The following is a 71,332-nucleotide window of genomic DNA, read 5'->3' on the forward strand; positions in this document are numbered from 1 at the left end:
GGGTGATGCAAGAGTGTCTGTATCAAAGTTAATGTGCATTGAAAAGTTGCCGAAACATTTCACTCAAAAACACAAATGTCAACTTGCTGGTAGCACAAAACAAAAAGCTGGGGGATAATGAAGACCAATACGATTATATACAATAGTTGCTAAGATGTTTCAGTCTGGACCAAAGCTGACTGAAACATGAGACTCACAGACTAAAATGCCAGGCCTAAAATAAACAGAAGAATATCATACATCATCTACACTTGCTCATCTTGCAGGGATTGGCAGCCTCCCACATATTATTATTATTATAGTCATGAACAAGAAAACCTAACTAATGAAACAAGGCTACAGTTCATTACAGTGAGTTCTGAGTTCCCTGTATTCTCATATATACCAATGTTTCTCGTATACACCCATATTCCAATTAGTATAACCATATACATATACTATTTTAAGTGAGTTTTTTTTCTGTTTCTGTTTATCAATTATTTGCCTCTTTTGGAAGTATGTTGCTCTACTTGTCTTTCATTTGATAAGATTTAGGTTTCTCCCTTTTTTCCCTTCAAAATGATTTTTGTTCGGTCTTCTCCCCTGTGAAATTTTGGGCTGTAAAAATAAAATTGATGACTTGAAGGCCACTCTTAATTAATTAATAAATTAATGATGAATCATTGTACAGACAGAATGTTTTACTCACCCACAGAAAATTATCTTTGTTAAAATTGTGCTCTGGTATCTGACTGCAAGTTTTCTGTGGACTCACTCTGGCGTATTGACAGGTTTGGGTCAGCAGACCTTTGTGTTAACAAACAGCAGCCACGTCTCACCGGAGACTTAACCGTGTAACCCTCCGGTCCTCAGTTCTTCCAGTCTTGTATTGCTTTAAAGCCTTTATCAATCATATGTCCACATCTAAGACACCTGAAGGTCAGAAAAGACCAGGACAAACATCAGGGGTGACAGAGGAGATAGACCTCTGCTATAACACATAATCGTGTTCATAATCAACATATTCAGCACTTTGCAGTCCAGAATAAAGGATCAAAGCATGTCTTCCTGTAGCCCTGAGCCTTAATTAAACACAGTAAAGGATGCTACACAAGAACACGATATCATATATCACCAGGAAAGAGAGTCAGAGACAGATATTATCGCTTCACAGCTTATATATTCATCGGCTTAGTTAATATTTCATAGGGCTCTAAAAACCTCATTCTCGCTAAATTGTCCTGCCTTCTTGGCAATAATAATTTAAATGCAGGAAGACGGTGAGCGTGTCACCAGTGTGTAACAGCCCACATGTAAATTATATGTGCATGTGAGCACATATGTATGCATGCAGGAACTCACACACATGCCATTAAGGCACATAAAGAAGCAAGCCGATGTAGCAGTGGATTTAAGCAGAGGGTGAACTGTATAAGAACATACAGTATTCACTTTTTTTTTAGCATCTATACTTTTGATTTGCCAATTTTATAAAATGTAGAGACCACACAGTTTCCCACTTTCTGACAAGCAGTAGTTATTTTCTATCTCCAAATGCAAATGTGACTAGAGGCTTGGCATCTGCCTGAGGGCTTAGTCGGCTGACAGTATGCATCCTGGGGAGTGATCTATTGATCCATATTCAATATCTGCTACACACTCCTGCTCAGTAAAGTTGGGAGATGAATAAATAAGGAGCAGAACTGACAGTACATACGAGTTCACTTGTGCCTTAGAGGACTGACTTGCCTGCTCCTTGTATAAATGCCCCCAGATCAGTATTTCTTGTAAGATTAACAGTGATAGTCAGAATTTAAGGACAGATGTGTTTTTTCAGATTTTACATTTCAGGTGTCGGTCTGATGGAGAAACATCTGGAAATATTTATTATTTTAGAGTAACCCCTGCCCTATAATAGGCTTACAAACACAAACCAGTATGCAATTTGAGAGCTAGTTTATTTATGTCTGCTACAGCCTAAATGTAAAGTCAAAGAGAGAAAGGAAGAGAAAGAGACCATGAAGAGGAGGAGGGGAGGGGAGAGGGGGGGGGGGTGTCAGCAGCAATACATCTTTCATCTCTAACGAGGTCTGAAAGCTACAGAAACACAGACATTGACAACAACCCTGAGAACACTGCTCTCCTGCTTTCACCTAATCCTTTTCACTTCTTCACCATGATGCATGACGTGTGCCAGTCTCACATCTGTAGCCCGCGTTTTGTACTCACACTTCGCGTCTTCACACCTGCTATTTTCCAAAACACAGCTCCACAAGTAGCTGCGTCCTGCTTGACAATCTTGAGGCTAATTCATAGTGTTTGGAGCAAGGGACTCCAGTGTGGTCATCTCTGCACACATTTTACAAGAAATTTACAACATTATCACAGAGGGGGAAAAACACTAGAGGTGACTCCTGTAAGAATATGAATTAACATCAATCTTTGTTTGTAACTATGGTGCGAATAAATGTTCAGTATTTGAAAACGACATCATCTTGTGATTAAAATATTAAACAGGTGTAGTCATTTGATTTGTGAAAAGGTCGCATGCAGGATGGGACGGTGGATCTGACCGCGCGCGCGTGTGTGTATGTGTGGTGTGTGTGTGTGTGTGTGTGTGTGTGTTGGGGAGGGCGGGGGAGCAATAGTAGGCAGATGCTGAGGAGGAGAGAGAAGCAGGACGGAAAATACAACAAGTGAGTGAACTGTTGCTCTGCGAATAAAGTCGCTCCGCACCTGGATTTTAGTGTGGCGAAAGTGCGTAAAGTAGCTCGTCAGCAGGTTTTAGTTTTGCAACAATAATTGTACTTTTTACCTCTGGTCGGATTGCCTGTGAGCGCTGCAGCCTTGGGCGTTATTTTTTATTTGATTTTATTTTTGGACAATGCGGTCGGGCCACCGTGCAGGAGTCCTGAATGACATGCTGCAAGTTGAGATATTTGTGTGACTGAGTTTGCATCGCAGCGCAACTTCGTCCGATGAGACAGTGAAAGCGCTCAGCGTCGGCAAGACTGCATACCGGTCCTGGATCAGTTCTTCTGCAGCGTCGCCACTTGAACCCGCACAGCGTGTAAAACTCAGAACCGGGAAGAAAAGACATAAAGAAGGCTAGAAAAAAACTTGGTAAGTTGATCTAACATGTTTGTGCACTACTTCCCTTTTTAGTAATTGGTAGCCTGTTATTCAAATTGGAGTGAGATTTTTGATTAAATTGCAATTATAGTTTTTGGTGGTAAATAGGCCTTTAATAATAAAATATAGCGGTGAAACCACTAATTTTATTGATTATTGCTAAGGTTTGACACTTGTAATAATGATGTTTATGTAGACAATCCATAATCTATCTGTAGACAGTCACACATTACCATATTTTTTATTGCTGTATATAAATAAATATATTTTACTTCTAAATTACAAAATGTTCTCCACATTTTAAATTAAAAGTTAATGTGTTAAAGCAAAGGGGTATGGTTTTATGAGTCCATGTGTTTATAAATGTGCCTTTTTTCCCCTCTATAGATGACCTTAGAGATCCAGTGATTTGCTGTGATACGTAAAATGACGTTCAAACAACAATTTCCACATACAATGCCCTGCCCTTTTCTTCAGATTCTGTCTTTTTTTGATCTGTAACACATTTTTTGGTTGATTGGAGGAGTTGATTTTTTGAGATAAATCTAATCCAGACTGCTTTAAATAACACATAGATAAGTCCGAGCCCATCAACAAAAACAAGCGGCAGGGAGGAAGGAAGAAAAGAGCAGAGATTTAACATTTTCCTTCATTTTTTCTTCTTATTCCTGGACAAACAAGTGAGCGCCCTTCCCCATATGTGGTGGGTGAGATGAACTCCAGTGGGAATACTGTAGACCCCACCTGACAGCTCTCCGCCTGAGCAACTGAAAGCTTTTCACTGGAGCTCCCACCATCTCACAGCTGGATAACGAAGCAGTGGCCTAAAAATCCAACAGCTCAACGGTGACATTCGTTTTGGACAAATACATTTACGAAATTTATGTTATTTTTGGCCCATAAAGTGATGTATGATCTCACATAGGTTGAAATCTGTTAGACATTGTGCACCCGAGAAAACTGAAAAGTAAAAGGATACAAACTAAATGTGCTGAACATTAAGAAATGGAAAAAAACTATTTGTCGTTCTTCATACTTGATTTTTTCCTGCTTCAGACTTGCTTGTCCTGCTCTTAGAGTATCCACACATACACACGCACACACGCACACACACACACACACACACACACACACACACACACACACACACATATACAAACAATCACACATTTTCCTCCTTCACCTTCTCAATCCAGTAGTTAATTTCTACCCAGAGTTCAGTCTGGCCGGCACAACAATTCCAGTGAAGGGGGAGGAGGACTTCCTCACGCTGGCCGCCTCCCGGCTCAGCCGAAAAAAACGTGTCATCGGGGCTGGAGTCGGCGTGGCCATGGTCCTGGTCCTGCTGGTGGCCATTCCCCTATTGGTTCACACAACCAAAGGGGGAGGGTCCGGAGGAGGGGGCATGCATTACGATATGCTTGGGAGCTGCAAGATGGTGTGTGACACTTTCACCCCCCCACAAGGAGAGCTGACAGCTGTCTCTCCGCAGCCCCCAGACTTCCCAAACCGCAGGGGCAAGCAGGGTTTGAGAGGGAGCCCTGGACTTCCTGGTCCTCCAGGTCCCAAAGGGCCACCTGGAGTGCCCGGTAAGCCTGGCCCACCTGGTCCACCAGGGCCTGGACCTGGCGGCTACAGCCCCTCGGTCTACAGTCCCAAGATCGCCTTCTACGCCGGCCTACGGAAACAACATGAAGGGAGTGAAATACTTAAGTTTGATGACGTGGTGACCAACGTAGGGAACTACTATGAGCCAAGTACCGGCAAGTTCACCTGTCCTCTGCCTGGCATCTATTACTTCACCTACCACGTGCTGATGAGAGGAGGTGATGGGACGAGCATGTGGGCTGACCTGAAGAAGAATGGGCAGGTGAGTGTGTGTATGAAGTTAGGTGGGTTTGTTTGTGTGTTATTTGATCTTTTGACACAAACTCACATAAGATTTGGGTGAAAATACTTGACTGCATCCACACTAATACCTTTTAAAATGAAAATGATATCCATTTACACAAGCGTCTTTGCACCATCTCAGAAATACTCTCCTTCCATTACCAGTACACCTAAAAATGCAAGTCACATGACCATTCACACATATGCATATTGGTGTAAACAGGAAGCAGATTGTCTACTGTGTGGTCGGTTGCTTAGTTGGAGAAAATACTTAATACGGAGGATGAACAGCAATGATGAAAAGTAAGTGAGACCACAAATCAGGATATGACGTATCATGACTGACCCAGTCAGGATGCTAATGTGGGTGTCTATGTTACATTTTTCAAAGTTTCCATTTCCGCCCATCCAGACTCAAACACTGTCCTGGTCAGCAGTATTTTTTTTAAGAATAGAGTAGTGCATTTACACATTTACACTAGGTGTAAATGTAGGTGTAAATGTAGCAAAAGTTAGGTGTTTTAAAACATAGAAAAACATATTAGTGTGACACGTCTACTGACAAGATGACATTATTTGTCAGTGCTTCCCTAAACCTTTACAAAACGCCACTGCAAAAACAAAACAATTCTCTGATGTGATGACATCATGGTTAACTACTTGGTACTAATTTTCAGCATCAGCAATCAGCAGATCAGGGAACCTTCATCCTCATGGTTACATAGTTTGGGTTAGGGAACGTGGTCATGGTCAAAACAAACACTGACCATAAAGTAACAGGAAGTAAACAGTGGTCTAGCAGTTTGTTGAGAAAATCATCTACACCGACATCCCTCCTCTGCGGACTTAATGTTTCTATAACAACGTCACACAAGAGCTGAAATCATGATGCCACATCTGGTCTGGCTTCTGTTCACCTAGCATCAATGCAATCTCTCATTCAGTATTTCTTTCAGTGGTCTTTTTGAATTAAATAAATAAAGCCCGTTCCTTGGATTTATCAGAAGTTCAGAATATCTGTAAGAAGTTGAAACCTTGATGACTCTACAAGTATTTTGTGAGACTACAGAAAGCAGTGCAGCAGTGCGGGTATCGACATAACTTGGTTTTGTCCATATTCATAGAATTAAAAAAACCAACTTCTGATGTTATTTCTTCAATATTTAATCTGTAATCTATAATCTCTAAAACTTCCCATGGTGTTGGTTTATCTGTCTGTTTTAAATAAATAAATGTCCATCTTTGTCCAAACTTGGAGTAAACCACATGGCTCACTATTAACAAAGGTTATGATCCTTGGCTGCACTTTTATGTTAGTAAAAATGTCAATGAGCAACTGTTTGCCATATCAACCTAAAAGATGATAATATGTCAGTATTATGTCCGTGGCCCCTAAGAGGCATAAATAATGGTTTAAACAACTGATGCTGTCGCTTCTCTTGGAGAACAGGCTCACATTAATGTACCTCGTTAGAAAATACTATAAGCAACACATGTCCAACATAGGATCAACAAAAACTAGTTTCAATTATTTATTACAAGGTCATTTAATTAAACTGCATTTTACTTTATTGTCTCATAGTTTAACTATCATTCATATGTTAGCATGTTTTAATGTTTCTAAAGAAAATAACATTAAGAAACACCATGAAGAACAATTACATTTAAAGAAGACAAATAAAAGTCTAAAGCAAAAGCTGAGAATTAAAATAAAATCACCCATGCTGTACAGAGAGGAACTCTGTGTGATTATGCATGTTAATCAGAAAACAAAAAAACAAAACAAAAACTAGTATGTGATTTTCTTTAGAGGAACAAAGAAGCAAAGGCAGAGTCAAAGGAGAAACAGAGGTGTGACTAAGGCCTACTTTACACGGAAAACTGTAATTAATTGTACAATTTGCAAACAAAGGGAGTGAGGCTGGGAGAGAGAAAGAGAGAGAGTGACAGCCAAGCGATCAAGGGGATAACAATCCTCTACGTCTTGGTGGAACATTGCCAAAATGCAACAGCTGGCTACTGTCCTCTGAGGAACTTGACTTTAACACTAATAAATAAACAAGTACAAATGTCTGGAAAAAGCCTTGAAATGCTTCCATCTGGAGATCCGTGACAAGCTTGAAGTACTAAGCCCTCACTCTGCTAAGGAGCTCTGATTCTGACAAGTGTGCTGCTGAACAAAAGAGTGACATCCTGGGGATTATCTTAGAAGAAGAAAAAGAAATGCTTTGCATTGTTACAAGCCAAGTCAAACTAGGCAGTGATTGGTAGTACAACAGTAGCAGTTTCTTTACACATTTCTGTTGCTACTGAGCAGACCATCACCCTGCTGGGTTGTTGTCCATTGATACGCTTTACTGATCTCCATCTACAAAAAACTAGAATACTGTAAGAATGTATCAGGTAACTGGTGACAACCATTTCCATTCATCTTATGCAAAAATGCCAGTTTGAAATAGTGGATCATTATATGAGCATTATACCTGTGAGCCAAGGAGGGTCTGTCTTCAATTTGGATTTTCAGTTTCTTTTTAGGCCCCGCTCACCGTCTTGTTGTCCAGAGGAGGGTGGCAGACATACACCGCAACACATTTTTAAAATGAATTTCCAGCAATGAGCTTTACAGGGAGGTTTATGCCACACAGCAACCAACCATTGGGAGTTGCACATGCAGAAACAAGGACATGTGGCTGGCCACGCTGGCTTCCTAAAGAGTGTTGCAATATAACACTATAATAATAGTGTTAATTGCCACCTAAAAAATATCATTGCACACTGTTGACCGGGAATCAATCCCGGCAGCAGACATGTGCCTTGTTTGTAAGTTAATATACAACTTCAAATACCTGTCAACAGATTACAATGAAAATTGTGTGGAAAATTAGGCTGTGATCCAAGACAGAACTCATTGTTGTAGATCTAGGAATTTTTAATGTATTTTTCTCTTGCTCTACTGCACCTAATTGCATGAAAAGAGATCTATCACAGTGTTTATTTTGTGCAGATATGGATCCAGATGCATTTAAGAGTACAATTTAGAGTTGCTACTAACAATTATCTTCATTATCGATTAACCTGCTAATTATTTTTTCAATTAGTTGATTAGTCTTTTAGTCTGTGAAATATTTAAAAAATGAAGTGAAGTGGAAAACAAATGCTCAGCACAATTTCCCAGAGCACAAGGTGACATCTTCTAATTGCTTGTTTTACTAGAACAAACACAAAGAAATTAAAATTATAATTATACAAAACAAACAGCAAATAGTGTTTGGTATGTTGGCTTAAAAATGAATGTAATATTGTAATATTGATTTTCAAAATAGTCAATACATTTGGAGCACATTGTACCACCAAATTAGTAATACAAATGTTTTTAATCTGCACCAACTACATATGCTTACAGATGGATGTGAAATGAGTGCAATAATTCATGAGAGCAAGAAATGTTCAAAATGTACTAATTTGCAATTTTATTATAAATATATATATATTTTTTTTATTTGTGTTTCATGCTCTGTGGTCTCACTAATGATAGATTATTAGTATTAATACTTTCTCATGTTTTTGAGTTATCCTACTAACTAACATATGAGCACTATAAATCAAAATGATTACAGGTTCAGTACAATTCTGATTTTTTTTTCACATTTTCTCACCATTTTGGGTTTTACAAAGTGTCTCAAACCACACATCATTACTCAGTAAATCTTTTTTGTGACCGATCATTCCATAAATAGTTATTCCTCATTTCATTGATTTGACAGAATGTGCATAAAGTGCGGAGTAAAGATGACAGTAAATGCCAGAGATAATTGGGGGGACTTGGTTTGTTGCGTGCTTTCACAGACATTGTCATTCCTGTCTTCTCCTGCTGTTAAATCTTTCATACCCTTTAGATGAGATCTTCTCCCCTCCACCTGTGCCCCACCCTTACACACACACACACACACACACACACACACACGCTTTTTTACCATCCACACTGGCTATTGACTCCTTTCCCATTAATTATCTTTTCCATCAACTAAATTATTTAACCCAATTCAGTGCTGATCTTGCCCTCACAGTTTCATTGCACTCGTTGTTTTTGTCTGTGAATAGAGAAGTGATCTTGTAGCAGAGTGAACCTGTTGGCTCAATTAGGAAAACCTCAAGGATGACACTGAAAAACTTTGTCAAATTAGAAATGGCTAAAGATTTACTCCTTTGATCTTGTATCATGTATCAATCTCTCTCAATGAGAATTTTTGTTTATGTAGTTTTGATGACTTTTTGTGCACTATGAAACAACATTGTAAGAATTACATTATTTGTGAAGACGTGCTATAAAGGGATAATTTGGCTTTTTGGGATGCCCTTCACTTTCTCATTGAGAGTAAGATCTTTCTTTCCACCAAAAGATGTGGCAGGCAATTTTCTATATTCTGACTTATTTTCAACAAATCTCATGTGCAGAGCCAAACTAACTGATCCTACTTACAAGTATTGTGTGTTTATCCAAATCTGACATAGTGTATGCTTCTGTGCTGTAGACCTCTGTCATTGTCCAAAAACTATTAAAAACATGTCAGTGAGTCACATTGTGTGACATTCTTTTGCCACAAAGATTGAGGTCACATTAGTTTGTTTATAAATGGCTCCAAAGGCTAACAACAGCAATCACATTTTCAGTCTCAGGGTGAAATTCCTTAGTAATTATGACTCTTGTCCTTCAGGAGCAATGGAGAGAGTACTGTGACATTAAAATAGAGCCACAAAGTCCACAGATGGAGTTTGGGGTGGATGTGTCGGTCAACACAATGTTGGACTTTTATACAGGTAAATCATGAAAATGGTAATTTGGTGTCTCCAACTGATAATCCACAATGATTTGTTTTAACCGTGACCACAGTAATTCTCCAACTGTAAACAAGTGTAAAGTCAAACTGATCTAAAAAGAAGCTCTTTTTGCCTAAACCTTAACCATAGCAATGTAAGATAAGAAAGCCTTTTTAATCTTTAAAAGGAGATGTTGTCCAGTCTATAGTGGCATCAGATCAGTAAGATGCTTATATGTGCCATTCTGGAGAGCACCAAAAATGTATTTGTTAGTTAATTTCACTAACAAAGACCACCATTTGTGCGGTATTTAAAAGAATAGTTTATTGGAATTGGCAAGAAGATTTTGAGAAGAATTAGATGAGGGTCAATTGCAGTGGGATGATTGGGGTAGAGGAAAGAGATGAAGAAGGTCCCTGGGGGGATGAATAGGAGCCAAAGGTTGGTGGAGGTCATGTACCATGGGATGGGAGGAGGAGGGGAGGGATTAAAGGGGTCAATTGGATGGGGATGATCGGGGAGTCGTGATGCTGGTGCATCTGGGAACCCAGGGGTTGAGACTCAGGGTGGGGGCACGTCTTGGTGAGCTTTCTGCTTCATCATCCCCCAGTGGGTCCTATATTGAAAGAGGGAGAAGAAAACTAGTTAGATGGAAGTATAGACCCTAACATGCATGTCTTTGATGGGGGTAAACCGGACCACCCTGCGGAAACCCACGCAAACATAGGGAGAACGTGCAAACTCAGAAAGGACCTAGGACAGCCAGAGCTCCATCTCTGGACCTTCGTGCTGTGACCTTGGGCTTTAGGGGGAGGGTCATGAGAATTGACAAAAACAGGAAAGAAAAAGGCTAGACACACCTATATAGGTATACACATGCGATTAGTTTAGTGTGGCACAGGTGATTTGAATTAGTGAGACAGAGCGGGGCGTGGTCTTATTTATGAACTTCAGCTTTAATAACTTAATTTGGAAAACTTGTTGGACCACTCTCATGTTTATATGGTGAATGGGTAGCTGAGGCCAATTGTTAGCGTAGTATAAAGACAAACACTTTATCCAAAAAGAAACAAAATCTGCCACACAGCACCTCTAAAACTCACAATGAACACTATTAATAAATTATATCTTGTTTTTTATCAGCACGAAAAACAAAGTCATATCCAAGACATGGCCAGGAAATTGTAAGGCGTATAACCCCTTACCCCACCCTTAACTCCACAACTATTTTCACACTTTTGTACAAATTAAACAATAATAAGTCTATTCCTAAAACATCACATAACTCTAAATCTCTTGGTCTTTCTGCCAGTAGTGTTTCCCAGAATGTGAGAACATGTGTGTGCACGTGTGTGCGTATACAAGCATTGTCAGTCTGATATGCACAGTGTTGATCAATGTCTTGTCAAACGGAGCTGAGAATAAGACACATCCTGGGGAGACATTACTGCAGAGACAGGCAGGACGCAGGCGAGTGGCCTGACAGAGATGGATGGATGGATGGATGGATGGATGGATGGATGGATATTCATAGTAGAGTAGACAAAGGAGGAGGAGGAAAAAGACGTGTCCTCTGTCCTCTGATGGGGGATAGAGAAATATAATCAGACGTACATAAAACAAATCAGACATGTCTCTCATGTTGCCTGCTGATCATGTGGCTGATGAAATGTGTTGCTGATGTGCAAGTTTGCGCCAAGTTTGTAGAGTTGAATGACTCAATGAAAGGAATCCTCTTCACACTTCATGTCCCATAATTCATCAAAAGATTGGTGTTGAGGTAGATGACCTTTTCAATGGATATATAATTCACCACCAATATGTACTTTGCCCTTTACAGTGATGAGCAAGGAGTGAGAGCATGAATATTTATAGCTTGTCCAATATGGGCAAACCTGGGTTGGTCAGTTGGCCAGTTGTTGGCGTCCACACACAGACAAACATCCACACACACACACACACACACGTTTTGATGATAGCAGTGTTTCAGCATCTTGTGCTAAAACGCTGCTCTGCTATTGACACTCATTATGTGGCAGTGGCATTACGCTGGATCTGACCTACTGGTGGATGAGACCGGTGGACAAACCGGTGCCTTATTAAAAACCAAGAAGATGCTCTGACATGTGCTCCATTGTGGCTCAGCCTTAACAATTTACGGTGTAAAGGTTGGAAGGGAAGTTGAATTAAATGTGGAGAATTAAGCTTATTGGATCAGTGCATGGGTTAAAATAACAGATGTTCAGGTTCGGATAAAAGTGCATATGTTGGAAGTTATTGTAGTGTAGAGAATAATGTCTTATTAAAACCTCATTAATTCCAGTGAAGTTAAATAAGGGTTTGGATTAAGCTTGAGAGCAAAGACAATGCTCTGCAAACTAATCATTTTCATAATGAATACCATAAACACTCCACACAGCACAGTTTCTGATTTACCTATAAGCCTATCTGGAAACTACGCTTTATGTGTTTACATAAAAAATAACTAATAAGATCTGTGTGTTAATTATTATACACATAATTAAATATACAACTTGAAAGATGTGGTGATGACAAGCTTGGACTCAATTATAAGACAGGAACCGCTCGCCTCTACTAGGTAGGTGTGATGTGGCTACTGTGAGAGGTGGAAGCTGCTAATTACAGTTTGCCAGACAAGGTGTCAATATGGGCTTCATGTGGCACTTCATTAGACAGTTTTAAGTTTATTTTATTTTGGCACTTTCCCAGCTGTGTTTTTTCTCCCCCAACAGTTGTGTGTCTTCATAATCTGGACTAATCTTCTGTGTGTTGCACTCCTTTAGTATCTGACACAATGGCCTAACATTATAATGGGGAATATTTGGTGATAAAAGATTTTTAAAAAGAGTTTGTCCTTCCATACAACATTTCTGTTGAGCAAACAAAGAGAATCCACTCATATGGCCTGCAGCTTCTCGTTGTTTTCTCCTCTTTTCTTTTTCCTCCCAGAACACACATTCATGTGTATGTTCATGCACACGGCCATTATTTGACTATACTGTATGTTTCTTTTATAATGGCTGAGGCCATTATATTCTGTTGGCTAAAACGACTCGGCTGGTTGTTATGCCTTTGTTGTGCTTTCCCTTTGCTTCCCCATTATATCATTATTTCTCCTCATCAAGATAGCAGGTCTTGTCTCTTTAATACACAGCATTTTTTTTTTACAGTGTTTGATAACAGCGTTTTTTGAACTAACATGAACCATGCGAAATGTAACTCAGATTATTTACATTTTTAAGAGCAGGTGTATTTGGAGTTTGAGGGTTATTAAATTCTGACCTCACCTCTGACTTTATATGATGAGTGAGTTTTAGGAAATTAGTCACTTTTGAGTGTATATGAGTCCCTGCATGCTGTGTATCTACGCTCTATGTGTGTGTACAGATGAATGTGCACACACCTTTTGTAAAACACACATTTATTATGAGGCAGTCATGAAGGAATAGTATCATTTACTGTAAGTTCAGTGCTGAAGTTTTACTTGAGCTCTGCAGGTAGATCATCCATAGTCCCATTTATAACCAATTAAGGCATCTCCTCTACCCTCAAAGGTTTCAGTCTAGAGCCAATTAGAGACTTTCTAATCAACATCTTGACACCTTGGGTCTTGAGTGTCATGGCAAAATATTAGCATTTAGTATGCCAATTAGTGTGTGAGTCTGCAGTGCAGGAGAAGGGTTACGTGTTGACCTGCATAATAGAAACAGGATACCTCAGGCCGGTACACACAGATGAAGGCAGAGAGAACACAGCAGCTTTTACACAAAGAGGCCATTTCAATCGCACTTCTTCTCTCCATCGCGATTTCTCCCAGTTCACCCTCAGAGGTCCCTCAGGTAGGTTTAAGAGACCCCATCTCAATCGCCTCGCTCCGCTCTGAGAGGTCTGTACATCACAGTGAATGAATCCTGTCAGTTTTATTACCAGAGGATCAAGGCACCACTGCGAAACAAAACAAAACTGAAAAAATAACACACTACATGGACAACCCACCACCCCCAACCTCATTTATCCCCCACCCCCTCTCATCTGAAACAGGCATGCTTGATCAGTTAGTTATCCAACAAGCCCCTTCCCCATCACTCAAAGCCCCTCTCTCAAGTTTGGCTTTCTTCACCTGAATCATGTGCTTAAAAGTGCGCGCAGCTGCTTACCCATCTGTGTGTCATTATCCAAATGTCCACTATCACACCCTCCTACTCTACTACTTGTCCTTTTTTTTTCATCATGTCCTCCATCTATCTGAGGCTAAGTTCAGACATTAAATTTATGAACACTCACTTTAATATTGGGTTGATGTGCATAAAAATTAAAGAGATCATAGGCTAAATAAATTAGAAATATGTCTTTAATATGTCACACAAATCAGCAGCACGCAGCTGAAATTGCAGATTTTATTGAGCATTTAACACTGCAAGTGAATTATATCTGTGCTGTCAATTTCTCCTTTTTTTCTACTCCCACTTCTCTCAGTCTCTCTCACCATTTAATGTTGCCCCCCTAATGAAAAGTGGAGGCAGTGTAATCTTCTCTATTGTCCCATGGGTCTCCCTTCTCCCAAACACTAGCAGATCAAGTCAGAACAGCGCTGGGCCAACAGACAGAAATTCACTCCCTTGTCGCTATCAATCTCCGCCAGTGTTGACAATAATCCTGATTTGCTTTTCCCTCTTGTTTTCACTCCCAGAGCCCCAATGTCTCCTGCCCGCTTTAAAAAAACAAGGTTTCACTGTGATTGTTACTGACAGCCGAACCTGAGATTAATCTGTGCTGGTCTTAGTGTCACAACACTCTGCAAGAAATTTGAATATTCTCTACACTGGTGGAAGTAGCAACACAACAATGTGTTAAAGTCATACTGAAATAAAAGCCAGATGTGTCATCAGCAAAATGTGCTTCAATATAAATGTTCCTTTTTGGCCGATAAATGATATATTATATTATTAGATTGTTAATACAAATTAATTAGTACATAAAAAGCTTTTGCTGTTGTAGCTGGTTATGGTGGTGCTAATTTGTATTACTTTACACACTGTGAATTATTTTAATCTATATCAATGCACTGTGTTTTATGTTCATTGCATGTTTTTAATGTAAATTCATGTTTAATTAAAAAAAAAAGTTAATGTTAACTACAGATTTATATTTTCTTTATTATTATTATTTCTTTATTAGTAATGTTTCTTTATAGCCAAGAAACATTACTAATAATTAATTAATAGTTCAACATATTTGCTGCAAGTTATATGGATACGTTTTTTATTTTTATTGAAGACTTAGATGACATTTAGTTTAATATAATTTCTTTATTTATAAGGAGGACACACATTAACATTTGTGTAAATGTGCCCGTGTTAACCAGCCAGCTAATGTTCATCTGCAGTCCAAGAAAAAACAATGTTTTCAAAACCAGTTTATGATTATACTCATATTCCACTGCAGCAATAATACTGATTATGGCTGTGCTAATGTTTTAAATGTCACACTCTTAAAGATATGTGCATAAAATGCATGAAATAACTAACATGTCCACCAGGTTACTGTATATAGGAGTAGAATGCAACCATGAATTAATCATAAACATAACACATTAAATGTCAGCATCTCCACTGTCTGAGTCGAGGCTAAGTAAACCTACATGGCTCATAAGGAAGTCAACCATAAAAAGCCATAAATAACATTGTGTCCTTTGGCAGGCAAATATAATTAACTGGTGTTCATGTTTAAAAAGCCATTTTAGTGAGGTGGTGTGAATATCACTGCTGCAACTTTTGTTAAGACCCTTAAACGTGGGCGATGCAGGTAGGCAGTCATTATTCATTAAATAAAAGCTGTCTTTTTAATATGCTGCATGAAGTATAATCAAAAGAGCCTATAATAATTATGTCCATGCACATATAAAGAAGAAAAGCTGTTTTAATTGTAATCTTATACTGTATGTTCACAGCAAGTTACAGCAGCCTGTCAGGCTCCAGCTCAGCTGTAAAATAATGTCAGGGGAATCCTGCCGTTCAACCATGTAGACAGATGTTGGATGTACAAGATGTCAGAATCTCTTTACTCTTATATTTTTCCTAAAACCTATTAGATCTTCCCAGGAGAATTGTTCTAGTCCCTTCAGAGCAAAGCAGTCTGCAGTATCAAATAACAAAATGTCTCATATGCTGCATGTTTTTTTTTCTCAGGTGTTCACTTGAGGTTTATAAAAAACAAAAAAACAAAGAGGAAACAAAGAGAAGAGTGGAACAGAGAGTGTGTGTGTGTGTGTGTGTGTGTGTGTGTGTGTTTCATGGGATCTTATCTTGATCTCCTGCTAGTATGTCATGGGCCCATTTGACCACTGTAGCCTATCCGGTGCCCCCACTGATTGTGATTGTATGGAGTTATTGAGGAGTTGGACCTATTAGGCAGGAAGCTGCCATGGCTGTCCGACTACCAATTACCGTAGGCTGCATCCGTGTATAGCCTGCCCTGACGCATCTGGAGGTAGGGAGGGGTGAGGGTGAGGGTGAGGGCTGCTGCGAGGGGGATGTTCTCAGGAGACCTGCCACAGCAGCACGCCGTTAATCAATCCGATTTAGACTGGACAGGGACACACTTAGTCGCTGCTCGCGCCACCACTGCCATGGCGAGGAGAGAAAATGTGTGCGTGACCTGCATCCCATTGGAGTGTAAGGACACAAAAAGATAGATAGATGGGTCCAGAATGAAGAGATAGCAAAAGGGTCCCGAATGGAGAGAGGGATGATGGAAGGGGGTGTGAGGCGTAGAAGGAAGAGACAATAATTAATGGAGTGATGTGAGTTGAATTAAAACAAAGGAAATGTATTGATTCATTTCTGTCTCGTGGAGGGGAATAAAAATGTTCACCTTCTTGACATGGAATAAATGCTTATACAAAGAAATATATTGATACAATGGGCAAAAAAACTCATTATGGAATAGAGGATAAGGAGAAATGGGTAGCTGAGTCTTACTTGATTTGTCTTTGTGATCACAAGGGAGTAAGGGAAGCTTGATGACCATATCCTTAGTCAGACTCGGAGCAGGAGACAAGGATGGAGTAGGCTATCATATTTGCATTCATTAATATGTATGCGCTTGTGTACTTTATTTTCCACTATTAAATGGATCGTCTGCTTGAATAGTTGGTTACTTACCCAATGATAGCACAATTCATTATAAACAGATTTGCTTACTGTGTGCAAAAACAACTTAGGAGTTGGAACAGAATGGGGCTGGACAAAAAAACAGAAACACCTAACAGTATCATCAATAAGGGTGCCCTATTCAACATCAAAGCAGCTGTTTTCCCACTTTAAAAATAAATCCTGGAGGAAAGGCCACCAATTCTTTAATTAAGAGGGAGACATGACATTACATTCAATGACTATACAGAAGGCTGCAGGCGTTTGACTTCATCCTGGCCCTAATGAAAACTCTCCTTGATTTATGTAACGGCATGTATTGGAGCATTATCATCTTGGAACATGGAAACATCATTAGTCCCATGCTCAGTTGTATCATATATGTTATGTAAACATGTACGGTTATCATCTGATGTATTGACTTCCTTTAAAAGGACTGGTCATACCATTACAGACCCAGCTCATAATGTCAGGTTCTTGTTGTAATTGTGTCATAGGAGCTAGATTATTGTATCATTTGTACACTCTAGTGTGTGTATATATAGTAGTATGACAATGTCCATGTTTAGCAGTTAAAAGGGGTCGCTCAAACCTTTAACTTATGAATGGAAGAATATGTTTCTATGTGCATGTTTGCTGTTGAAATGCTTGGCAAATGAACCGATGTCGTCCCAAAAATGACCCATGTGATCCCTAGAGTCTTTCCTACAACAGGTGACTCAGTAGTGGGGGGAACAATCCTCTGGAAAAATTGATAGCAAGTAAAAGTTTGTGCTCTCAGATGGAGGTTTGAGGCCAAAGATCACTGCACATCTCATCTATCTACCCAGTGGACAGGAAGGCATCTGTGCTGATGACATTACACCAAGATCACAGAGTGAAACAGGAAATAAAACTGCACCAGCTACATCAAGATAGAGGAAACAGACTGGTTGTGGGTGAGATACTGTGATTAGATGGAAAATCACAAGGAAAAGGAGTTTTCATTCTCCAAATTCTGCATTGCATTGAATAAAACTTCATGTGGCACACACACATATTTATGACAGCATGGAGTCAATTTAGGTTTTAGAAAGGGTTTTGCCTAGGTTGTGTTATCTTGGATTGAAGAATTAATTTCAGGTAAAATGAAATGGTTCAGAGCCATTTAGTAATACATTTAAAAAGTGCAGGTTATACTATACAAACAAAAATGTACCAATACTGATGTTGTATATCAGTCAGATACTCGACTGAAATAATGGTGACAACGGGCCGATCAGACACCATTATTTAAATAAATAGCAATTCAGTAAATTAATATCTATGTATGTATTTATTTCATTTTTTAGTTTTAAAACGGGCAGGATGGGGAGCGCCCTGGTGGTCGAGAGATTAGAGTGCATGCCACATAATCGCAGCGTCCCTGGTTTGATTCTGGCCAGGGACCTATGCTGCAGGTCATTTCCCTCTCTCTCCCTGTTTCCTGTCAGCCTCCTTGCAAGATACTATCTAAATAAAGGCATACAAGCCCAAATATATATATATCAAAAATGTCCCAAAAAGTTGGGACATTGATGTTTAAGTCAAGCCTGATGTTGCCTTACACATTAAAGAATGATCCTAGTCTCTTCCACTCAGTGAGACACACAACTTATTAATTAAACACTGGTATTAGATCAGTGCTTGGTATCAGCTAATTCAGGTATCAGCATTGGAACTGAAAAAGTCGGATCACTGCATCTCTATTTTAAAAGTGCTGAAGACACTGCTCCTCATTCCTCCTCTGTTCAACCTGATCCAACCTCGACCTCCCTCTCTGTCTCACTTTAAAAAAAAAAAAAAATCGGAAACTTTAATTGGCTACAAAATTTCTCTTAAACGCTTCCATTGGGGGTTAAGACGAGGTCCACGAGTTGCACTATTTCCAGCTCAAGTTTGGCAAGGGACTTGACAGTTGGTAGCTTCAGCACAGACCACAAATACTCATGACACTTATGACATCAATTATCTATTTTTCCGATGACAATTTGTTTTCTACTTCAATGTTTCAATATCTGTCAATATCTTATGTCTTTATCTTAGGTGAGGGCCAGTGCAATTGCTCAAGATGCAGATCAGAACTACGACTACGCCTCCAATAGCGTCATCCTGCACCTGGACGTGGGCGACGAAGTGTGTGTACAGCTGGACGGGGGCAAAGTTCACGGCGGAAATACCAACAAATACAGCACCTTCTCTGGCTTCCTCATCTACCCTGACTGACAGTATACTCACATTCTTATACTCTATCTCTCTGTAATCGAGCAAAACATTTCCTCTCCTTTCTGCATCTAACATGCCATGCCTCCATGATGTAATTTGTCATTCCAATACTGCTCAGTGCAGAAAACACGTAATAACATGATCACAGTTAACAAGTATGAAGAGAATTAGTGTAAAAATGAATAATATTGTATATATTATCAGTTAACATTTACTTCTGATACACACACCTGTGTTATCATTTTTCTTTGCCATGTACAGTATGTGTAAGCATGGCTAAAACACATCATTCACATCTGTTTTCTCCAACAACTTCTCCAATCAGTTATTACATTGAGACAAGATGACCATTTCAGCCACCGGTCTGAAATCGACTTAAATGATCTCTGAATGTAGACTGTAAATCGAAGAGTGTGTATTTGGCTGCAGCCTCTCGCTTTCACAGTGAGATGGATTTTCAATACGGCCGTAGACACCAAATGAGAAAAGTCATGAATATATTGATCGCAGCTGATAATACAGCCAACACCATGAGCATAATCCAGTGTGTTGTATATCTGTGTTCAAGCATTTGTGTGTTCACCCTTCAGTAAAAGCATCATGTTGCTGTTAGTTTGACCCGCACAGTACCTTAAGGAAGGGGTGTCAAGTTGTCGGTAACAGTACACACAATATGTCAATACTGAGGTTTATCTTTGAGATTTTCTTTGAGATTTTCCCTGAGCCAGAGCTTATGACCGAGCTTCATCATGTTCCGTTAATGAGCTCAGACTTCCTCTACAGCCTCACTCGTTCAGCCATACACAAGCCTGGCATCCATAGTGTGCTGTATGATGAATATGATATGACCTTAAAGAAATAATTTGATATTTTGGGAAACACGCACATTCGCTTCTTGCTGAGAGTTAGATAAGATCATTTGCACCACTCTCATATCTGTCTGTTCAATGTAACACTTTGACCAGTAGTCAGCTAGCCTAGCTTAGCATTTAAGCCTGGAAACCACTAAACTGGCACTGTTCAAAAACAACAAAGTCTGCTTACCAGCATTTGTAAAGTTAGCTAATTAACTATTACTAACAAACTACTAAGCTGCTGGGTGTAGCATCATGTTAATCGTACAGACAGTGGTATCAATCTTCTCATCTAACTTCTCTCAAGAAAGTGAATTAACTTACTTCCCAAAATGTCTGGCTGTTGTTCATTTTCTTTGTGAATGTACCACTGTGAATATGTTTTTTGAAAAGCTGGTGACTGTTGATGTTTTACTGCCATATGCCATACCTATAGGTTTTCTGTGCCTTACACAATCTATTTCATTTTGCATGAGACTGCTTCACTTTTTAAATCCCTTAAGCTTTATGAACAAGCTGATACACATGACACCTATCTGAAAGAAATTTCTTATGAAAACCTCTCAGATACGAGCAGTCCATGCATATATTGTCATTTTATGAAATGCAGACACCAGATGCCAAATGAGTACATTGACTGTGAATCTTTGTATGTTGTAACTTGCTGTAAAGAAAAGCCCCAAAATGGAGATCAAGGTTCAATCTGTGTGAAGCATGTCACTTTGTAAATTAAAATCTGCATCCAGACAAATTATAAATATGTTGATGTAACCAAATTATTATATTTAACAGTTCAATTTTTTTGATTTAACATGATATTATGCCTACACGGGTACAATGTAAAACTTCCTTTAAACACATATATTGTAGTTTTAATGCCACACAGGAGGAGAGCATTTCATTGGCCCAGTAATACACTGGTTATGTGTGGTGGAGACTTTTATGTCCTCACTCTGAAGCTTGTACCCCGATGAGATTTGGATGTGAATCTGTTCTGATCAACTCGTCATTCTTGTGCTGTGACTGAGACAACATCCCAACACTGTATATTGTACACAAACATTCCTACTGAGTGACTTCACATAAACTGTGTACCATGCTGCATCCTACTGTGTGTGTTTCCTGACGCTGTTACCTTTGTTCACGAGCAGTGTTGTCACCGTACTTTGCAAGCTAAGTTGTGTGTATTTGTTATGTATGAAATCAGCATAGATTTTTCTCTTCACTTGAAGACCATAAAACACAATAAAAGAAAAAAAAATCAGGGTTATTTTGCCGTCACTGAGTCTATGGCACCGGTTCTTTCTTTATTCTTATTATCTTATTAACTTGCCTTGTTCTAATATACATTACAGAAAAAAAGGTTTTCACTTCTCAGGGTGTAGACTCATCATAAACTCGTCATAACCTGGTTTCCACCATTGATAAAGAATTGTTATTATTAGGGCCCAAGCACTATACAGTGTGAAGGCCCTATTGTAATTGTACCGATTATTATTATTCGTCTCACAAAACAAACGCCTTTTTGACAGCCTAAACGTGCCCCAAAACTCACGCAATTTGCACGCACATCAGGCCCAGCGAAAAATTCGATGTTTTATAGTTCTCCAAAATGGCCGTCGCAAAATGACTCAATAGTGCCCCCTAACGAGTATAAAAATGTGAAAAATTGACGTACTTCAACGAAATTTGGTATATATATGTATCATGTCCAGACGCACAAAAAAGTCAGTGGAACCCATGACGTCGTGAAATTTGCACTTTATCAACACATAAGTAGTTGGTTGGTGACAAAAGGATCATTAATCAAACACTGTCAGGGTTATTTTGACAAATATCACCCATAATGAACTGATGTAATAACCAACTCTCATGTTTTATGTTTTTGGTAACAATGTTGTATTAAAGACTGCTGGCCTTTCCTCAAAAATTTCATTCATTCAACCCATAATGTAGCCAGTGATTGTGACTGAAAGCCACATGAATGCATACAGTGTTTCTTTTCTTTCCTACATTTTTCTTGAGATGAGATAACAAGACAAGAGCTATGCTAGCTAATCATACACAGTATGTAGGCACAGTGGTGCTTTGGGCTAAATGCTAACATAAGCATGCTCATATCTTCATAATGACAGGTTGATGTTTGGCATATTAAAATGTTCGCCATCCTAGGTTTAGCATGCTATCATATGCTAACATTCCACAATAAGCACTAAATGCTGGAATGTCATTAGTTTTGCAGATATGAGGTCATAAGCAAATTTTCAAATGATTTGTTTGCATTGTACCATAGTCTTATGGCATTACCACCAACCGACTGAGCAGACTGATGGTGTGGAGAGTTTGCTAAAGTCCACAGATTACATAACAAATACATGTTTGGAAGTCTGGTTTGACTCATGTTCATAAGGTCTGAGGCATAAATATCTTCAATGAAGGGCTCAGCATTCTATCTGTTATATAAAACACAATAGAGTATGTTGGATAGATCCGATGTAGTTAAGCTTTAGAGAAGTGGAGCCTATGTATAATTTCAATTTGGTTTCAGGTTTATTAACAGTTTTATGAAATAATGCTGAAATAAAGTTATCTGAATTGTAGTTTCTGGACAGAGTTGAACACAAACATTAATTGGACAAATTGGAACATCTGAGATCACAGCCACCAGCTTGCAGGTGGCTTTGCCATTACAAGACTTGTTCCTGCACCTTCTGCTTCTTCTATCCTCCAACTCCCAAAGTCACCCTGTGAAAATTTTCATCTCACCAGAATAAAAACAAGGAGATGGATCTTTAATTAAAGATGAGAGGTAATACTATTCTTGACGAGGAGGTTCTTGCTGAATGTAGTGCAGATGAGAGGTTTGGGAGATGTTGGACTTCAGGGTGTTGGTGGGGTTGTATCTCAGCAGTGTCTCCCCTCCTCTGAGTCCCAGTGCTCCCTCTTCGCAGATTCCAGCGTTAAGTTAATTGGACAGGGAGAGAGGGCTGAGGAGGGAAGCGTTCAGCCCCATTAGCAATCCCCCAGTGGAAGGCTGAGCCGAGAGGATCACAGACTCACAAATAGGAGGATTAAAATAATCAATAGGCTTCACTCTCTCTCCTTCAGCACAGAAGGCTGCACCACACACACACACAAACACGTAGTTACATGCACACACACACGCTCATGAGCAAATACTAACACACAGACAGTCTGAGGAATACTAGTTCAGGGAGCACTACTCTCTTCAATGTTGTCTCTGGACTTTCACAAATTAGCCTGGGTCATGTAAGATTCACACACACGCACACACACACACACACACACACACACACACACACACACACACACACACACACACACACACACACACACACACACACACACACACACACACTGTGAGTGTTGTCCTAGGTCATTTTTGAGGACTTTACATGGATTTAGATTAATTGGAGAATTACCCAAATCCTTACCATCCCCACTACTTGCCTAACTCTAACCTTAACCACTGACCCAAAATCGGCATTTTACTAATTGAGGACACAGCTTCATTCCCCAGCTGACAAACAGTTCCCAATCAACTGGTTTCTGAAATTTGTCCCCAAAAGTAGCCTATGACAGACACACAGGTTTAGTCACATTTGGGGTATTTACATAGACTTAAATTAATTTCCTGGAGAATAACCCTAACCCCTAACCTCTTTAGTCTCAAATTTGTCCTCAAAAGTAGCCTGTAACAGACCTATCCAACACACACACACACACACACACACACACCTACCTACTCTCTGTTAATGAAGGTTAATTTAAGCCTCTGACTAAATGAGGACTAGAAAAGGTCAGAGAGAAGAATATTCTGATCTGTCTGTTTTGCTTGGTTATTTCTATACTTTCATGTTTTCTGGATTCCACTTTTGTATTACTTTTATATAAAACTATGTCTTTATTCTTTTGTTTCAATTTTTTTTAACTCAATCTGATCCGCTTTACATCACCATGATAATTATTATTTTATTTCATGCATTGTTATATAAAGAATATTTCGAATTTGTATGACTTTACTGCAGGAGCTGGAGCTTTTACTTTTCTTGTAATATTTGTATGATGCTATAAGATACATTGTAGGATTACTGTAATCATTTTCTTGGGAATAATGAGAAGTCTGTAGAAGAGCGTCATCAGTAGCTTTCATTTGTCATTTCCTTAATTTCTTGCAGTAATTGGAAATTAATACAAATATAAACACGAACTAGGCAAAATATGTACATTTGACATACATTGATATAAAAAGTGTTTTATTCATTAAGGAAATCAAACAATGCCTGTGAGGAGATATCCATGTTTTTACATAACAAACAACAGTTGTGGGCAATATATCTATAGCAAATATTTGAATTTGAGCTGTTTAATCCTGACATCCCTCATACAGTGGCACATATGATGTGATTACACACATACTTTATCTAAAAAATGCTTTTAAAATGGAAAAAACATTCTTTTTTTCTGTTCACATTGTTTGTTTTTATTGTTGTTGGCACAAGTATATTTTAATTAATTTATCCAGAAATACATAACAACACAGCTGTGACCTGTGTTTTCCTTTATTTTCCCCCAAAGATTTACAGGTAAGTGCTTTGTTTTAGTGATTTTACATTTCACCGCCTCATGTAGTCTTTTCAAGACACTGACAAATAATCAACCTCTAAATAACTCTCAGTGCAGACATACAAAGTGAAACACTGAAATGCACAGAGAAGGCTGCATCAGACTTAATTTCCAAGTCGATACATTTCTCTCAGATTCCAATTACAGGACAGTATGAACTGTACTGTAAATCCAACCATCCTTACAGGACTGATTTAGGACACAAGATCTATATCAGTGTCTGTAGAAATGTATGCTGAACTGGGTAGGTTTTTAATTATTTGCAAAACATTATATTGGCTGTAATATGTTGTTCTGTGGACGAAACATCCCTCACACTTAACATATTAACCTTAACAAATACAAAGACAACATCTGGTTAAAAGTGTGACCATAACGTGACATTTTGTTTTTGTTTTAAAAAAAATAGTTTTCAGCTTCCTAGAAGAGTGGTCAGGACACGAAGGAACAAAGGGGTAAAAGAGAGGAATATTTTTACTTTTATTGCATGTGCATTTTTTGGGAAAGAGGTTAACGATCACATCCAGGGTGCTGGAGCTGAGCCTGCGACTCAGGGCAGATTTACTGCTTGTGCCCTCGTCTCTGGTGTTATATCCACCATGTGCTTCTCCAGGCCCTCTCTGGCCTTTCTTGATTTTCCATTTATAATGAGAAAGTATGTGCATGCCAGTTATGGAAGGTAACATTAGATTTACTCTAACACTATACTTAAAAGACAGGTTCATAAAAACAACAATCAGGTGCCCATTAACAGTGAAAGATGTTTTCCTCCCTGTAATCATTCCTGCTGTTTTTGTGTGTTTCCTTTGACAGTGTTTCCCTGTTAAGCTGTGGTGGATGTATAGCAACAAAAAGACTTTGGTATTAAAAAGACAAACGTTGAAAGATATCTATTTGATTTGACTCATTTGGATGGCTGAAGCTTCATTTTAGCTTCAGATGAACTTTTGAATGCATTTTTGAACATTGCATTTGTGGCATGTGGATTTTGTCCTCCATCACTTACATTGCAAATATTATGAGGGGATCTTACAATGATCAGTATGAACCTGGATATATACATTTACATTTATACTTATACTGTTTTTTAAACTGTGTTGTGTTAAGGGTCCTTAAACTGAAAAACCCCAATACAAAAATAATGATGATCCACACTGGAGCACAACTCTAGTACAATTTCTAGTACAATTTCTAGTACAATTTCTACTTGTGATACTTTTAGAACATTTTTTTACCTCTGTACTTTTTTACTTATCTGTCAATAATGTGATATTAGTACTTTTGCTGTCAATTCAATCGTTTAGATACTTCTTCCACCACTGGTACAGCTGTGATGCGGCAGCAGCAGATCATAATAATACTCTACACAGCAACGCCACCTGCTGTCCGTCTACCGCCCTCACAGCTGCAATGACGTACCTTGGCCACTGGGAGGCACGCGACGTCGACTGGTTGTCTGCAGGCAAAGATGGCGGTGCGGAAGAAAGACGGCGGCCCGAATGTAAAATATTTCGAAGCGTCTGATACCGTCTCTCAGTTTGATAATGTGCGCGTCTGGCTGGGAAAGAATTACAAAAAGGTACTGAGCGCATGTTTTGTCGCCACACACACCACTCGTACATTTTTCAGGCTGAAAATGTGGGCACTAACCTACTGAGCAGAGGCAGTGACAAAGAGAGGAGGGAGGGTGCTGCTGAGCGTCCAGCTGTTTGATTCACTCGAGCCGGGATACAAAAGGATGCTGAGCCGACAGCTGCGCCAGATGCGGCTGCGAATGGCTGTATATCCCTGCATGATAGTGTAGCTCTAATGATCTAGAAGACCTCAGATGGGGGTTTGTGCACAAAGGGGGTGACTTTAGCCGGCCAGGAGGCTAGCTGTAGCTTGTAGCTAAGCGGCTAACTGTAATGCAGCTGAGATCCAGATGTTGGCTCTGCGTGGCGCGCGGCGCTGACTGAAGCCATGGCCCGTGTGTAGTAGTAACACTGAGCGGTGTGCTGCTGCCCACACTCATTGATTTAACAACAAAAATCTTTTAAATTTACAATAGGCCCGATTATAATAGTGATGATAATTTTATTTCATCCTACAACACATATTATAAAGATTAACATACTCCCAATAATAAAGCTGATAGCAGTGCACTACACACACATATCACCCTAGTATCACTCTGTTTGTTTTTATGTGGCTCAGAGTTTTGACTGTCCCTCTATGTTTGCTGTCCTCAGTATATCCAGGCCGAGCCCCCCACCAATAAATCTCTGTCCAGTCTGGTGGTCCAGCTGCTCCAGTTCCAGGAGGAGGTGTTCGGTAGGCATGTCAGCAACCCGCCACTCACCAAGCTGCCGGTATGCCTCCTCCATCACCTCCATATCTCCTTCACAGGCATAAATCAGCTCACTATACCCCTCTGAGGCATTCTGTGAAGTCTTTCTTTTTGTGTCACCAGATGAAATGTTTCCTGGACTTCAAGGCCGGAGGGGCTCTCTGCCACATCCTGGCTGCTGCCTACAAGTTCAAGAGCGACCAAGGATGGTAAGACTTTCTTTCCAGCTGGCTAGATTTAGATTTAGATAGACTAGTTTTAGGAAAAGGGGCAGTATTGATAAACAAACTGATTCAAAATAATTAGGATTATTTAGAGTTACAGTTGCCCAGTTGGATTTTGGCTCTGTTGGCGTTTCATGTGTAACTCCAGTCTAATTTCCTGGTAGGCGCAGGTTTGACTTCCAGAATCCGTCGAGGATGGACCGAAATGTGGAGATGTTCATGACGATTGAGAAGTCCTTAGTGCAGGTGAGTTTGCCAAAATACTTTTTCTTTATATGTGTTTGTTGCACACTCACCTGAGCAGTCAATCACAACTTTAAATCTTTAATTAACAATTCTGTGTGGTGTGATAGAAGTTTGTTTTGCCTTTTTTTGGTAATGAATATATCTTTTTTCATTCCACAAACTATTACAACATTCCCACAATTATGCTTTAATTACAGTTGATGCTCTAAGTAGGCGTCTGTGAGCTCCACATGTTACATCATAATTGTGAAGGCTGCCTGAGCCATACAGCTAGAAATGATGAAGGGCACCCCAAGTCATGTGACATGACCAGTAATCTCACTTAATCAGCCCTGCAGTTACGCTACAATATGATCTATATCTCTTCATATGCAGAGCTCCACAGCACGTAACACAGACGGACTTCTTTATTTTTAATGGAGATTAGGAGTTGTGAATATTTTGATTTCTTGCATATTTATACTTGTGAATGTCACTCTTTTACACATGTTGCATTTCTTATTTTCAGAACAACTGCCTGACCAGACCTGTCATCTACCTGAGCCCTGACATTGAGCCAAAACTGCTTGGGAAACTGAAAGATATCATCAAAAGACATCAGGTTTGTGATTTTGTTTTGTTTTATATGAAGTGTTAGTATTTTATGTAACTGTGAGTATTATAGTCTGAAAATTATAGTCTTCTTTAGTTGTAATAGAAAAATCTGCCTGTATTCTTAAATGTTCTGTTTTGATGATAATTCTGTGGATTTGATCTGTTGCAGGGCTCCGTGACTGAGGACAAGGCCTCCAGCTCCCATGTTGTCGTTCCTATTCCCACCAGCTTGGAGGAAGGTGGGGCGTTAAATGTTTTGCCATTGTTGTTGAATTATTTTACTGCACTGCCTCACTTTGTGCTAATATCCTTTTCTGCTTTTTGGTCCAGAGGAGTGGGTGCGTCCCGTCATGAAGAGAGATAAGCAAGTGCTGCTCCACTGGGGATATTTTCCTGACAGGTTGGAGCACAGTTACACAGCAGAAAGACATGATCCCAACATGATATTTTACACTTGAACTGAAAACTATTGCCGAATATTTTCTTTGGAAACATAACATTTTTACTGCACTGGTAGCTTAAGTTGCTCATTCTTTCATTCTTCATTTTTTTACATGCCAAAATTTGTAATCTTTCCTCTGTTTGATTTTTGACCTTGCTCCTCTCACCTTTCAGTTATGACACCTGGATCCCAGCCAGTGAGATAGAGGCTGCTGTGGAGGATCCTCCCAGTCCAGAGAAGCCCAGAAAGGTATTGCATGACTTTTAAACCATTTTCATCTTGACTAGAATTTAAGAAAGAAAGTCCTTGTTCTCGTCTGCACAACATTAAAATTTAAAGGGTGAGTTAGCTCATTTAAGTTAATTTTGTCTCTGCCTTTTCTTTATTACACATACCTGTCAGGGGATTGTGTATACTGAGCTGAGAGCGCCCCCATTGTGACATCGCTAATTCTTTTTACATCTTCTAACGATGGAAAACATCCAACAATGGAGTGCTGTGGCAAATTGGCACTCAGAGCCACAGAGCCTACTGTGGCACTTCACTGAACAATAAAGTCAAAGCAGCGTCAGAGGCTCTTATTGTGTATTCAGAATGACACTTGGTCAAGGCGGCCAGCACTCACCAGGACATGATAGTAGGAGCGACGAAGCATTAAAATGTTTTGGGCAGTACTCACACATTAATGAATACAATGGGTTAGTTTGTAGTGAGGCATCGTGTGACTCTATTTACTCCATTAGACCACAACTTCAAACTGACATAATTCATTGTTAAACCATATTAACATTATTTATCTCGTTATAAACAAAGTTGCCTCTCTTTCATGCATACATATTTTACGTCAGTGTAAAATTGTATGTACTGAAACAGATAATTAAAAACATCCAATGAACCAAGATAGATTTACTTTCTTTTAATCAGGCCGTTATTTGTACTAAACATAACAGTATTCAGCCACAAAACCAGTTTAGGGATAAAAAAATACCACCTTGTTAAACTGTAGGATTGTTTGATGACATTTTACTCAAGTGGCTGCTGACCGAACTTGATCCAATGCCATTCTATCAATAATATATTGGGATATACACTGCCTGGCCAAAAAAAAAAGTATATATTATTTTGTTGGACCGCCTTTAGCTTTAATTACGGCACGCATTCGCTGTGGCATTGTTTCGATAAGCTTCTGCAATGTCACAAGATTTATTTCTGTCCAGTGTTGCATTCATTTTTCACCAAGATCTTGTATTGATGATGGGAGAGTCGGACCACTGCTCAAAGCCTTCTCCAGCACATCATGTGGTCCTTGTTCACAGGTCCATGCCAAGTGGATTTTAGACCTGGACCAGTATAACGAGTGGATGAATGAGGAGGACTATGAAGTGGGAGAAGGCTGCCCAAAGAGGAAGAGGATCTCAGCCAAGACCCTGACAGACGAGGTAACCACACCTGATGAACGGAGAGACAAGAAGCCGGGCAGTGCCAAGAAGAGGAAGCGCTCGCCCTCACCCTCGCCCACCCCTCCACCACAGGAGAGCAAGAAGAAGAACACCAAAAAAGGGTCTGTGAAAAGTCATGTCTTTGTACATGACTTCATGCTAACCAGCTGATAAATGTGTCACTTTAGGTGTTTGTTGTAGAATCAGAAATATTAAATAAAGTCCTTTGTGTGATCCAACAGGCCGACGACTCCATACACCAAATCTAAACGAGGCCAGAGAGAAGAGGAACAGGAGGATCTGAGTAAGGATTTGGATGAAGCTTCACCTGTTCCAGCATCTGAAGAGGGAAACCCAGCTAAGACAAGTATGCAGCACACGCTTCCACATATGTACAACGCATAAAGTCTCTTTTTTTCTTTATATGGGATTTTCTCATGTTAATTTTTTTATTTCTTTTTTGTAGATAACACTAAGAAGGACTCTGATTCAACCCCAGTCAAGGGAGGAACAGATATGGGTGAGGTTCATAAAGCAGTTTAACAGAGACCCCTACAGCATCTCTGTGTAGTTGTCTCCTATAACACGGTCGCATTTAACCACTGGTTAAAATATAAAGTAAATGAGACTGAACACAGAAGCACAGTAAAAGAAGTTTAAAAAAGTAAAGCATGTACCCAGTAATAAGACGCTGATTTGTAAACTTTTTGTGATTTAAACAGATGAACAAGAGGATGAGTCCATGGAAACAACAGGAAAGGTAAGAGAGTTTGATAGATACTGTTACAGAATAACAGTGAGAACTGTGTGTGTGTGTGTGTGTGTGCATCTCCAAGAGAACCAATTTCAGTTGAAAACCAGTGTTGTGAGGACATTTTGGCCAGTCTTCACAACTTCACAACTAAGGGACTCAGGAATGCATTATATCAATAAGTGTCCTCACAAGGATATAAAAACAAACTTGTGTGTGTTTAAACAGGAGGAGGAGGAGGGCTCCCCAAGTGTGAAGGGTGAACCAGTGAAAGGATCGGACTTGCATGAGGACAATGTGACTGAGCAAACACACCACATCATTATACCCAGCTACGCTGCCTGGTTTGACTACAACAGGTAAAAAACTAACTACAGTAAGTTGTAGGACTACAGTTCTACTATAGTACAACACAACTGGATTTCTGCTTCTTCATGACAAAAACACATGCGACAATGCTGTGGTAGAAAAAGTCCTGCAATGAAACTATAGACTATGATTAATATTGATAATAAGATGAGTGTATTTCAATCCAAATTTAGTTTAAACGGATCATAACTGCACTTAATGTCTATTTATAAAGTGTAGAACTAATTATGTCTTTTCACATTTGAACAGTAGTGCGTTTGTAAAAGTCAGATGTGCAAAGCAAGAAAAATCTGAGGCCCAATTTTGGGATCAGCTGGTGTCGTTTTGGTTGTAGCACATGACCGGTGACTAAGAAAGTCAAAATGAGGTTCAGATGTATTTCAGCTGAGTCCTCATTGTGTCAAAATTGTTTCCCCTCAGTGTTCATGCTATTGAGCGCAGAGCCCTGCCAGAGTTTTTCAATGGGAAGAACAAATCCAAAACCCCTGAGATGTAAGTATTTGATCTACAATATCACAGTTTTTTATTATCAGAAATGTTTGTGGGACACATTTAAAAATGCAATCACATTTTTTAAGTCATAGTTGTAATATCTTTGATTTCTCTTCTCCTCCACCTTTCTGCAGTTACCTGGCATACAGGAACTTCATGATTGACACCTACCGACTGAACCCTCAGGAGTATCTGACCTCCACCGCCTGCCGCAGGAACCTGGCAGGAGATGTGTGTGCAATCATGAGGTATGTGGAGGACTGAATGTGACTACAGATTTTAAATAAATCCAAAGTTGAAACTGTCTGTATCTAGTTGTTGTTAACTCTGTGCTTTTTCACCTGCAGAGTCCACGCCTTCCTGGAGCAGTGGGGACTTATCAACTACCAGGTGGACTCTGAGAGCCGGCCCACTCCCATGGGCCCCCCACCCACCTCTCACTTTCACGTCCTGGCAGACACTCCATCCAGTCTAGTGCCCCTCCAGCCCAAGACTTCCCAGGTCCATACACAGCCTCGTACACACAGACAGAGTTTCTTCCTCTTACGCACAGATTCAGTATTATTTTACACGTGTTCTTCTTTCATTGTGTACCTGCAGACTCCGGCTACGCAGCAGATGATGTCCTTCCCAGAAAAAGTGAAGGATAAACCAGCAGATCTGCAGAACTTTGGGCTGAGGACTGACATGTACAGCAAGAAGACCGGCTCTGCAAAGGTACAAGTCTAAGAAAATGACTGACAGAATGCCTGTGTTGCTGTACTTCATGATGATTTACTGTATTAACAAAGTGGTTGTGTTTTTTTGTGCAAAGACCAAGAGCGCAGCAAGCTCCATGAGGGAGTGGACAGAACAGGAGACACTATTACTACTCGAGGTACAAACAACATAAGCACAAAGATCATTAATCCAGTGCTCGAAAATTGAAAATAATAACCTAGAAATGTGGAGCTTAATGTAACCTTCATTGTCCTTAGGGCTTAGAGATGTACAAGGATGACTGGAACAAGGTGTCAGAACATGTGGGCAGCCGTACACAGGATGAGTGCATCCTGCACTTCCTGCGGCTGCCCATTGAAGACCCCTACTTAGAGGACAACTCCTCAACACTGGGACCACTGGCCTACCAGCCAGTACCTTTCAGCCAAGCAGGAAACCCTGTGATGAGCACAGTGGCATTTCTGGCCTCTGTAGTCGACCCACGTGTGGCGTCAGCTGCAGCCAAATCTGCTCTGGGTGAGAAGCAGCTTATTTTGGGTCTCCACACTGTCCAGACAACATGTTTGTTCCTTCACAGAGCGTGAGCTAATAGCTAGTGCCTTGATGAGGTATGATTGAATTTCAGCATGAATACAAAATTTAGGCAGTTTCCCTAATCAGCCATGTCAATGATCAACACTTGATTAATTATTAAAAACTTACAAATTTGAAAAGTTTTTTCAAGTTTTGGGCTCTTCATATAGGAATTTGAATAATAAACACAAATTATTTGTTAATCAAAATAATTCTGCACAGCTTAAAGGCTTTACTTTATAAACTCAACTAGATTAAACATGCACAGCACAACAACCCATTCTAGTATCATCAAACATTGCATGGCTGCCACAATCTCCCAAAATCCTTACTCATTATTCATCTTTCTCAAATCTTTCTCTCACCTTCACAGAGGAGTTTTCACGTATGAAGGAGGAGGTTCCTGCTGCTCTTGTTGAGGCTCATGTGCGGCGGGTGGAGGAAGCAGCTAGGGTTAGCGGCCGACAGGATCCTCTATACGGCCTGGAGGGGAGTGGCATCGCAGGCACTGGCCTGGAGGAGGGAGACAGACCCGGTAGGATGGACACACAAGTTGAAAATACCCAAATAGACAGATTAAGCAATACACACGTTCATGTTTTTTCTCTCTCTGTCTCTAGACGAAAGCAGCGATGAAAGTAAGAGTGACAGCCAATCAGGTGAAGAGAAGAGGGAGGCCAAGGTACGATATCTGTTTGTTGCAATAATGTTTCTCATTGTGATTAGTTCTGCTTGTGCAGTGCTGTGATGCAAGAGTCTACTGTCATTTTCCACACAGGACAGCAAAGATGGAGTGGCTGAGGAAGAGGAGAAGCAGGCAGAGAACGGAAAGAAAGAAGAAGAGAGAGGAAGAGAGCCTGAGGGAGAAAGGGAGGCAGACAAAACTGAGTCAGAAATGGGTATGTAAGGGCATCTCATCACGTCAGTCACACAAAATTGTGTTCTGGTCTTAGGTGCATAAAAAAATCAACTTTTGTTTTTTTTTCTTTTAGGTGACGGGGAGAAGGAGAAGGATGGAAAAGAGGGAACAGAAGAAGGACAGAGAGAAGGAGAGAGTGAGATAGAAAGGAAGGCTAAAGTGGAGCGTGATGTTGGAGAGGGGAATCTGGCCACCGCCGCGGCATCTGCTTTAGCTGCTGCAGCCGTCAAAGCCAAGGTAATTATCACAGAGGCTCAACCAGCTGTATCCTCCACCTTTTTTCCACCTTTTTTCCTGACTGTAGTTTCTCCTTTACTTTACTCGTAGCACCTGGCTGCAGTGGAAGAGAGGAAGATCAAATCTCTGGTGGCTCTGCTGGTGGAGACCCAAATGAAGAAGCTGGAGATTAAACTGAGACACTTTGAAGAACTGGAAACCATCATGGACAGAGAGAGGGAGGCTGTGAGTGAGGGATTCTGGGATATATAGCATCAACAGTAGCCGGGCTAATTACAGTGCAAAGCCTTTAACATGTTTCTTTTTGTGCAGTTGGAGTACCAGCGGCAGCAACTGCTGGCTGACCGTCAGTCGTTCCACATGGAGCAGTTGAAATACGCTGAGATGAGAGCTCGCCAGCAGCACTTCCAGCAGATTCAGCACCAGCAGCACAGCCAAGCCGGGGGCACTCACTCCACCCAGGCTGCAGCAGCCCCGCCAACCCAAGGCTCGACTGCAAATCAGCCAGCTCCCAGCACACCAGCACCGCAGCCAGCCCCCAGCCCTGCACCTCCAGCCTCTTCTGCCCCGGCTCCTGAGTCCCAGCCACCTCCGAGTGCCCACACCTCGCCCCCCGGCCCCCCAGGTCAGGCCATAGCTGCCCACTCCAGCTCCAGCACTACTCCTGTACTCCATGGTGAGCTTAAAGTTAAAGCACAATTTAGCAGCTTTAATGCTGTAGGTGTTAAAGGATAGATTAGCAATTTTTTTTAAGCCTGTCCTAAAACAATAGTCAAAAACAAATGAACACTGACCCATTCTCTTGCTGTAATCATTCCTCCTGTTCATACTTTATAATGTACTTTCAATGTAAGTGTTGGGGACACAATCAACAGTCCCTCTGTACAAAAAATATATTTAAAAGTTTATTTGAAGCTAATATGAAGTTTTAGCCAACCAAATCCAAACCCATTAGTCAGAAGAAGTCAGTATCTTTCAAAGTCACTCTTAGTGCATCTTTAATCCCTCTTTTTATGACAATCCCTCCACTGCAGCTGAACAAGAAAATGCTGTTCATTGAGACACAGAAGGGATTATTATTACTAAAAAGACGGAAACGTTGAAAGATATCCACTTTATCTGTCAAACTCTGCATATCCTACAGTGCAGAACGTTTTACAGGCAGTGGGGAACTTTTTTAAAGTTAAAGCATAGGTTTAAGTTATTAGCATTAATTATTTTCACAAACCTCTATCACGCTGCTATAGGACTACACGTACGGTTAGTAACAGCATTAGCATTTATTATGTAATCCTTTATTTAAATAGGTAGTATCATTGAGATTGGGCTCTCTTTTTCAAGAGAGAACTGTGTACAAGAACAAACATATACAGTTAAGCATGGACACAGACACAGACAAGAAAGACAAGAAGTCCAGCCTTTTAAAATCTGATATGATCATTTTAATCTAAGTGACATACTGCACAAGATACATCTTCTGGATACACTGGGATGCAATCTGAGTGATATGACCTGTGGTCCTCAGGCATTTCGGGTCTCTCATCATTAGTCACCCTCACCCAGCCGACCCAGCCAGGGTTGATCAGGCTGCTGTGTCCCAACAGCAAATACCCACAGATCAGCCTTCTTGCTCCAAAACCAGCTGGTGGCTTTCTCTGTGGTTTCACTCATTGATCGAATGGCTCTCTGTTTTCGTCCCTGTAATGCCCAATCAATGAAGGACTCTGTAGAGCAAGTGTCCTGCAAATCCTCTGCAGCCCACCTTTATAGGCTCAAACTCTCCTGGAGTTCATTGCATTTGTAAACAGCATTGTATTTGAATTATTTGTCGTGTCAACAGAAGGTCTGTCTGAGTACACCAAACAAGTAGTCACATTTATATCCTAAAACCAGATGGCTTCAAATTGTTCAGATTTTTAACATTTCTCTCCTCCTCCCGTTTCACCCCTCACAGAGCCCAACGCCCCTCTGCCTGGGGAAACACTCCACCCCTCAGCTCCAGTTCCACCACCGCAATGAGAATCTGAGTGACTCTGACCACTTTCAATCCTGCCTGTATCATCTGAAATGAAGAAGTCAAAAACCGAAGGAAGAGAACACATTTTACATTTTCAGCTTTTTTTTTTTTTTTCTCCAACTGGACAATTCATGTGAGAAAGAGAAAAAAATTAACAAGCCAACTCAGAAGTCCCTTTCAAATTGAATCAATGCCAATGAAGAATACTGATTTTCAGACAGTTCATCTGGCATGGCCGACAGGACAGCAACATCCCACTTCATTATTTCACACCAGAGATCTGATAAACTAAGAGGGTCTTAACAATATGCTGGCACTCAACGAGAAGAAGAAGAGAAAAGACTCATCTTGTGTTTTCAGTGTTTTGGAAATTGTTGCATTTATTTCCTGCAACGGTTTGTCACACTTTGTGAAGTCTCACGCTTCATAATCTCTCCAGCGTTCTCCCCCCTTGTACTGTAGGTACTAATTGAAATATATGTAAGGAAAAAAAAGCACTTTTAATATGTTTCCCTAGGTCTCATTGAAAGACTTGAAGCATCCATGAAATTGAACTTTAGCACTTATATTGTCCTTTTGTTGTCTTAAATACTTTTTCATAATGAAGGTTTTAGAAACTCGATTGGAAATGTTACGTTTTTTCCTCTCTATTTTTTATTTGCGTTACATGGACAACGGTCACTCTACAGGGTCTCTGACCTGAAGGTCACATATCTTAAAAAGAGAAATATCTGTGATGAATGACAAACATTCAAATCAGAAGCCCGTTTGAAATTACTTAACTTTGGATGCAGTTTGAGAATATGTACTGTAAAATGGACTTTCTGTTACAAAACCTTGACAAACACGTCTTTTATTATCCTGTAATGATAATATGAGAACTGTCTGTCCTCCAGTAGCCCCCTGGAGAGTCATTCAGGTGAGGTCATTGTCACGGAAAGACCTCCTTTGAAATATCTTGATAATGAAATCCCTTTTCAAGAGCACTTAAGAGAAGAAAATGTCAGTGAGGGGCTATGTGTAGGTTGTAGTTTTGTGAGGAATGTAGTATCGTTTAAAAAGGAATGACTGAAGAAGTCTGGGAATAATGAATTTATTGCTGACCACAGATGTGTTTATTCATAATTTGTGTTAATTGCTAAACCAAAATGTTTTTTATAATCATGTTGATCTGACATTTATTCAGTGTTTTATTGTGGTTGCCTGGGAAATGAAGAGGATTTTTAAGCAGCTTATTTTTCCGCTGGTGCATTTTTAAGTTACAAATGGAAGAAATGATCATGCTGTCAAAAAACAAGGGAGCTCACACCTTAAACAGCTGACAGTGGAGAATTGTGTCCTTAATATCTGCAACAATATCCTCACTTTTTATCCTATCAATTTTTATATTTTTTACTGTCCCTTTTTTCCATCTCCTTTCTTTGATATGTCAACGTTGTAACTGTATATTATTACCTTTGTAGCCTATATTTACCCTCTCCACTGTTTGTGTGCGATTCTGACGGTTCCATCGGATCCGTCCAAGATGTGACTGTGAGCATGTGTGTATGTGAAGGCATGCCATTAAGATCTGTACAACCATATTACCATTCAGTTTTATTTCCAGTGCCATTTGTTGTGCGTCACAAAAATTCGAAGAATGACTTTAAAAAACACGGCACATCGCGTCAGTGTCATGAAATATAATCCAGTCAAATGGTGAATCTTTACAGTTACGTTTGTCAAGCCAGTATTGCAAACCTCACCGCAGCTGTGAGCGTAAAATGGACTTCTTTTATCTGTGTTATTACTACATTGTGTGGATTTTGTGATATGAAATAAGTGTCTGTTCAGTTTCTGTATGTTTTTCACTATGCTGAAGGTAGCAGCAATTGCATTGATTATTATACAGTAGAAATCGATTTTTCCTCCGTAAATAATCAACATTAGTGCTGACAGTTAATCTGATAGTTTGTATCAAAAAAAAAAGAAGAGGCAAAACAAAAGACGTTCAGGTTTTAATTACAAAATGTTGGGGAAAAAATAAAGATGTGAAAAGAAGTCATTGTGAGGAGTCGTTTGTTCTTCTGGTAAAATAAATAAGAGTCAGACACAAGATGTTAAATCTACTGACTAGTAAAAAGGGTTTTCTAGTGTTTCAGGAGTCAGAGCTGCTGAAGAAAAAAAATCAGTTACGCCCAAAATAATAACAGCAACACAGAAGAGTCACCACATTACAGTACAGCCACTGTAGATTTCAAGATTATTGTACTTTGTCATAAAAAAACATCTACAGCCCATCTTCTCACACACAAAACACAAACTAGTCTTACAAATGAAGGAGTGTGTGTGCTGCTTTAAACTCATTCTCCAATTAGATAGTTATGTCAAAAACACTTTTAAACATTTAAAATATTAACATTTAATCTATTTAACATATGGATTCCCAATGCTGCCGTTAATCCACGTCATTAAATGTAAATAGTCTTTTTGATGGCATCGACATTTTGATGGATGCTTAATCTCATTTTTGATCTCGTTTTTTTGTAGAATGTGTAGAACCACTCCCCCCCCCCCCCATCCAAGTGACACTAGCATTTTTCTATCATTATTCTTGCAATATTTTCTGATAATTGATCATATTTGTCAGATGTTTCACTGATATTCAGATATAATAACTTTGAAATGTGATTTAAAAAGTGTGATAATATACAATACAGAGATATTTGATTTAAGCAAGGACTCAGCCTGAAAGACACTTTGGAAAGTGGGATTTTTATTCAATACTGTTAAATGTAACATTATTCTCATCATTCACATACACATTTTCATATCCATCCAGAAATTCCAAGGGCTCCCACAAAAGCTGGTTGACAGCTAGCCTGACAGAGGTTGATTGACACAGAGGGAACAGAGAAGGAAATATCAGCTGCAAGGTTGAATAATATGAGGAAATGAGATGAGAGGGCCTCTCTACATCAGACAGAAAAGGCACTTTACAAATAAAATAACGATGTCTAAAGAAAGAAAAACACAGACTTATTGGAGGTAGGATGACACGGATGGAATAAGCGAGACATGATCAACAAAACACAAATCTTAAGGATTCAAATTAAAGCTGGGAGTGTGTTTGTGAAATTCTCAACCGCTCATCACCACCCGGACGAGTTCTGCGAAGAGAGAGAGAGAAACACGACATCAGCACTCAGTGTGAAGCGTGTCATATACAAGAAGTTACAAAGTCAACATACAGCATCACCCGCAAGGCGACACATCTCTGAGCTCTCTGGATCAAAAACACCAAGGGGCCACAGAGTCAGCTACTTCACAGGTTTTAATAAGAAAGCTCTTTTACTGCTCTGGTTATTGTATTATATTCAAGAAAGCTACTATAACAGCTCGCCTGCACTGCCACTGCATGTGAAGGTGGGTGACAACTCTCCCTTCTTCATTCCCTCTCTAGATAAAGAAGACCCTGTGCAGTGGTCAGTTTGAGCTGCCTCTTTGTCCTCCAGGCGCCTGAATGACGCCCCACCCCGATGAGATCAACAACCCAAACAACGGAAAAATGAGCATGTGACACACAGATTCAATTACTCTAATTTCTTTTTATACGACAGTTATACTTCACATATTTTTATGTAACACGTTGCAAAGAGCATGATACTTGTTTTTCCCCTCTTAGGCATCCAAGTTCATTTTTCTACATGATGTTCAGTGTTACCTTCGTAGTTAATGCAGCCATTGGCATCTTCGTGTCCAGCAAGAAGAGTCTCCACCTCCTCCTCTGTCATCTTTTCACCTGAAATACAAAGTTGACTTAGTAAAATATTTTAAGAAACAATAAAGGAAACAAGAAAGAAAGTGATAAGCACAGTCAGAGGAGTGATTTTTTCTAACATACAAAACATCAGCTGTAGCTGTAATTACTCCATGATGACTAATGCTGTTGTTTGAGGTCTTACCTAATGTGGTGAGGACATGACGTAGCTCTGCTCCCATCACTGTACCATTTCCTTCTTTGTCAAAGACACGCAGGCCCTCTACGATATCCTCAAAGGAGCCCTGGTCCTTGTTTTTAGCAATAGCTTGAAGCATGGGCAGGAACTGCTCAAAATCCAACATCTTGTGATTCATCTCTGCAGAGTGATTAATGACAAACAAACGTAAGAGTAAAGTTGCTTATAATCACCCATATTTATTTAAAACACCTTTAGAACTTGCACATGATTTACGAAGCTCCTTCCTATTAGGTCGTATTCAGACCAAATCAGCTGTTGTGGTGCAGCGCTGCAGGGTGACTGGAGGTGTACAGTATGGAGGTGTTTGTGATGTAGAATGTAACAGCTGTGAAACAATCAGAAAATAACATTTTATTGATCTGTTTCACCGCCTTTCTCGATACAGGCCCTCGCTCTCTTCATCTACTTTCTACCTTACAGGGTTTTACATCTCTGATTCGTCTAATCACTGGCTCTGATCGGCCACTGCAGCGTGATGTCGGGTTGCGTTTCTCCATAAGTTGACTTTGGCTCAACTGTCTCGCTGTGGGCTGGTGCAGTGCCGCTCTGGACAAAACGCCTGCAGCCAAAACACACTACCCCCGTTCAAATCAATAGGAGGATTGGTGTTTTTGCTGCACCGCCTGATTTGCTCTAAATACGGCCTTACAGTTGTACTGTTGTGTGTGTGTGAGTTCCTCTCTCCTGTGTCTCTCTGCGCCCCGCTCCCTACTCCTGCAGTGGCTGGTGGATGATACTGCTGTAGCGTAATGTCTGAGAGCTGCAGACAGAGCTGGTGGGCCAGTTGCTGATTAACCATACTCAATGAAATATCATCAACTGGACATTTTCAAGGAAGTAACAATCTCTTTATGTTTTCACAGTATCAGAGCCTCAAACTACCTGTTAATTGAGGCAAAGATAAGTTGTTTGAACTGATCTGGTTAAATCATGTCAATGCTGTGTCTGAGAGGCTTGCCTTCCAGCTTTGGGTTTCCCAGGACCTTGAGCACCTCGGCGTTGACAGGGTTCTGTCCGAGGGCCCGCATGACATCACCACACTGGCTGTAGCAGATCTTCCCCTCACCCGTCCGGTCAAACAAAAGGAAAGCTTCCTTGAACTCTGACAGGGAGACACAGAGGAGGATGTCAGACACAGCTATACAGCACATTAGATTAATAAACATCACACAAAAAAACAAACAACACAAGCAAACACATAACGAGGCAGATGACTTCTGACTACATTTGTTATTTGACAGCAGACAAATGCATTGAAGTCTATGCACTGTGAGACAGATTTAAATTGTGATTATCATTTGATAAATGTCTTGTATATATTATATGTGTTCCAAATGTTGTTTTCAAACTAAGGGGCCAACGTTTGTTCTGATTTCAATGTAAAAGTAATGTCTCTGTGACACTGTATATCTAGTTTAAGCCTATTGTCTTAGAAACTGTGTGGATCATGAGGAACCTATACGAGGTAAATTTGAAGGAAGTCCTTGTTTAAATTCATTGACCATGTAACCAAGTCACCATGACCTCTGTGAGATCATCTGAGGGTGTAACAGTTTGTGGAAGTGTCCATTTAGGGAGCTGCCTGTTTGTGGGGAACTATATATCTATCTGGTACATGATAACTGTATTTTTGTATTTAGACATTTGTATAATTGTGGATATTGAGCTGAGGAAGTCAGGCAGACCACTAGACTTATTTTGAGTATCAATACAAGCGTTGATAGGATCAATACCAAAAAAATGATTCCATCTCACATTTGATCATGATCTGCAGCCTATTAATGATTAATTCCTGCCATAAATGATGACAAATGGCTCTTTAATATCTGACTATACATGAACTTTAAAAAAAAAAGTATTATTGGTATTAGAATGGAAACGAACACACATGGAAGGAAAAATGCTGTGTTTCGTTTAAGCAAAGTTGTTTGTGACCTGCATCAAATTACAGTGTGTGTTGTTGTTTTAGTAAGTGGCACCAAACAGTAGCTGCAGTGTCTCTGCCACGCCTTTAAATAAAGAAGTAAAGTCTGAGCCAACATGTTGATCCACACAACTGCCTGCACACCACCTACCTTTACTATCACACTTCAGACATCATGTAAATGCTGCTTGGTTCAGCTTCAGCATGCAAAAACACTAGCAACTTAGTAGATCAGTACTCATAATGAATTCAGACAGTAATTTACCAGTGTCAGTCAAGTCAAGTCAAGTGTGAGTCATGACAAACTTTAATCCCCCCCCCCACACACACACACACACACTGACATGACACACATCAGTCCATGGTCACCTTTGGGGACATTGCATAGGCTTACATTCATTTCCAGGAGACTTGATCTAGCCATAACCACTGACCCAAAAATCTGCAAGGTTTTTGTCTCCAACTGGGACAAGCCATCGTCAGTAACCTGGTCCTAAATATGAAATTGTCCCCAAGAGTAGCCCATGTCAGACCACACACACACACAAGTCAGAAATGCTTTTGTTTAGTTAAGCTCAGTCTGTCATCTGCAAGTCATTACAGTACCTGAGGGGATCCAGAGCTTTGAAGAAACAACAGTTCGGCTACAGGATCAGAGTCACGGATTCATGAAGCTATTTCAAATGTTTTAAAGTAGCTGAAACCTTGAAAAGAAACCTATTTTACAAAACAGATGTTAACTCACCAATGATCTGGTCCTCTGAGAAGTCAGACTGGTTGAGACAGATTGAGGGCAGCATGAGTTAGATGGGGCAGACGGAGAAAAAGAGACTGGTATTAGTGTAATTTTAATGCTTTAGTTAATCCTCCATTAACGCTAACACACAGGTAGCTAGGCTAACAGCTCCTACAGGATGCACAGCCCACTCAGACCAACGTTTCCAAAATCAATTACGAACTAGGAATTATTATGTAGTATGCTTATATCATGGCTATATTTATGTACAGAGTATTATGTGGAGCAGTATCTCTACGTACCATGTCTGTTTGTAGTCGTTAGATGACGTACGGGAGAGGGGGCTTTACGGAGCTGCTGCTGTGACACCAGCTAGCATCGGCTTAGATAGAACATCCCTGAAGATGTCACCGCAGCTTGCGTAGCAACAGCCAATCAGAAAGCTCCGCCTCACAGGCTCAGCAGTAGAAAGGCTGGAGCGTCCTGAGTGTTTCTGACAGTCACTTAACATGTTTGAATTTGAGGAGGTAGTGTATTTCATGGCCTGGGGATGTACAGCTTCTGCGCGAACTGGTTGGTTCAATCGTCTCCACTGATGTATTAATTCAGAAGTGTCCAGATACATTTTGTCTGGCTATATCTACAAAGCAATTATTCCAACAATAATCTCATCCTGGCTTCATCCAACAAGACAATGACCCCCAAACACACACAGCCCCTGTAACCAAAGCTTTTATCAGTGGCAAAAACTGGAAGGTTTTAGTCTGGCCAAGTCAGTTACCAGATTTCCTGAAAAGGTGATTGAAGACAGAAAGCCCCTGTAATAAACATCAATTAAAGACTCTGCTTTGAAGGCCTGGAAAAGCATTTTCAAAGAAGATACTGAATTATGTCAGGCTTGATGCTATCATTGCATCAAAGTGCAATGCAACCAAATATTAGGCTTTATGACTTTTATTTGCTTTGAAACCCATCTGCTAATTTACTTTTGCACATCTGAAAAATGGACAAAGTGGACTAAACATTAAAATTGTATTTTAAATAAAATGAGATGTATGTGCATATAAATAGGGGGGAATAAAAGCTAAAAGCCAGTCTCTACTTTTGTCTCATTGCTGTGTTTTGATCTCAAATTCAAATACGATGACGGTGATGTCAAATTTTAGATTGGAACAATCTGAAGGAACAATTATGACAGCATGTCTGACAAAATCATCTTATTGCAGGAGAAACAACATTTCAAAAGCATTACAGCACACTGACATTACAAGAAATACATCCATAGAAAAGAGTGAATCTGGAAATTTAATATACTGTGCGGCACATACAAACAGACTGAGATTTCAAGAAAAAAGACATTTTATTGTTGGACTGTTAGTTTCCTCAGGCACCAGTGCTGGCAGGTCTGCAGAAACAGCTTTCAAATTCATGATGACACTGTGTGACTATCTTAATGTTAGTGAATAAATCTGTAATTGCATTTCATCTTCAAACAAAGACACGTGACATATGGATAAATGATTTGCCCCCCATCATTCTGCTGCTTCACTGGCTGTCTCGCCACACTTAAATCGGACAAAGTCTAACACTCGAGCCTGCTGACCCCTGAGGAACTGTGCCACAGTCCTGCTCGGATCACTCAGGAAGGTTTGAGGCAGCAGGCGTGTCTCACTCTCGCCGCAGGGCAGGTCATCCATGTTGCCCAGGGACACAGGGGCCTCTCCCACTATGTGCTGTCCCAGCTTGCGACCTAAAATTTCCTGTTCTCCCTGTTTTCCACCCTGGAATACAACCAGGGCACCGTAGCGCCCCATGGCCACCTCAGTCTGACCGCTCACACCACCATGTACATACGAGCCGATGTGCCACTCAGCGGGGATGCCCACTGTGACTGCCCGCTTCAGTGACATGTTCTCACCGAGGCGGCCTGAGAGGACAGAGAGAGAGATACTGCATCACTGAATGCTGTAATAAACTGTGCTAATAGCAGAAAAACATGCCGCATTTGTTAAATAGTATTAAAACAAATCATTATGAAGTCTAAATTATTAATTCCGGCCCTGCTTTGTCTGATAAAGTCAGTGAATTAATTTTTTGCTATAAAGCTATCAAAATAATTCCATGTAACAATTTCAGTATTTATTATAATATATTATCTTCAAACTCACTAAAATGTTATATTATTAGTAATTTCAACAATGTTCTATCTTTAAAGGTCAGATTTATGCTATTGAATTCAGTCAACATGCAATTAAGATAAGGTAAAAACAGCAATATTTTATATATATATATGTGTTATACTCAAATAGAGAAATATCCCATCCCAAAAAAACCTTACTGACCTATTGTGAGAGCCACCTGATCAGCGAGTGACGCTCCTTCACCCACACTGAGTTTGTTCAGTTCATCAGCTGCCAGGGAAGTCTGAAAACAAACGTAATATAATAACATAAAGTAAAGTAAAGCAAACAGTGCTGAAGTATTCTGATGTAACCAGAAGTACACAACTGAACATCTGTTTCTATTAGCATCAATCTCTAGAAGTTAAGTTAAAATGATTAAAAGCTAATTATTTGTTATTTGTTCCACATGATCACATCCAAAAGGTTGAAAAGTTAGTGGATCATAAATCACACACAACCTGAAGGGTATTTCACAAAGAAGAAAGAAGCAACAAAATGAATGACGATAAGTCTGGATTCAAGAGACCAGCTTCACATAATTAACTTGTTACTCATCTAACTTGGATTAATGACGTTCATTTTTACTCGCTCTAATGATTTAAAAGCAACTGGAGAAACAATGAAAAATCATTGATGATAGAAATTCTGAAAATGAAGTTTTAGGAGGATTGTGTGAATATAATTACTAAAAAGGGATACAATTGTGGCTTCATTTAATATATTTGAGATTTGCTGTCAAATGTCAACTACAGCTAAAGGAACAGTGGAAGAGATATTTTGGGAGGTTGATATCATGCTCATATTTAACTGTTCAGTGTGAAGCTAGGAGATGATTAGGTTAGCTTAGCTTTTTTTTTTCCTTCTAAAATATAAAACTACTCCTTTAAGCCTACAATTGTATTATTATATTGATTTGGCTGTGCTGCAATAAAAAACAAGAAAACCTCCCCAAACTGCTACGCCTGTCATTTAAAGGGGCAGTGCATAGAATTAAGGTGCATCCAGGCCCCGCTCCAAAGTGAACCAAGCAGTTCCCCCAAGTGCAACGTTTGATGTGTTGCTTTACCTTCACATATCCTGTCTGGCTTTGGGTTTTGTTGTGGTGGTGAGCCATGGTGGCAAATGCCACATCCTTAACCAGCTGCTGGAACTTCTCATTGCGGGCAACAAAGTCTGTCTCACAGTTAACCTACACCAAACACACAAGAGGACAGTCAAGAGTTTATTACTGATTGCATCAAACTAGATACTAGCTGAAGTGAAATAAATCTGTGCACTGCTGGCCTCACCTCCACAAGAACTGCAGCTTTGTCTCCGACAAATAGACCAACCAGACCCTCTTTGGCTTTGCGACCCTCTAGCTTGTTTGCTTTGCTCCAGCCCTCCTTTTGGGCCTGCTCATGCAGCCAAGTCTCTGCCTGAAAATTTGATAATTTAAATGAAAAATACATTTTACAGGTAATTAACAGAGAACAACTATATAGTATATGTTACATTATTTCTTACATTCATGTGGCCATTGACATTTGTACTGTGTGAACACATCATTTAGTTCATACCTGTGTTATGTCATTATCAAACTTCTCCAGTGCTTTCTTGCAGTTTATGAATGTGTAGCCGGTGCTTTTGCGCAGTTTCATCAGGAGGGCCTTCTCTGCTGCCAGGAGCTGACATCCTATATGCAGTGACTGTACATGCTGGAGATTGAGACTGCTGACCTGAGGATGACAGACAAACAGTAAAAGGTGTTACAGCACATATACTGTAGCGTAACCTCAATCAGCACAGTGACACAAGTCTCCTCTTTGTGAAGCAGACAGTCAGAGAATTAAGCACAATTTGGTCAAAACAAAAGTTAAATACAGCCAAACTTATGTCTACTTAACAAGGACTTAGAATGAATTGGAAAAAAACTGAAACTGTCCTCACTGTGTAAGAATGGCTGGTAAATCAGAAATAAAGGAAGCAAACCAGCTCATGGCGACTTCACCTTTAGATAAAAATCACAATCTACTCACCTTTGCAACGTCTCTTGTTAATGTTCTGAATAAAAAGGTTAATGACATCTTTACACCCTGTACAAGTAGACTGTCTTACGAAAGCTCAGTATGTCATTGAAAAATCCATGCTGTATACGGAAGCCAAGTAGGGCCATAAAAGCGTACGTCAAGTTACTTATTGCTGCTCAGCACCCTCTGGAGGACAGGAGGACTACTGACTATTGAGCGCATTTGTTGGCAACTACTTGACTCTAAAGATTGAAGCAATATTTAAACGATATATATCAATAACTTGCCAATAGAGGGCATAAAGGTGTATCCGTGTTTTAGAAACTTAATCTCTTTACTCAATATCTCGCAAACTGGACAGTCACAAGATGATTACAATGCAAATAAAAGAAAGAGAGAGGAAAAGAAAAAAACTTGTGTTTATTCTCTTGACAATTTCTTCATTTTCTGTGGAATAAATTAATACTTTATTATTCAAGCTGCAAGTAAAGAAAGTTTCAAAAAGCATCTAAATGGGTTATTCTTGGGTAGAGGCCAAACATATTTAATATGTATCATTGTTTTTTTGTTTCTTTTATTTTGTGTGTGTTTCTATAGTGTAGGATACTGTGTACAGTTGTGTTTGTGTGTGGATACCAATGATGTAAGTTGGTTTTAGTTGAAATGTACCAGGTTTGTAGTCATTGCGCTGTTTTTAACTGGGTGGGGTGGGGGTGGGGGTGAGATTAAGGATTTATAATGAGACTCTATTTATGTATGCATTTATGTTATATTGTAATTGTAATTGGTTGTATTTATTTTAACATGGACCCCAGGAAGAGTAGCTGTTGACAGCTAATGGGGATCCAAATAAACTAAACTAAACTAAAATTTACCAACTACTCGCTTTGTTTGGAACAGTTTATTTGAGCATGCACCACTTTGCAATAGGCATGTAAAAAAAGGAGTTGCAAAGTACCGTACTTGTTCCTCCATTTTAAGGGGTCATGAGCCAGACATTGTTATTTAAAGTAAACATTGTTTACTGTTCTATAGAAACAACCATTTTTTGTGTACTTTTATCCATTCAGCACCTACCACCCATCTGAACCTAAAAATATTACATAACCAGTGTTTTGTCCTGTTTTCACCATAATCATTATCAGTAGCCCAGACTCCAAAGTGTAATTTAGGGATCGATAAATACAGGGGAACAAAAGTGACTTAAACTGCTGCAAAGGCAGTCCCAGTGAAAACACTATGATGTTACTGTTCAAGCTTCATGTATCAGGTAGAAATGTCTGCAGGTTGTTATACACTAATTGATTAATTCAGAGTGAAATATATTTCTGCTGTGTGTTATTTGTCCCACGGGGGAACACGAGACTCAGCATGTACAGGAACACTGAATCAGGTGAGCTATTCTGAGCTATCATGTACAACCCTGTGAAATACAGCATCTGTCAGTTTGGCAGGAAACATAAGAAAGGTCCTCAAAGACTGCATAACACTACTTTAAAGAGTTTTATTTTATATTGTACATCATGCATATTGGACTGTAAATGTGACATTAAGTTATATTATAGTTTTCATTTAACATCAATCATACTTTTAACGAAACAGCAACAATCTAAAGCTGCAGTTGTTATTACAGGTCACAACTTGAAATTAGTTACTTTGATACATCAAAATAGGCTGGTGTGTGCTAGACAGGTGTGCAGTTTCACAGGGAAGAGATAGAGAGTTTATTTAAACGTTTAAAAAAAATCATTTTAAGTCCCTACTTTGTTAACATGTTGTTGTTTTTGATGTTTTTTTCACACACACACACACACACACACACACACACACACACACACACACACACACACACACACACACACACACACACACACACACAAACACATCATGCACTCATAAACCCATAATAAATGTACATAACTGCTGTGAATCACTGATGACACATTTAGAAAGTTTTATCTAAAAGAATCAATCACATTGAAATGACTGACATCCTGACACATGGGCTGGCTTATGGGCTGGATCGGTGGAGTGAAACTTGCTATAAAAGGAAGACCAAGATAACAGTCAGTTCACCTTGTTTTCAGTTGAGCGCTGAGCCAAGATGAAGGTCATTGCTGCCTTTGCACTATGTGTCACCCTGTTCGGCCAGGGCTACTGCAGTAAGACAACTTTACTTCTTTATTATCACCATCTTTGAAGGTTTCTGTATAACCTTTTGAAGGTTACTCATGTGTCATTAGGTTAACAATCTGTCCTGTTGGCTTCTAGACACCCTGGACTCCTGTCAGGGTCGTTGTGGTTATGGAACAGACATGAATTTCTCCTGTCAGTGTAACACAGCCTGTGAACGCTTCAAAGACTGTTGTTCAGACTACGCTGAGTTGTGTAAAGGTTAGTAAGAAAAGCCAAAAGCTGTCAGAAGAAACTCTTTGCAGCCTTGTGTAGAAAAATGCACACTTATCAACATGTGTCTTGCCTTCTGTCACACGTGTGTTTTTTTCTTCCAGCTGGATCCACTTCTTGTAAAGGCAGATGTGGCGAGAACTACAACTCTCAGAACAAGTGCCACTGCAACTCCAAGTGTGCCCAGCACAACAACTGCTGCAGCGACTATGCAGACCTCTGCAACAGTAAGACAAACCAAGTATCGCCTATAGCTCACATGCCACAAAGTATATCACCAGTGTTTGATAATTATCTTTACACTGTTTGTGTTGTACTTATAACACCTGATGACTTTCTCATGATGGACACTCAATCTTAAAACAGTGAGCCCTAACAGTGCAAAAGTTCAACTTCTCAATCTATAGTTTATGATAACTACTGTAATATTTTATTGTAACATTTTGCCTTTTAATTCTGTTCATTAGGTGGAGCCATGTCTTGTAAAGGCAGATGTGGTGAGAATTACAACTCTCAGAACAAGTGCCACTGCAACTCCAAGTGCGCCCAGTACAGTAACTGCTGCAGCGACTACGCAGATCTCTGCAACAGTAAGACGAACCAAGTATCACCTATAGCTCACGTGCCAAAAATGATATCACCAGTGTTTGTCAACCAGATATTCTGTTTGTGTTGTACTCATGACACCTGCTGACTTTCTCATGATGTACACTGAATCTTAAAACAGCAAACAATGAGCCTCAACAGTGCAAAATCTCAATTTCTCAAACTATAGTTTATGATAACTACTGAGCTTTTTTATTATAACAGTTTGCCTTAACAGTTATAACAGTTAGTCTAATTAATGAATATGAATACATGTTGTCTACACAGGGTTGTGTTACCTGCTTTTAGTCAATATGACCAGTAGGTGTCACTATTGTGCTAAGCATAAACATGTTCAGTCTACTCTGCACCTTCTCCAATGACTCCTGCTATGGAAATGCAAAAGTCAATATTATGTTTCAACAACAGAAATTAAAATATGTGTTGGTTTGGGATAATTGATTGATGATTGATTTTACAGGTGGAGGGGGCGGTGGTGGTGGTGGTGCCGTCATCACTGACGCTGAGATCAAGGCTGTCTCTGAGGCACTTTACGCTCTGGACTCAAACAAGGCCTCAGCTTCAGAACTGATCATTGACCCTCAAGCTCTGGTGCCAGACTCTCAGACCAGTTCCCAGACAGATCTTTCCTCTGTGCCGTGAGAGAACACTTGTCCTATTGTCACAGCACTCTTTCATTGGCTTGATAGTGATGTATTTACCCCCTTTTCTGTGTCATTTGTCATCTGAGTTGATGTGTTGTTCTTCCAGCTTGTTCACCTACGTAGATGAGGGGGTTTTGTTCTCCAGGCCCACCTACGTCGCTTTCCTGGCTGTGTTGGACAACTACAACAGGATGACTGGACAGGCAGAGGACTTCAGTCCCCAGCAGCTGGCTGAGCAGGAAACCTTTGTCAGGGAGACCATGTCCAACACAGAGCTGGGCAGAGAGCTGTTTGCCTTCCTCCTGACCAAGGGTAACTAGATTGTCTTGTAATAGTCAATAATCACAATCACATACTTTCTGGTGATCAGGTAACGTCCTCACTTGATATTAATGTTCATAATGGGTGTAACTCTGAATTTGAAGGTGTTTATGCAACCGAGGAGGATTTCATTTACGACCTGAAGATGATGTGGTTCGGTCTGTACTCACGTAACAACAACAAGATGGACTCCAGTGGCTTTGAACACATCTTTGCAGGTTTGGAGAAAAGAGATGTCTCTGAAACACTGCAGATGTCTTGCGAACATTTTTTTCTTACCTACATTCTGTAATAGGAGAGGTCAAGGGAGGAAAGGTGTCTGGTTTCCACAACTGGATCCAGTTTTATCTTCTTGAGAAAAGTGGACTGCTGAACTACTACAGCCACAGCTTCAATGGGCCTGTAAGTGTCAACAGTCAAGACTTCAAATGTTGGTTTTTGATATTGCATGTGTAGCTCTGCCTTAATTTTCTTTCTTCCTTTTTCCCGGCTCTCAGTGGACTAACTACCCCGATGTTATGGGAATGCAGTTCAAGTGGGATGGCTACTTCAAGCAGGTCGGGTCTGCAATTATTGGCTGCAGCCCTGAATTCGACTTTGCCCTTTACAGCCTCTGCTACATCACTCGCCCTGGAAAACAGTGAGTAAAATCAACATATCTTGTCGTGTTTTCTTGTGTGTGAACCTTCTCTGATTTTTGTTGTTCGTGTGCGTGTCATCCACAGGTGTCGTCTGAGCCTGGGAGGACAGGAGCTGATTATCCAAACTTACACCTGGGAAAAGACTTTCTATGGTGATGGGAAGAAGTTTATTGGCTCTGCTTTTCCTTCAACTCCCAGATAAACTAAACAGTATGATCTATGGCCTGCTCTATGTGAAAAGGGCCATGAGATAAGTCCTGTTGTGATTTAGCACTATATAAATAAAACTTACATAACTCGACTTATGGAGGAGCCTGCTAGTGTGTCATTACACTCATGATATAAATAAATTGAAAATAATTTAACAATTGACATTTTTATCGGTTAAAAGCTATGAGATGATGTGAATGTATCACACTACCTTACTTTAAGCCCCAAATCCCTTAATAAAGCAGTCCAGAATAATGTGGAAAAAGAAAATCTTGCATAAATAAAATGGTAAACCAGACAGTCCATTAATCTGCAGTGAAACCTTTCTGAGCAGTCTTACAGAGCATGAGAATGTGGTGCTCTCCCAAGGGCACGATCAAACTGTGCCTAATGGGGCAAAAAATGGGCATTTACACACCATGAACGGGTACAATACTGACACCAACCCTTCAGTAGTAAGAGCATGTGCGCATTTGACACAATTGCTTATTGTCTTACAAAACCCCAAAACAAAATACAGTCTTTTGCAGTATGAACTATAGAAACAAAAAGACATTAACAGATTCTGTTCTGCTTGACCTGCTCCAAACAGTAGCCACCAGCTAAATCTGTTCTTATCAGCTGTCCATAAAGCTGTGTGTGTAACTCCCCAGTTGGGGTTAAGTGTGTGTGTGTGTGTGTGTGTGTGTGTGTGTGTGTGTGAGAGAGAGAGGGTGTCCAGCTGGGATGGGGGTTGATTTTACTCTTTCACTCATCTAGGGTGACTAACAGGATAAATTCTGGTCTGCCGACAGAACAGGGGGACACACTTGCAGCTCTGTTTAAAGAAAGTATTACAGGAGATGGCTCTGCCACTGATCCCATTGTCCACCAGTCTGTGTGCATTCAGGCAAAATAAGAGCACAGGAGCCATTGGTTTGCAAGAAAACCACAGCCTTCAGTGATTCATCTGGCCCGGGCCTCACATGCAGTCAAAGTGTTGCAGCAACATGACAATAAAGTTAGCTCAGGGAAGAATTTTTCTCACTATTTTGTCAAACCATACTACATTTTCTGAGCTGTTGACTCTAGAAATTAAAAGAGTAAATCTTCTCTCTTTTCACACTGCCCTCTTTTTAAAGCCCACATGGAATCAAATTAAATCACAGTGGGGCAAATAAAAGAAAAAAGATTCAATTGTTTCTTTTGTCACTCACACAACTTCATAATCGAATTATAGCTGGCCACCCGCCAGCGTGTCCTCGCATCCCCCCCAAATGGGCTTCTCCTGGCAGATCTCGTGAGCCACCTGACTTTTGTTTTGTAATTATATTATCCCGCTCTCCCTTTAGCATGTTGCAGCTAATGGCTGCGCGGGCCAGCCCAGCTGCACATGCAGAAACAAAGCTGCTTATGGGGCCAGACAATGGACCCGTGGAAAAGGGACGCCTGAAGGCGGTCAGCCAATGAGCACGCACAACAGGGGGCCAACAGAGGGTTTAGGGAAGGGTTAAGGGGGTTTAGGGGTTCAGGCAGAGTGGGGGTGACTATTTTATCCAGTAGTGGGGTCCATCAATGAGATGGTTAGTAGGAGGACACATGGTCAACATCACCCCTGTCTCCCCAGGGTCGGTGCTGGGCTGGAGGGAGGTTCAAGTTTGGCTTAGATGCCGGTCATTTCTAAAGTTGATGGGGGACCATGAAACGAAGAGTAACGTTCATTCTCTGGAGTGTTTTGTGTGCTTTCCAAACAATTTGATGACCATGTTATCATTGCAATGACAAGTTTACATTTTAAAATGTCAACACGTATATGAAGAGTAAGAGAACTGACCACGTTATGTTATTATTGCACTAAAGGTATATCCAAGGCTGCTGATGAAGGGGGAAAAAAGATTGCTGCGCATACAATCTACCACATCCTTAACATGCACACAAACAAACACACTGACATGCACATATACACACACACACTTCTCATGCTGTGGTGTTGGCATCTCTCCGAGGATTTCCAGTATGACAGATGGACAAAGCCCACTTTCCCCCACTGTGTCACATACAGAAGCACTGGGAATTCAGAGGAAGGTCATGTTCATGTGTGTACTGGAGTGAAGTTTTATCTGTCCTTCTTTTTTTTTCTTAACATGGTAACTAAATTCCCATCAAACAAATATACCTAGAAAAGGTTAGGGGGTGTCCTCTGAGCAATGTGGACATGCTGAGTGAGCTGAGCGGCCAGTGGAGAATAGAGGAGCATCTGAGCCACAGATTGTTGAAATAGGAGAAATGTTTAAGGCCATCTGCAGCAGGACATCATCATGTGTGGCCAGTACTGAGGGACCTGGGGACATTATGGCACACATACTGTACAGGATACACTTGAGCACTACTTGTGGAATATGAAGATTGTGCAATATAAGTAGGTCAAACTGGAGTAAAAAATGAATGATGGAGCTAAAAAAAAGCATCATTAGTCATGACAAATGTTATTTAGCAATAAGGATAAGGATACATTTATTGATCCCACAGTGGGATGTAATTCATATTCCTGAAAAAAAAATAATGCACAGATTCTAATTAATGTCAGAACCATGTGACAGTGTCATGACAGTTTGAAATGGGGAAACAGCTAGCATATTCCCCTGTTAGTTCCACTCTGGGGATGCAAGAGGCCCAGATCTGCTATTCCCATTTCAGGCTGCAGGTGTGGAGTAGGAGAGGCAGAGACCCAGGGGGAGGAGCAGTGGGTAAGGTGGTTGGCCTAGGGATGATCGGGGGAAAGAGGGGAGCATACTTTTGGGTGTGCAGATTACCTACCTCCAGCCTCCCCATTAGAGCATGTGGTGCTCTGCTCCGAAATCACGCATATTCTCTGCCTCACTGTTCCCTGATCAGTGAGGATGAGTGTCAAGGGATGAGCCTTCCTGTACTGTACTGGCAGATTATGACTATTTATTTATGGTATATACTCACCTGGAATTAAAAAACAGGATAGACTATTTCATTTTTTATAATCTGACTAAACACACTTTTCACGCTTGTGGTGGGAATGTTTAGTTAAAATATAGACTTTGTTCTTTAAAATCTTTTCAGTTCAAGTTTATCCACAATAATAACTATCAGTAAGTCTATGTGCTACAACCAAGTCTATTATCTTAATGAATCAGGATCAAACTGTCCTACAAGTCTTCCATTGTGATTTACCAGATTAACTAAAGATGACATGGAATAATTTACAAAAAGCATAAATTATGCCAGACATGAACTACTGTAGTTCCACAGATAGCTTCTCCGTGTTAGTCACCTTTGTCAAACAGGCAACTCTGAAACACAAAAAATCTTTTGCATTTATTCACTGACTTCACTGTTTCAATACTTCTCCTGAGTGTTACAGTAAAGAGCCATTACTCCACATGCTCAGTCTCAGCTCAAACATGTGTGCATGTGGGATTTTTATGATCCTTGCAGTTGATAATTTGATCAACAAGTGTGATGATCAAACATTTCAGACACGCCTTGAAAGCCTTTTACAGACAGAAGTAACGTCAGCTTGTGGTACCCTGCAAACTTTATGTAGATGATTTTACCATCTTTTTAAAGTTCACTCAAGAATGTATTTTAATATGGTTACTTTACTTGGATGTTTGAGCTTCACTTTGCAGAATGATGTACAGTATGTGTTTGACAATGGAAGGCTAAAATGAAATGAGTTCCAGAGCTGCAATGATTAGTCAATTAATCTCAAATTACAGAAAATAAATTAGCAACTATTCAGATAATCGATTAATCACTTAAAGCTATTTTTAACATGTCAATGTCAAAATTAACTGACTCCTGCTTCTTAAATGTGAATATATTCTTTTATGACAGTAAACTGAATATCTTTGGGTCGTGGACTGTTAGTCGGGAAAATAGAAGACCTTTGAGGATCTCATCTTGCACTTTGGGAAACTTAAAAAAAAAATCATTTTCTGACATTTTATGGACCAAATAACCAATTAATCGATTAATTAATCGATAAATAAAAAAGCATTGCTGTTGTAGCCCTGTTAAAGTGAACAATATGAAAACTTGAAGCTTCAAATGCACATACACAGAGTGACATTCCTTTGCAGTAGGATTTAACTTATGTTAAGAAAGTAAACTTTACAAATGTTTACCTAAAAAGCTATTTGCTCATTCATGGATGATTGATTTTACAACGAGAAAGAAAGCGCATAGTTTTAATGATGTAATTTAATATTTTTGTGGGAAAAATTGAGCATTTTTTATATCAGTGTTTTTATGTTTATTGTTTACAGGTCTGGTGGGAAACTTTAAGTAATTGTCAACATTCAGAACATTCAGGATACTAAAATGAAATAAATAAATGAAAGACTACTAACAAGCAAATACATCATTTCATTGAGGGAGAGCTGCTCAAACATGTAATATGGGTCATTGTGCTTTAAGATTGACTATCCAGAGGGCAGGGACCTATATTCTTCACAGAGAAGAGACCAACAAATGAGTCCCAAAGATGCTGTAACTGCACACCTCATCTGCTCAGAGCTGCCTCTTGGGTGAAATGAACTCGTTCAACAGCCATATCTCTGCAGTGCGGAGGGATGGATGGTTGGAAGAGGGGATGGAGCAAACACCTGCTCACACGCAACTTCAAGCTGTCACATACAGTTAAGCTCAGCCGATTGAGCGCGTCTCCCCACAGCTCAATGCATAGCCGACGTGCTGCGGATTTGGCGGCCGCCACAAAGACCCGGGGCCTCGGACCTTACACACACACACACACACACACACACACACATGCGCACACACAGAAGGGAGAGAGGGGGGGGGGGGGGGGGGAGATATCAGATTATGGTCACTTTTTGGGACATTACATAGTCCATTACCATCACCACTACTTGCCTTACCCTAAGTCTACCCTCTGACCCCAAAATCAGCCTTTTCCCCAATTGGAAAAGGCATCCCCAATTAACTGGCACTAAGTCTGAAATGTGTTACCAAACGTAGCCTATGGCGGACCACACATCACACACGCATCAGGCAACGAGCCACGGGCCGGCCACGCGCGAGCTCCAGCGCGTCAGCAGGAATTGGATGGGGAGCGGTGGAGGGGGGAGGGGGGAGGAGCTTTAAGAGTGGACGTTAAAGCCAGAGCCCCTGCAGAGTGACCCGCACTGAGATTGGAGACACGGCACCTCTTCACTGTTTGATGGACAGAGGGACCAAACTGTGATCCGTGGAGAGAAGAAAACTATCATCTGACGAACTTCCAGAGGAGGTACTGGACAAACCAGGTATGTGTCTGTGTTAGGTTTAAAATTTAAAAAAAAAATCATTATAATTATTTTTAACAAATGATTTAATACAATTTTACGCAGCCTTTAAAAGTTGTAGCCTAGTATAAATTAAACGCACCAGTTACTGAGTTACTTGTATTTCAGTTTGTGAAAATGATGTGGTGAACCTGAATTTTGGCACAGGTTTAAACTTCAACTTTACTGCATACAAATAAAAAAGTATAGACTAATGACAAATATGCAGTCTATAAAATTCTTAATATGATTCAAAGCACATATAGCAGCCCAGGCACACAATTTGTGGCGAAACGTAACTATTTCTGGAAATGTCTCGTTCGGTTCAATCAGTCGTCTGTCTGTCACTGATCTGGGGATGTCGATCTTTCATTTAATCCCATGGTCGTTGCTTCATCCGCAGAGCAAATCCTGCGATGGCCCAGATTGAGATCGCCTCCTGTCAGTGACTTTATCTCGCCGGGATATTACTAGTTCAGAAGTTGACCGGGATTACCCCGGGTGAGGAGAGAGAGGGGGGGAGGAGGGGATGGAAATAGATTATTCATTTTTTTAAAACTAAACTAAACAAATAGTTATCTCTTACCAAAGAGTAGAGTTGTTATCCGCGTTATTTTCTCCTTTGCGTTAACGTTTGGGCCAATCAGCCACACCTGTAGAGCGACAGGAGGAGCTGTCCAGTGCTGAAAGCGTCGGCCCGGTTTGATAGTTACTTTATGACTATTGATCATTGGTAATGTAAACTTCTCAATTTGACAAGACATCGACAGTGTCTAAATCCTATTATTATTTGGAATTTATATTTAATTGTTCAGTTAATTGTAGCAGTCAAATCTTAAAACATTAGAGTCCGTAACATATAGCATTTAATATAGTTTTAATGGTATAATGAACACAAGAGCATGACCTCAGTGTCCTTAGTGATAGCTACAGCTCTAATTCTTTAACATTGTCTGGTCCATTTTATTTACACTATATAGACTGATATTACAGATTTTCCTCAAGGTAGGAAGCTACTATCTGTACAGATCACTAAACTTTAACCTCAACCCTCAATTTAAGGTAAAAAATAACCCCAAGTTGTAATTGTAATCACTCTTACTATAATTACTTATAATTGTAATTCATTATTAATTATCAGTAACAAGGCTTTCATATCAGGAAAAAATAAATAAATTATAAAACCAGTTTATGCTCAGCTATGTCAATACCAGCCAATGCTTCAGCTTGATGTAAAATGCTCTTAGACTGTCTCTGCATCATAACACAAAGGCTAGATGAGACCCACAGACATCTATGAGCTTTGGTGAGTCAGGAGTCTGCTCGATTTTAAAACCAAGAAAAGACTGTCAGGTGTTTGCATATTTAATTCTTCAGTGGTATAACAAGTAAGTAGAAATAGCAATACTACAAAGTACCACAGATTACTCCATTACAATCAAAACTTTACTTAAAATAAGAGTACAGAAGTGTTATCAAATATCAGAGATTCAGATTATAATATTGGACTATTATCACTGAGGCCATAACATAGATGCAGCATTTTAAAATGCAACATATTATTATTATACATTATTGCAGTGTGCTGAGCTGGTGTTAATTTTGGTAGTTTAAGTTGATACGCTTGTAGCAAAAAGTACATCATTCATGAGGTCCTCAGAAATTAAAACAAAAAACAAAAAACAAAACAAAATGGATAGTTTACATAAAACATATCAGTAAAGGTGATTTTCTCTATTGATCATCATGTCCATGTTTTTTCTGAAATAAATACAACAGGATCATTAATACACTGGTCAGTATCTGTACCACAGCTCACGTGTTTGATTCTCCCTTGTTTCTAGAGGACTATGATGATTAAGCCATACATGAGACAAGAGGATGGAGAGGAGGACACCAGCCCTCTGCAGTGGATGGATGGCGACATGAGCTCACCTGATGGAGACGCATCATCACACCACTACCAAGCAAGTGGCATGAACCAGCAGGCCAGGGAGGTGGGGAGTGAGGATGCAGAGGAAGATGAGGAGGACGAAGAAGAAGGACAAGAGGATGAGAACGGGTCCAAGCGACGGGGGCCCAAGAGGAAGCGTATGACCAAGGCCCGGCAGGAGCGCTTCCGTGCCAGGCGTGTAAAGGCTAATGCCAGAGAGCGCTCGCGCATGCACGGTTTAAATGATGCACTGGAGAACCTGCGCACCATTATGCCCTGTCACTCCAAAACCCAGAAACTGTCCAAGATTGAGACATTACGGCTGGCCCGCAACTACATCTGTGCCCTGTCCGAGGCCCTGGAGGGGGGTCTTTCCACAGAGAGCAGAGCTTTCATGGAGACCATGTGTAAAGGCCTCTCGCAGCCCACCACTAACCTTGTCGCAGGCTGCCTGCAGATGGGTCCGACTCTGGGTGTCGGGGTGAGGGCTGAGGACAGACATGGGGTCCGGGCGCCGTCTACTCCTCTTGGTGGTGTGGTGAGCTACTCCTCCCCTGGCCTGCCAAGTCCGCCATACGGCACTTTTGACTCTGCTCACCTGCTTCACCTGAGGGCGATGAAAGGAGGAGTGTATGAGAATCACTCTCCGAACGAGTACAATGCTGGCGGTGTGGGAACCCCTCCGTACGAAGGCCCCCCTACACCACCACTGAGCATCAGCAACTTGGTGCCAAAACAGGAGCCTTCACCCCACTATTTGCCCCCACACCACTACTCCCCCTCCTCAGTGGACCAGGGCCTGTATCAGACTCAGACTGGCTACGATGCACACATAGAGGGGCAGTATGACTCCTACCATCCAACGCACATGGCGCCCCGACAGATAACCCCTGTCTACAGAGACTAAGATGGATCAGGAGGGACGACTCTACTTCAGTCATTGACACAACCTGACTGGTCGCTCTTTGATTCTTCATGAACACTGACTGATGTCTCTTCAGACTTTCTCAGTAGACAAACTACAAGTAGAGGAACTTTAGAATAAAAACGCTTTGTTTACATGTGTGCTGCACAATAGACTAGCACTAAACATTGTTAAAATTAGAAAATACTTGACTTAAAACATTTTCTTACAAACTGATTACCAAATGATTTAAGGGTCTTTTAGGTCCCGACATTAAATAACACTTTGAACACCTAGTCATGATGTATTATCCGTCACATCCTGTTAATATAAGCACTTCAAATTTAGCTTCGGTAACATCAGATGTTCTACATATATTTAAGTATTTTTTATTTATTGTCTAATTTAATACAGTATATATGGACTTTGTTCTGATGTACCAGTGTGTCTGGTTTTCCTTTTGTATAAAGGCTTCTCTTTGTTTGCTAGTTAGATTGATAGTTTCTCTCTTTTTCTTTCGTGTCCAATTTTCTGTGTTGTGTATTATTTCATGTTTTGCACTCGAAATGCATTCAGAGGTAGATTTCTTAGTATGATGTAGCTGATCTTTGTATGTTGTTGTCTGCAAAGGGAAGATGTTTAGATGTGAAGAAAAATGAAAAGGAAGACAATGAACAGGGAGTTTAAGTTGGAGACTACAAAAAATGTCATTCTCAGGTTAACACTGGATATAAGATTACCAACAAATTTTACATTGGATACGATGTAATTTTTTTTTTACTATTTTTGTTTCAATTGAAAAATTGATGTTATTAAAATATTTTTAAAAAACAATCAGTTAATGGCTTCTGTGGTTGCTTTTGTATTTGATACATAGATATTCCTGGGCCAGTGTCATCTTTTTGTCTCATAGTGCACCTTCAGCATTTCAGCATTCTGTTTCCTCGCTACTTTGTTTTTCATTTTTCTACACAGATCTCGTGGTTTAGAGGCACTAATCCGAGTCTTTTAATGAAAGGGCGGATGTGCAAGGCAGGATTGTAAGATAAAGATTTATGATTAACATGGCTGCCCGGCCACGCAGATCCTTTCCTTCACTGATACTAGGATGGCATAATCCTGTCCTGACATTCCCTCAGGCCTCAACTTTACACTTACATATGTAATAAACACGTGTGTGTGTGTGTGTGTGTGTGTATGTACATTTATACACTTGACCTTTCAAACACAGACACATTTGTTATACCAGAATCAAGATTTATGGCGGTGTAGAAGCCTGACTGTCCCTCTCTTGATGTATCGACATAGAAAAGGATAAACATTAAACCTGGAAAAGAAAACATAATAAAGAAGAACAACTGAAGAGGTAAAAAAATAAAGTTGTGAATATAAAACCAAGGTGAGAAAATGATGAAGACAATAAAAAAACAACTGATCTAAGAGCAGTCACTTCTGTTGATTCATGTGTCCACGTTGGTCAGTGGGAAGGCCACCCACTGAGAGGTCACTTAGGAAGAGTCAAAAGGTCACACTGGGTCGTGGCTCACTGGTGGGAATGTCCTGAAAGAGCCGTGGTCACCAGTTGCATCATCGCTCGGCTGGTCAATTTGTCTTTCTGCGTCTTTCCCATCTAGAATGCCGTGTGTTAGATAAGTATGATGTTAGAGGTTATATTATGGATGAAATGCTCATAATCCTGATGACATCCTACGCTTGACCTGCGCTTGGAAGAAATATATCGCTTTGTTGTCACAAGGATTAGTATAAGCCTGTGTGTGTGTATTTGTGTGGTGCATTTGTGGTACTAAACAGTGAAACCAGGGACTGACTCTGTGGGATGATAACAAAAACAGGACATTTTAGGACGCACAGACTATCTTCTTCTGTCCACATGACAGAATAAAGACAGATGATAGACTAATGTCTCAAGGAAAATAAATCATCTACCATTTGAAAAAGGCTATTTTTCCCTTAAGTCAAACAAAGGGCTACAATTGCCCTCACCCTTTTTGACCTTTGGCCCCTTTTGACTAGACACTAGTCTGGATCTGGAGGCTGCAATGGCAGCAGAGGTGTCCCGTGGCACTACTCTTCACCTCTGTAAAAGATATTATTTATTTCAGTGAGTTTTTTGTGCATAATTATATAAGCATTCAACAGCAGCAGACTGCTACTGCCTGAATATTGTAAGTCAACAATGTCATATACACTAGAAAATACATGATAGTGTGTGTGTTTGTTCTTGTAAGTATATGCTTGTGTCTGTATGTGTGCACATCTTGCGTGCACAGTTGTGTTATTTGGGATAAAACAGTATTAAGCAGCTGATCAGAGCTCAGTGTCTAAACGGCTGCATTAACTCAGTAATCCTGAGGGGAGAGAAGCAGTCTGGCTTCAGCTCATCATCTCCTCCGCTACACAACAAAAAGCAGATATTATGCACAACGACACAAAGCACCAGGAAGTGATGAACACTCACTCACGCACCAATAAATGAATGTTTAATTCAAATTTATTGCAGCAAAAGTGTTGAATCTTTATTTATAGGCCTGTGAGGAGTGATTTAAGTACCAGGAGATGCTTTTGTGGGTACTAAACCTGTAAATGAGGAGAGTAGAGTTGTGCTGCCACCAAGTGGTGAAAGAAGTTGCTGAAATGAGATCTTTGGTTGAGTGATGAGAGAAGAGCTTTTGGCCATGAGGTGTCACCATTAGACAATCTGCTGCTACTGCTGCAACCCTCCGAATGATCTGCAGTGGGAGAGGATCCTTTACTGCTTGGCTTTTATGCTGATGATGAGTGACAGTGCTCCTTATGGGTTGAGATTCATCTCTTAAACATGCTGGAATTTGTGCAACACCACTGACATATATTTCATTTGCACTATACAACAAGCTGCAAGGATTTCTGTGGAGGTAGAGTGTTTAAAACAAACACCATCCATTGCAATCTCAACTGGTAAACTTGCCAGCAGAGTGAGTGAAGAGTGGGAATAGAATTAACCTATTTACATGTAAACTGGTTGATGCTGTGTGTTTGGATCTGAGTAATCAGGCTAATTAAGGTACCTGGGGACTCTGCTCAATCAGAAATCTGCGTGCTGTCCTCTATCCCGCCTGCGATCGTATCAAACTCTGTAATTATTCACCATGAAAGGACATGAAAAAGGATTAATCAAGGAAATCTGACTGATTAAATCTTCAAAGGCAGCACTGAAGAGCATGGGCTAATAGGAAGGAGGGATATGGTGGGTGCTTTTATCCTTGAGGTGGAAAAATTAGGAACAAAAGCAGAAAGTGCTCTCCAGGACTGCTGGCAAACTCAGGGGAGAGGAGCTGACAACTAAACACCATAACTGGCAAAATTTAAAATAAAATTCTTATTTGGGTTAAACGTTATTGTTTGAAAGATTTCAGTTTGATTACATGGGTGCTCCTTCTTTCACAAGACAAATTGTGTGTTTAGTAAAACTGATGGAGGAGGGTCTTTATGTTTAAACTAGAATCAATAGCACAATGTTATTAGTTGAGTAACAAATGAATTGAATTCCTGCAATCTGTCAGCAGCAGGTCTACTGAAAATGCAACGTTTCAGACCTTCATCAATAATGAAATAACATCTTAATGCCAGGCTGCAACAACCGGTCAAAAATCGGTAAAATTTCAAACACTGGAAACAATGATTGATGACTGGGAAAAACAATGTGTCTCTAGATACATACAATACAAATGGAGATAGCAAACACTAGATTGTCAGGGTCAGTAATGAAATGTAACCAAGGACATTTAATCAAGTGCTAGATTAAAGTGCATATATTGGGTACCTGCCCTGTACATTTCCATTTTATGGCACTTTATACTTCTACTCTGCTGCATATATTTACTATACTTAACGCATTTCGATGAAAATACTCAAGTAGAAGTTAGCTCCACTTCGACCAACAGTAAAATACGGTAATGCATCAGCAGTAATAATATCATACATAAAAACATAACACTCAAAAGGGTAATTGAGTTTGCTTTTGATACTTTAAGTACATTTTGCTACTAATACTTACACTCAAGCAACTTTTTCAGCAGGACTTTTCATTAAGCTTTGGTGTTTTACAGCATTTACGTGTGCAAAGGATCTGAACACTTCCTTCACCACTGTGCAATGCAAAATAAGTTCTTAATTCTCTTCTCATTCTTAATCACAAGAGAACTTAAAAATGTAAGAGAGAAGTGGAGGAAGCTCAGACAAAAAGTTGCATAACGAGCCAAACATCTGACATCAATCCTTTTTCTCCAAAAGTGTTTACAATATCAGGAATTGCAGAATTTTCAAACTGAATATTGTATTCTCATTCTGACCCATTTTTGGGTATTTTTTACTATGAAGGTCTTTATTTCTAGAGACGACAGTAGCTTGTTCACAATCTTCTGTACAGTTACAGACATAGTGTCTAGCAGTTGGTCTTGTATGACCTTGCTCTTAAGAAATTCCCTCTGATTACTTACAGAGTACAGACTACTTATTGTCAAGACACTTGCCAACTTTGGCAAACAATTATGTGAACAGAGAGCCATAAAAAATGTGACTTCATCTTAGTGGCCAAAGGTATTTAAATTTTCTGGCTGAATGAGTTGTTACATCAGTCCAAACAACCCCACATGTTGAGGGGAATGGAGACGTATGTAAACACTGAGAAGTCATATATAGATCAGAGAGACAGGGGAATGCAACGTCCTGCATTACTCCGCCTGATGTAACGCTAAGCGCTCTTGTAAAATTTTTATTGCAGAGCAGAGGAAGAGAATAGTTTAGAGAGCAGAGAGTGACCCTGAGAGTAAGAGGGGAGGGGGGGGTAACTGTGTGTGTGTGTGTGTGTAACAGTATCCCCCTGGTGAAATGTGCTTACTGCTCCAGTTCGCTGTCCTTCCCTGCTGTCCCTTAACCTAACCCCTATGTGGCATGCTGCCAGAAGGTGTTGCTGTTTGTGTGTCCATATTATGCAAATGAAATAAAAGTGAAGGTGTCTGACTTAAACTAAACTGGGAAGTGAGCTTACATGGGCATCTGCTCCTCAGAAGTGGCACTGTGGGACCCTGCCAAGCCTGACACGACGCTTCCATTACTGCTTTACTGCTAGCATTAAACACTTGGTTTTATTAAACAGCCTCTCATTTACACGAGAGCGCTTCACACACACAGCGTGTCATTAAATTGTTCATATAGCTTTGATAGACTGTAGGCTACTTAACTCACATTACTCATCATATTCTGTAACCAATCTGTAAGACAGAGCTGAGCTGACTTCTTGCCAGACCTTTTAGCATATCAGAAATATACTGACATTTACTCGACGGTGCGCCATGCGTCAATCTCTGCTCAGTCCTTGCCTCCTGCTCCTCCACCCAATACTCCCCTACATTTCCCAAACGACATTTGCAAGCACATTTATGACATCCGATCTGAATTTACACCGTACCTGGCAACATGCTAGCCCCTGGGAGTCCCACAGTACCATGTGTGTATTTGTGTTGACTGTGTTCACATTCAGTCTCATCATCCCAGCTATCCAAGCACTTCACTTTGGGTGTTTCGCTGGATGGCATATTGAAAAGCTTAACGAGAGATCGAGAGGCTGAGAGTGCTTTGGACTTTTCGGTGGATCAGCATTTTAAAAATGGCCACCTTCTGTAATATTTACCTCCTGATGTTTGATGTTTTGCACTGTGGGATGTGAATGAGAGACACTGCAGCAGGAGGCGGCTCATGAGGATAAAAAGAGTTTGGAGGATACAGTATGGATGAGACAATCTTTACATTTTCATTCATTGTACCTCAGTGACTGTAACTGGATTACAATAATTTCCAAATGAATGTCAGTATAAAGAACTGTATTATTACTGGGTTAAGGTCTGGAGGAAAATCTGGTAGCCTTGAGGGAATCTTATAGGTGACAATATGAAAAGAAAAGAGAAACTGTATAACATTCTCTATCATTTAAGATGGTCAAACTGATTTATGCAGTGATCTGATACATTTTCAATAAAATCAATTGAGAAACAGTTTATGGATAAAATTACCAGACAGGAATGTCTGTTGGCTGGCTAATCCAGCAGATTCAATATGTAGCAAATCAAGATAAATCACCAGTGATGCAAAAATCATATAAAAAATCAATATTACCATAAGTAATCAATCCTGCACTGTGATTTGTAACATAAACACAGATATATGAAAGAAATAGTTACCATAGTATAAACAGTATGTAAAATGTATATTTTTTCACGGTGTACATCATAATTAATATCATCTTGATCTTGAACAGTTGGAGCTCCAGACAACAATAGATGCAACATGTTTTTTCATTAATTCATTTCACAAGTTCATTGGGTTGCTTAATTTTTTACATCAATTTCAAGACTGTGTGATTAATGTGTTAACTTGACAGTTGCAGTTTTAGTTTGTTTTCTTTCACTTATAAGTAATAAATGTAAATATGTATATAACATTAGAATAGGGGGGGGCATGAATGGGAACTTTTTGTCAGATATACAGTAGTATTGGAGCCATGCTGGTTGTGTAAATAAGGCACACGTATAAGATATGTAAGCCATCTGTTTCATCTGCCAATCATATTTCCCTTTGCTTCGCCTCTCAGGTTTCATCGACTTGCCACCCTCCTCCTCCTCCTCCTCCTCTTCCTCCTCCTCCTCCTCAACAACACATGCACACTCCAATCCTTGTTTCCTCTGATCTGCCATCCGTCGCCGGGCCCCCCCCCCTCCTCCTCTGTCCTGCCCCTCCTGTTCCTTTACGCTCCCTCTGCCTGTCTTCTCCCTCCTTCCACAGTTGTCCTCACATATTAGGTGACAACGTCCTAAGAAGCAGAATTAGCCTCTGGAATCTAGTGCACTTGTTTCCTTCCCTGCTGGCAAGGTGGCGACGGCATGAGGGGAAAACTCGGAGAAAGCGCAGAAAAAAACAAGAGACAGAGAGGGCTTTGAATGAATTAAGAAAAGATTAAGACTAGGAGGAAGACTGGAGAGGATCTGAGTGCAGCAAAGAGATGAAGAAGCTGAACATGAAGACGCTGGCTGTTTGATGCAGCCACACTGTGGACATGCGGCTGCCTGCACCGAGCATTTCCCTCTCCACTCTCCAGTCGACTGGTGCGAGGTCTGCCTTCATTCCTTCGCTGAGTGCTACTTTATTTATCTCTCCACAGTAACGTGAGCATACGTCTTGTTTATCTCGTTCAAAGACGACTCTGAATTACTTTATGCTGGCTGACACACTGACCTCTGGACTCTCTACCGGACGAAGGATCTGGACCACTACGAGAGCCTCGTGAGGAACAAAGGCGACCAATGTGGGGCTCAGGTAAGACCATAAACTGACTACTGAGAATGCACAACCACCCACAACTCTGAGCATTCCTCCTTTGATCACCTTAAATTGAACTGAAAGGCGGATAAGTCCAGATCCCCTCATTATTGCAATATTCGGAGCAGAAATAAAGAGCAAGTCTTGCACATGGCTTTGAAGGTTTTCTCTCTGCAGTCTCCTACAAACATCGGCACTCAGCGTCAGACAAGACTTTGCACTTAGACCTGGTCTGACCCATGACCTTTCACATAAAATCATTGGTATGATTCAGGGAAGGAATGATGGAAAAAGGTAGGGGGACAAGTGAGCGGAGTAAAGCAGAGTTAGTCAGCTGTACTTTTCCTGACATTACTGACCAAACAGTTCCTCTGTGAAAACATGACTTGGAGGATTGGAGCGTTTGACAGATACAGGAGAAATAATGAGCAATGCCTAAAATAAAATTAAGAGGCAAGATACTTTTTCTGTGCTTCAAATGATTATTTAGTGTTAGCTTACACATCAGTGTTGGCAAAAAATAACACACTTGGCAATTCTTGTGCGATGAATAATTTAAGGCTCATTGGGTCATATGCAAATCTTCAGATGTGTTACAGTATATGTAATATGTCAATTGGAAATGAAGTTATCTACAAATATGCAGGAGCAGAATATGTTTTAAAAAGGAACAAAGAGTTTTAGTTTCAGCTGTATCTATATAAACCATCATCATGTAGATCTGCTGGTAACTTTCTGCCTCTTCATTGTGCGTGTGTAGTCCAGTGTGTGCGTTTGTGTGCGAGCCAGTCATTTCCAGTCCCTATTCTAGCAACACCTATTTTAACCTCCGAGGTGCAGTGAACAGCCGCTCTGCTCCGAGCCTGGACTGCCCCTTGCTCTGCTGCCAGAGGAGAAACAAACTCTGTCAGTCACCTTACATCAAACTGATTTACAACCCAACACAGCTGGGTGCCTTTCAGTCACAGTGTTGGAAACATTGTTTCAGTCCTTCAGCTCTGGATACAGTCAGAGTATAGTACATAACCAATTAAACCAGTAAAAAAGGATTCATTCTAATTTTGTAATCAAGTCACAAGTTTTACTAAAAAGGTGTTCTTGCCTTGATGACAGATTGATTACTTGAAGGATTGTTTTAAAGTACATGACAGAAGGCAGAAAGTTCAGTGTGTCATGAGCTGTTTTCATTCATCTGTTGGCTTTAACCTGCAAGTGGCTGATTTTGACAAACTTACTGACTGAGTGTGGCCATTTCATTAGCGTTAGACATCAAATAAAGACTTCAAGATTGTTAGGAATCCTCAGGATTCACCGCTAACGATCACAGCTAAAATTAGAGTTTAACGAGTCTGTTGACACAGTTATGGCCTCTTAGGGCCGTTAGAGAGAATGACAGGAAGAAGTCACGCATACGTATTGTAATGTCACACACACACACACACACAGAAACACACACACAGAAACACACACACACACACACACACACACACACACACACACACACACACACACACGCCTACCTATATTTACTTCCTAACCCCTGAACCTAACTTTAATAATTAACTCTGTACATTTTAGGGAATACTCCTTTCCACAAGAGAAAAGCAGAACTGATGACAAAAGGAGTTTTAAAGTAATTTGTTTGTGACAAGAAGAAGAATGTAACTTTACCTCTGCTTGCTTTAACTAAGTCACACTGTTCACTGGGCAGCATATTAAAGCATTGAAATAAAACAGATTTCGTCTGAAAAAAGCTCTGCTACTGATATATGATTTGTGATAATAATATCACAATTTGTAACTACATGGTACAGCAAGTTAGAAAATGAATCCAAAACCCTGATGATGTTGAAACCAGTTAAAATTATCTTATGAATAAGCCATGCAGTGAATACAGAGGTGGGACAAATCTGGCAGTCTAAAATATTTGTTTTCCCTTTTATGGTTTGAAAAAGAGAGAGACAGAGAGAAGTTAGTTGAAAACTCTTAAAGGCTAGTAAGTGGGTCATATGCTGTTTTTTTATTTTGTTTTTTTTGTCAAGAATTACTTTTATACAGAACTTACCCTTTATTTGTAGTACTTTTCCATAAATATGCTGTTATTAAAATATAAATACAAGGCACATAACAAATTTGTGTATCACAAACACAAATAGGCAGCTGTCTAATCATTTTCTTCGAGGCAACAACAACAGCTTTTTTAATAATCCGTAACTGCTGCAGGCCACTGTTTATCATCAATTTGCATTGAGTCATTTTTTGCCACATTATTAGCTTACTAATGGGAAAAATCCTAAAAGAAAAATTGTTTTATAAAAGGATTTAATTCTTAAATTAATGTATATAATACTCAAACAAACAAAACATACAGGCATGCATTCCACCACATCTGCACAGTAAAACTAGATTGAGCACTTGAACATTGCTGAGAAAAACTGCAGATAACTGCAGTAAAGGCTGTTGATTAGAACTTTGACGATGCTCCTGCATGTATGGGGTTCTAGACTTTGCCTTGCATATAATTTGAATGGTACAGTATAGGAGCTCACTTGAGCTCATTCTTTCAAAGTTGTAGCAACTTTGTTCTCTCATCCTGGCAATAGCATTGTTTAACTATGTAGCTCTAAAGGGTTTTTCCACCACAGTGTCTCAACAAGTGAACACACACGCACGCACGCACGCGCACGCACACACACACACACACACACACACACACACAGGATGATGTGTCACCTGAGTCCAGAGGTTTGGTTTCAGTTTCCCATGGTGACATCCATTAAAGTCATGCTGTTTTTGCCCCTCCGCCCTCAGACAGCCACATTAGCACCTGGCCCATTGGCCACAACAATACAACTACCTGCATTATTCAGCCTAACTCTACTAATGAGGAAACCTTATCTCTGTCTCTCTCTTTCTCTCTCTCTCTCTCTCTCACACACACACACACACACACACACACACACACACACACACACACACTTTGAACATAAACACAAAGGCTGACATGCAGCATTACTTGACTGTATGTATTTATATATTTTTTCTATGATGACTGTCAATTAAATCCTGAGTCTGAGGTGGATCCTTTTTTATAAACTGAAGCTGGAGGTCATGTGACAGCGTAGCCTAATCTAGTGGGAGAGGATTTGATGAAGTCTTGAATATACATTGCCACTGCGTTCCACGTTGAATGCATTATTCTCATAAATGTGGGTAAAGAGATGTGGGCGGTAAGCTTGGCTTTTGAGCTCATTCAGCACTCGCTTCCTCTGCCTGCCTGTCAAACAGCTGTCAGCATTCTTCTTCATCTTGCTGTTTCACTGCATCTCCCACATTTCCTCACCTTACAGTTTTATCCCTAGTCACTGTGCATTAACCTCAATCTCTCCCCCGCTTCCTCCAAATGCTCGTCGAGTCTCTCAAGCTGTCAGTCTCCACTGTACCTCTGTGTACCTCTGCTTTCTTTTTGTGCTGTTTGCACACTTGTTTGGAATGGCAACTACTGTGCAAACTCGGTCAGCAGCCAAACACAGCTTGGACATGACCAGAGCAAATATCTAGCATCATATAAGAGGAATATATTGTGAGGGCTGGCACTAAGGTACCTGGGGCATGTTTAGTGTGCCGTCAGTGTGAAGAACGAGGAAGACAATATAGTGAGACAAGGACACACACAAGAGAGGGGGAAAAACACCAATAGTAAAACAGCAGAGAAAGGGTGACAGAGAGAAAGAGAGAACAAAATCGACAGCAGCATTATCACTGCCTCCCGATTCAAACACCCCAAGAAAATGCTCAGCACCGACTGCTCTCATTGGCCAAGCCTCCAGCCAATTGTGGCTCAGGAATGCAAGGTGCCTTTAGGTTATACCCAACCCCAAAATATGAGAGAGAAGGGGAGAGAGAGAGACAGAGAGAGACAGAGAGAGAGAGAGACAGAGAGAGAGAGAGAGACAGAGAGAGAGAGAGAGGCATACCGTGGTGCAGAGGTTCCTCCAGTGAGGCAAAGCTCCATCTCAGCTGTATTCTCTGGTGTTCCTCCTGCTGGAGCGAAT

The 71,332-nt window shown here is 40.2% G+C and overlaps 6 protein-coding genes across 6 annotated transcripts; 4 read left to right on the forward strand and 2 right to left on the reverse strand.

Annotated features, from left to right (window-relative positions):
- Positions 1-4,420: 4,420 nt before the first annotated feature.
- c1ql4b (complement component 1, q subcomponent-like 4b) lies at positions 4,421-19,235 on the forward strand. Its single transcript, XM_053316108.1, has 2 exons — positions 4,421-4,981; positions 19,056-19,235. Exons 1-2 carry the CDS (start codon positions 4,442-4,444, stop codon positions 19,233-19,235), a joined length of 720 nt encoding a protein of 239 aa, XP_053172083.1. The 5' UTR covers positions 4,421-4,441.
- A 6,969-nt stretch (positions 19,236-26,204) lies between these two features.
- On the forward strand, positions 26,205-38,120 carry smarcc2 (SWI/SNF related, matrix associated, actin dependent regulator of chromatin, subfamily c, member 2). The gene is made up of 26 exons (XM_053315078.1): positions 26,205-26,315; positions 26,968-27,087; positions 27,189-27,274; positions 27,454-27,535; positions 28,044-28,136; positions 28,299-28,368; positions 28,460-28,529; positions 28,745-28,820; positions 29,888-30,132; positions 30,253-30,377; positions 30,477-30,530; positions 30,733-30,770; positions 30,990-31,120; positions 31,551-31,622; positions 31,757-31,870; positions 31,970-32,123; positions 32,223-32,339; positions 32,437-32,499; positions 32,600-32,858; positions 33,289-33,450; positions 33,536-33,597; positions 33,694-33,814; positions 33,908-34,071; positions 34,162-34,296; positions 34,384-34,747; positions 36,026-38,120. Exons 1-26 carry the CDS (start codon positions 26,205-26,207, stop codon positions 36,088-36,090), a joined length of 3,153 nt encoding a protein of 1,050 aa, XP_053171053.1. The 3' UTR covers positions 36,091-38,120.
- Positions 38,121-38,700: 580 nt separating this feature from the next.
- Positions 38,701-43,126, reverse strand: myl6 (myosin, light chain 6, alkali, smooth muscle and non-muscle). The gene is made up of 6 exons (XM_053315080.1): positions 43,052-43,126; positions 42,759-42,786; positions 41,048-41,191; positions 40,033-40,206; positions 39,792-39,869; positions 38,701-39,237 (listed from the first exon to the last, which is right to left on the reverse strand). The coding sequence occupies exons 1-6, from the start codon at positions 43,052-43,054 to the stop codon at positions 39,209-39,211; spliced, it is 456 nt and encodes a 151-aa protein (XP_053171055.1). The 5' UTR covers positions 43,055-43,126; the 3' UTR covers positions 38,701-39,208.
- A 917-nt stretch (positions 43,127-44,043) lies between these two features.
- Positions 44,044-47,082, reverse strand: tsfm (Ts translation elongation factor, mitochondrial). Its single transcript, XM_053315079.1, has 6 exons — positions 46,951-47,082; positions 46,492-46,650; positions 46,222-46,350; positions 45,999-46,121; positions 45,092-45,173; positions 44,044-44,676 (listed from the first exon to the last, which is right to left on the reverse strand). Exons 1-6 carry the CDS (start codon positions 46,996-46,998, stop codon positions 44,282-44,284), a joined length of 936 nt encoding a protein of 311 aa, XP_053171054.1. The 5' UTR covers positions 46,999-47,082; the 3' UTR covers positions 44,044-44,281.
- A 1,052-nt stretch (positions 47,083-48,134) lies between these two features.
- Positions 48,135-51,860, forward strand: endou (endonuclease, polyU-specific). Its single transcript, XM_053315911.1, has 11 exons — positions 48,135-48,334; positions 49,029-49,103; positions 49,213-49,335; positions 49,452-49,574; positions 49,815-49,937; positions 50,414-50,591; positions 50,704-50,909; positions 51,023-51,136; positions 51,214-51,320; positions 51,416-51,558; positions 51,644-51,860. The coding sequence occupies exons 2-11, from the start codon at positions 49,046-49,048 to the stop codon at positions 51,759-51,761; spliced, it is 1,293 nt and encodes a 430-aa protein (XP_053171886.1). The 5' UTR covers positions 48,135-48,334; positions 49,029-49,045; the 3' UTR covers positions 51,762-51,860.
- A 7,056-nt stretch (positions 51,861-58,916) lies between these two features.
- Positions 58,917-59,906, forward strand: LOC128355881 (neurogenic differentiation factor 4-like). The gene has a single exon (XM_053316260.1). It carries the CDS (start codon positions 58,917-58,919, stop codon positions 59,904-59,906), a length of 990 nt encoding a protein of 329 aa, XP_053172235.1.
- The last annotated feature ends 11,426 nt before the right edge of the window (positions 59,907-71,332 follow it).

This window comes from Scomber japonicus, chromosome 3, assembly GCF_027409825.1.
Source record: "Scomber japonicus isolate fScoJap1 chromosome 3, fScoJap1.pri, whole genome shotgun sequence".
In the NCBI taxonomy this organism is placed as follows: Eukaryota; Metazoa; Chordata; class Actinopteri; order Scombriformes; family Scombridae; genus Scomber; species Scomber japonicus.

What these genes read in the sequence shown, in the direction of transcription:
- LOC128355881 (XM_053316260.1), top strand. Translation starts at nt 58,917, where the DNA reads ATGATGATTAAGCCATACATGAGACAAGAGGATGGAGAGGAGGACACC.
- tsfm (XM_053315079.1), bottom strand. Translation starts at nt 46,998, where the DNA reads ATGTCATTAACCTTTTTATTCAGAACATTAACAAGAGACGTTGCAAAG. An exon ending in TTGATAATGACATAACACAG is followed by an intron (nt 46,351 to 46,491) that starts GTATGAACTAAA and finishes TCAAATTTTCAG; the next exon opens with GCAGAGACTTGGCTGCATGA. An exon ending in GCCAGACAGGATATGTGAAG is followed by an intron (nt 45,174 to 45,998) that starts GTAAAGCAACAC and finishes GTTTGTTTTCAG; the next exon opens with ACTTCCCTGGCAGCTGATGA.
- endou (XM_053315911.1), top strand. Translation starts at nt 49,046, where the DNA reads ATGAAGGTCATTGCTGCCTTTGCACTATGTGTCACCCTGTTCGGCCAG. An exon ending in CTACGCTGAGTTGTGTAAAG is followed by an intron (nt 49,336 to 49,451) that starts GTTAGTAAGAAA and finishes TTTTTCTTCCAG; the next exon opens with CTGGATCCACTTCTTGTAAA. An exon ending in ATCACTCGCCCTGGAAAACA is followed by an intron (nt 51,559 to 51,643) that starts GTGAGTAAAATC and finishes TGTCATCCACAG; the next exon opens with GTGTCGTCTGAGCCTGGGAG.
- c1ql4b (XM_053316108.1), top strand. Translation starts at nt 4,442, where the DNA reads ATGGTCCTGGTCCTGCTGGTGGCCATTCCCCTATTGGTTCACACAACC. An exon ending in ACCTGAAGAAGAATGGGCAG is followed by an intron (nt 4,982 to 19,055) that starts GTGAGTGTGTGT and finishes TCTTTATCTTAG; the next exon opens with GTGAGGGCCAGTGCAATTGC.
- myl6 (XM_053315080.1), bottom strand. An exon ending in CTCAGAGGACCAGATCATTG is followed by an intron (nt 41,192 to 42,758) that starts GTGAGTTAACAT and finishes TCTCCCTGTCAG; the next exon opens with AGTTCAAGGAAGCTTTCCTT. An exon ending in GGGAAACCCAAAGCTGGAAG is followed by an intron (nt 40,207 to 41,047) that starts GCAAGCCTCTCA and finishes ATCACTCTGCAG; the next exon opens with AGATGAATCACAAGATGTTG.
- smarcc2 (XM_053315078.1), top strand. Translation starts at nt 26,205, where the DNA reads ATGGCGGTGCGGAAGAAAGACGGCGGCCCGAATGTAAAATATTTCGAA. An exon ending in GTCCAGAGAAGCCCAGAAAG is followed by an intron (nt 28,821 to 29,887) that starts GTATTGCATGAC and finishes CCTTGTTCACAG; the next exon opens with GTCCATGCCAAGTGGATTTT. An exon ending in TGGACAGAGAGAGGGAGGCT is followed by an intron (nt 34,297 to 34,383) that starts GTGAGTGAGGGA and finishes CTTTTTGTGCAG; the next exon opens with TTGGAGTACCAGCGGCAGCA.